The sequence below is a fragment of the Sphaerodactylus townsendi genome, linkage group LG01 (assembly GCF_021028975.2).
Source record: "Sphaerodactylus townsendi isolate TG3544 linkage group LG01, MPM_Stown_v2.3, whole genome shotgun sequence".
Lineage (NCBI taxonomy): Eukaryota > Metazoa > Chordata > Lepidosauria > Squamata > Sphaerodactylidae > Sphaerodactylus > Sphaerodactylus townsendi.
The window spans coordinates 166,445,918-166,517,839 of NC_059425.1; the positions used below are offsets into that span (position 1 = coordinate 166,445,918).

The window sequence follows — 71,922 nt, forward strand, 5'->3', positions numbered from 1 at the left end:
AAAATCTGTGGAATGCAGAATAAACTTAAGCAAAATCCTCAAATAGAAAGAAATCAAAAGCAAAAGCAAAGCAAACCTAAACAACTGTTACCCAGGGGGTCTGTTGCTGAGTTCTAGCGGCCGCATAAAATCCTTGGTCAGGAAAGGATCAGCATGATATTGGGGCTTTCCCCACTTACAATTTGCTACGCGCTACTCCGGGAAAGTAGCGCAAGGTCCAGCGGCGCTCCCCATTTGCAAGGGCAGCAACCACGCAGCCGCCCCGACGCTGCCGCTCTCCCGCCCCTTCAGCGCGCGTCATTTTTGGCACTGAAGGAATGGCACCTTCTGAGAGCACGGGGCAGTGGGAAATGCAACCCCACAGCATGAATCACTCATGCCGGGAGCGCGCTGGGAGTAGCGCGCTGCAAATGGTAAGTGGGGAAAGCCCCATTTATAGAGGGGGCGTAGAAACATGCAGTATAGCACAGGTGTGACTCATCAGCTGTTCACAGGTAAGCAAGTCCAAGTCTCCCAAGATAAAGCTACCTTTTAAGTTTTGCATCAGTGTTTGAGTGGAATAAGCCAGCTGCTGAGGCATTACAACGCTTTGTCTCTAGATCCCTCCGGTGCCACGTTTCCACTCAGCGAAGAGCTGGCAGCTCGCTGTGGCTATGTCCTGTCTGAGGATATATGGGGTAATCCTATCTTCCGGGCTTCTGTGCTTGGCTGTCATGTGACAAATGAGGTGAGACCGGGGATGTTTGGCAAAGTACACTCTCACAAGAGCAGCTAGGAAAGATGAATTTGCAACATGGTTATTCAGTTCATACTAGTTGCATTGTTTTTCAAAATGTTGTCGGTGTTGGAAGATCCCTGAAATGTTGGCCTGAGAAGTGGTAGAGACTCCTCCGCGCTACTTTGGAATTTTCCTCTAAATTCTTATCTCCATTTTAAATCATTGAGGCTATTCCTTTCCATCTTGGCAGCTCCAGGAGACCTCGTAGCACAAGGCGGGGAAGGGGCAAGGAACGAATTGTAACTCAGGTAGCACTGGAGGTTCCCAGTACAATGGGATAGATCAGTTCTCATAATGAGGTGCTACACCACTGCATTTGCTGTGGAGTGTGGTGTAGTGGTTAAAGGGCAGGAGCGAGATTGAATTCCCACTCTTCCATGTAACTTCACTGAAGGCCCATCCCTGTCTCTCAGGCCCTTTCCGCACGGGCATTTTATGACGCCCTGGGGACGGCAAAAACGCCGTCCCCAGGGAGCCATTCGCACAGGGGGCGCAGCTGCTGCGCCAAGCCAGCGTTTCCAGAGTGCGCTTGGAAGCACACTTTCCTGGAAACGCCGGCTGGAAGCCGCTGCCGAACGAACGGCAGCGGCTTCCAGGCGCTTCCCCCCCGCCACTCCCTCCCTTCACTTACCTTGTCTCCGGCATGTCACCGAGGCCTGGGGACACGCCCCCTGCCCTGCAACGCTGCAACAGGCACGCAGGGGCGAGGGGGGGGCATGTCTCCAGGCCTCGGCAACATGCCGGAGGGCCGGGGACAAGCCGGGTCGGCCGGGCGACGGCACTCCGCGGTGCCGTCGTTCCAGCCGGCTCTAGGACCGTCCGCATGGTCCTAGAGCGTGAGTTACGTGAGTTACGCCGACCCAACCCCTTCCACCTCCGTGCAGAAGGGGCCACAGTTTAACTGACTTCACAGGGTTGTTATGTTGATGACAAAATGGAGGATAGGTGGTCTCCATGAGGGGAGGGAATGGGATATGAATACCTCTGACAATAAACAAATAAAGTATTGCTTTAAAATCACGAGGTTCCATCCAAATTCCTGATCTCCATATTTTTCAAGAAGCCTTAAATCACATGTGGAAATATGCACGATACATCCTTACAACAGCCTTATACCAATTTCATATATTCTCAAGCACATTTTTTGTGACAGATGCATTTCCTGGTCAACATACTTTCCAAATCCTACATAATAATTTCCTAAATAATTACAGCTTGATGAAAGGTTCTCTCTTAATGTGGACATCAGAGTGTCCTCATTCCAAGACATGAGGGCACCAACAACATACAGAAATGCCATGCGCTGCTCCTATTTCCCATGGGCTCCACGGGAAATTGTATGTGAAGAGAACTACATGGAGGTAAGTTATAGTTCCACTTATCTGTCAACATTCCTTCCCCCACCCCCCATGATATGGTTTTATTGGCAATAGCCTTAAGCCAATCACAATTTTTTATCTACTAAGATTAAAAGCAAGAAAAAGAAATAAATTTGCTTTTCAGCTTTGTGCCTGTTTATGATAACCTGATACCATATCATAGTGATATGAGAACAGAAAGAGTTCATTAAATTCTGCTATAGAGAGGATTTGGGGAAAGGGTAAACTTAAGGATGACTCCTCTAAACATAGCAAAACGAAGCCTTTACAAAGAGAAAATGGAACAACTCATTGCCTCATGTGGACCTTTTCCATTCCATATTGAAAGAAGTGTTCATTTCCATGTCAAGGTGTCTGTGAAGAGTGATGTCCCTGTGATTTCAGATAAGGAGACCGCAGAATGGATGTCAGCACTGCCAGAGGTAGGGAAGTAACAATCCGGGCTCTTCTCTTCTTTGGAAGAGTTCATTCCGGGAGTGTTCTGAAATCTTTATAGCATTCTGTGCGCTTGCTTTAGAACAGCAGCAAGCACTGTGATGGCAATGGGTGGTGTACATGAGTTTTATCTGCAAAACAAACCTGTGGAGGGCAGTAGATTCAGGGTGGACAAAAGGAAATACTACCTTGCTCAACATGTGACTAAAATGCAGAATTTTCTACCAGAAGATACGCTAATTGCCACAGGCATAGATAGTTTTGAAGAGTGATTCAACAGATTCATGGAGGGTGGCAACCCCATCCACAGATCCAGGTGGCCGGTCATGGTGTTCCACTGTTCCCAAAGGGGCTTCCCGGTTGTCGGGGAGGCAGGTATTGCAGTTTCACATGTAGCCCATCAGTAAACATGCGGCTTCCAACTGGGCGAATATCACTCTGAGAAAATGGTACTGGAGAAACATACGCTTCTTTTCCTCTTACACTAATGCAATACCTGCAGGTCCCATATCTTGATAGAACTACCCATTATGTACTAGGTGTCTTCATAGGCAATTAATAGGCAATTCTTCTATCTGCATGAGGTCAACAAATGGAATGTCTTCCATTTAGTACCAAAACACCAAATATTTAGTACCATAACACCAAATATGACCATAACACCAAATATGGGTTTATTTCTATGCCTCTGAAAATCATTTATGCTTTCAGAAATTTATACTACTGCTTGAAAACCAGGCTTTAAGGTGTCCCAGCATTCTGCTGGTACCAAACTATCAGACAAGTCTATGGAATTGTTTCCATCAGATCATGCCTAACTTAGACTACCTGAGATCTGTGCCCATCTCCTATGAGACATTTAAAACTGGCCATATTTTCTGATCATTCTTAATTTTACTCCAGTACTTACACACTAATCTGCTTTCTTGCTTCAAGACCCAAATATCTGAAAGATTCTTATAACTCTAATAATATCTCTCTCTCTCTCTCTCTCTCTCTCTCTCTCTCTCTCTCTCTTTCTCCTGCCCCCTCCTTTTAGACACAAAAGGTTGTGTATGACATATGGCAGCTGATATTTTCTTCGCCTTCAGGGAGGAAAACCACTCTGGTCAGTAATGCAGACAAGCTAGGCTATGGCTTCAATAACACACTAGCAAGAGTGTTCCTTCACTCTCCCTATTCAACAAATGAAACTGATGTCTCGTTGGTAAGTTATCCTCCTGTAGTTATCAATATCAACGGCTTTGTTCTTCAGGATTCCCTCTTTCAGCTGACCTCGGCCCTTTCTGCACAAACCTCTGAAAATATTTTCAATCCCCCCCTTTAGCACAATGTGTGTTTACACTCTCATCCACTCAAAATGATTCGTGGCCACCATTTTGTGTTTTTCCCCCTTTTAAAACTAGTTGAAGAATCAATGCTTCAATTCTCCATTCTTTGTATAATCAATGCCTCGAACATTAGCCCCCAAAATAACAAAAACTCACAGAAATGATGAAATACTCCTGCAAGGGGTAACAGTGAGTGAGCTCACAAAATTGCGCAGAGGAGAAAGTTCTGGGATTGCAGAGAGGGATGGAAAATGTTTTAAAGCATTTAAAGTGATGGCAAACCTATGGCACGGGTGCCAGAGGTGGCACTCAGAGCCCTCTCTGTGGGCACGCACCAACAGAGTTCATCATGTGGGGGGGAAATCGCTCCCCCACACACACACACATCTAGGCTGGCCTGGGCCACTGGGCTTGTTTATTAGCATTAAACCTAAGACCTAGTTTTGGGGAAGCAGTATAGGTAACCCTGTTAAGCGCTGTTAAACCCCACTGATTTTCATGCAAAGAATTAAAGCACAATCCTTTACCTGGGAGTAAGCTCGGTCGCTGGCAATGGGACTTGCTTCTGCGTAAACCCTCCTAGGGTCGTGATTCATCCGTTGGAAGGGTTGCATAGTTGCTTCAAAGCAAAGCCACCGACTACCACCAAGCTTACTCCCTAGTAACGCACGCCTCAGAGCCAACCATTTTTTCTAAACTAAAACCTCAGTATTCAGGTTAAATTGCCCTGTTGGCACTTTGCGATAAATAAGTGGGTTTTGGGTTGCAGTTTGGGCACTCGGTCTCAAAAAGGTTCGGCATCACTGTTTTAAAGGGACTCCACAGTAGTGAAGCCATTTTGAAAGTATTTCAGCCTAAAGAATTGTTTTTAAAACTGGGTTCATTGAAAACGTTTTGAGGATGAAAATAAAACGTTTTCAGTACCAAAAAAAAAGGGGGGGGCAATATGGAACTCCAAGGAAGAAATGTTTTATTTCCTGCCTCAAATCATTTAAAGACTTTTGTGCAGAAAGGGCCCATGTAAAACCTTACCATATACTTCCCACAGGTGAATGGAGTAACTATGAGCACTGTCAGCTCCACTTCAATGTACAAGCAACGGTGGCTGCTTCTGTTGATCGACACTACTGTATCGTGCCCAATAGGCAAGTACTTCAGTCTGCCAACTGTTAGAAAAGCATAATTTTATCCCAACATTTCCTTGAGATTAATTTTCCCTGGGAAGCAAGGCAAAACATATTCGCCTGCATTCTACCAAGCCACTAAGCCCCGTTTGAAGCTTTCCTCCAGTCTAATGTAGAATACCATCCATGATATGCGTGTTGATATAATTATGACCTATTGCCTCAGAACTCCACTTGAAACTAAACTGACAACAAAATGTAACTGATGTGTAAAACTTAGGCCCCTTCCGCACATGCAGAATAATGCACTTTCAGTCCACTTTCAATGCACTTTGCAGCTGGATTTTACTGTGCAGAATAGCAAAATCCACTTGCAAACAGTTGAGGAAGTGGACTGAAAGTGCATTATTCTGCATGTGCAGAAGGGGCCTTAGACATGCAGAGGTGTCAACATTAAGGTGACCAGATTTTCACCTTTTTAAAGTGGGACGCACGCACACGAGGCCGCAGGAGCGCACTGCCTTCTGGGGCGCTCCCCAGTTGTCCGGGAGCGTCCCAGAAGGCAGTGCGGCAGCGTGGGAGGTGGGAAAAGGGGAGCGCCCCAGAAGGCTGTGCGGCAGCCTTCCAAAAATCGGGACATTTTTTAAAAAACCCGCGGGACGCGGGACAAATTGGTTAAAAGCGGGACTGTCCCGCCAAAAGCGGGACGTCTGGTCACACTAGTCAACATCCAGATGTGACCTGCAGTTCTTCTGGAATTATACCTCATTTCCAGATGACTGAAATCAGTCTCCCTAGAGCAGGGGTCCCTTAACATGGTGTCTGTGGGCACCATAGCACCCACCAACAGCTTTCCTAGTGCCCTCCAAGTATCCTTAGAAAGTGGGTGGGACCAGGTGGGGCTTTTGACCAGCAGGGCTTCTGGATTGCCATTCAAGACTTGACTGTTCAATTTTTTTCAAATGTTGTTTTGGCAATAGCTGCTATTTCAGTACAAGGATCTTCACTGTGTGACTGAAGTTAAGTTGTGGTAGCCATTTTGTGGTTGCTTCCAACATATTATGGCCGAATTCCAAATGCCTCACAGGCCCAAAAAGGTTTGGGATCCTGCTCCAGAGGAACCATAGAATCTAGGAGAAATAGAAATTATATGGTGGTTATAAAGAATGGCTGCTCTAGGACTTTCATTTCTCTGTAGTATACCATACTGATAGTCACTGGTAAATATCTGAAAGGTTAGAGACTAATAACACTGATGAAAACCCTGAAGGAAATTGAGAATTTTTTAAAGTTTGAAGAATAGGAAAAAGGAGATTTGAGTTCCAAATTTGAATTTTGGTGTCTTAGGAATCAGTGGGATAAAATGAGAGCTCATAAAGGTTCCCTGGAGAAGCAGGACAGAAATTTTCTGACCAAATATTAAGAAATTTTACCTGTTCACTGCATGAAGAGTATGTTCTCAAGAGTACACTACAACATTATGTGAGAAACTTGATTTTTATCTAGCAATGATCTGAATCTTATTACTTTTATCAATCAATAGATGGTGCTAGTTTCACAGATGCTGCCCTTTCATGGACTATCCCAAGTATTATCCCTAGACTGGTAATTCAAGAACCCACCTTTGCATCCCATAACGTATCAATGGGAATTAATGGGAAAACAATACAGAACCCTGAGGAACTCGGCTACACAATGGAACGCAACGTTTCTCACATTGAGATAACTATCCCAATTGGAGCACCGGGGGGAAGGCTTAAGGTAAATCTATGTAGCTAAACTTTCAAGTTTCTACTGAATATTGCTACAAAGCAGAACTCTGAAATGTCTGCCGCCCAAGGAATCAAAAGCGTAATCTATCCAAATGCAAATAACCAAGAGCTACATCTGCTTCACCCAGAGTTCTAGAATGTGCCCTTCCCATGTGCTGGGTTCAAAGGGATAAACTGGGAGTCCCATAACATATATAGGGGCATACTGGAGCGCAATTTGTACTTGACTATGTCTAATGAAGACAGCACTGCCTACCTTCTATATAACATGGATCACTGGGAGCTTCTTGTGGACTGTAGTTGAGATGTGACACATAATCTGATGTCAGGCCTGGGTCCTTGCCTGTGTGTCCAAATATATGCCCCAAGCTGAGTGTTTAAATGTACATGCACAGGCATTCCTGTGGTGCTGCCCTACTATTTCTAGAAGATGTTTTTGTTTAAACTGGTATTTGGCTAGAATAGAATAATTAATATACTGTTGTTTACCTTCCATGTTCATGTCGAGGTCCAATAAATACATTTGATCTGTAAGGGCTCAACTGTGCATTGTATTGCAGCCGTTGCTAACTGAGAGATTGGCAAAAATATTGCCGCATCTAGTTGACTGCCATAAAGCCTAATGAAAGAAATTTCTATTTTATATTTGCTCAGATGGCTTTCTGACAACTTCTTCTGTAATACTTCAGTATGAATCAGAGTTGCCTTTGTTTTCACTCTCTCCCCTAGAGCACAGTATCAAGTGGAGTCAATGGGACAATATATAGTATCCATTTATTGTTGGAATGCTTCAGTATGAATCAGAGTTGTCTGTCTTTTCTCTCTCTCTCTCTCTCTCCCCTAGAGCACAGTATCCAATGAAGTCTATGGGACAATATATAGTATTCATTTATTTTTGGAACATACCTGGACAGATACTGACTGGCACCTGACCAAGTATACTGTCATTAAGCCAATCACTACACCTTTCATGCCTCAGATACCAACAGTAGTCAACCGTAAGTCTGGTATTAGTTATGTTTCAGGACCAGGTGGAAGAAGGAAAGTGAAGCGATTGTATTCAGCTGTAATAAACCTACAAAACTTGGCTTTAAGCTTTCTTAAGAGATGGCATTGCTGACATTTGAGACAATAATACCAAAAAAGTTTGGATTGTAATGGCCAGTCATGTATCCCTATATAAGTTCCAAAAGATGATGGAGCAGGGACGGAATTTGAAATTTATTTACTTCATTTCTACCTCACTTTTCTCCTCAGTGGGAACCCATAGCCATTCAAATCATTATTCTAGCTTTCATTTTTGTTCTTTTACTAGGTAGGTTAGGAAGAGTGTGTGTGACTGACCCAAGGTCTCCTAGCAAGCTTCCATGGCAGAGTGTGGATTTGATGGGGTTACCATGTAACCCCTGGGGACGACAGATCTCCTACCCTCAGCAGGTCTTGTCCTCTGTCCCTAGCCCAGTGGTTCTCAACCTGGGGGTTGGGACCCCTTTTGGGGTCGAACGACCCTTTCACAGGGGTTGCTTAAGACCATCAGAAAACACCATCGTCAACCCCATCACATACACCCCATACAAATACGGGGTTCACCACAACATGAGGAACTGTATTAAAGGGTTGTGGCATTAGGAAGGTTGAGAACCACTGCTCTAGCAGCTAGTGCAGTGGTGGCGAACCTTTGGCACTCCAGATGTTATGAACTACAATTCCCATCAGCCTCTTCCAGCATGGCCAATTGGCCATGCTGGAAGGAGCTGATGGGAATTGTAGTCCATAACATCTGGAGTGCCAAAGGTTCGCCACCATGGAGCTAGTGGGAGAAAGAAAAAAAATCAACAATCACCATCAGCAATGTTTTGATGTTTCTTGTGGGAAAACCTTGAAGTGATGTCATGCCTTTCTAGGAATTACTGGAAACTTTATGACAGCTACCCCTTCTGCTCTCCCACTGGTTGAGAGACTGGGCCTGGCAATCCTATGATTTGAACTTGGGTGTCTAAGAGCACAGTCTGCCATCTAACCAGAACACCACATTGACATATATATTGGACTACTAAGTTCATGATTTTTTTATCAAATTGATAACTGAAGTATAATTAATAAAAAGAATCATTTCACATTGTAGAGCACTATAAAACAGACTGCGTTGAAACTCATGATCTTTAAGCAGAAAGGGGCTGACAATTGCAGATGTTTCCTGTATTCTTCTCGCCACAATAGTTCTCTTCACCTGGGATAGTTTCCTTGTCATCTTTGTGGTCTAAGAGCCTTACAGGTGCGGAGGGAGAAGAGTATAAAGTTGCCCTTATGTCAGCGGAAATCTGCCAACAGAGGAGGCAATCTTTTCTCCCTGTCCACTGCACCTTCCCAACCTGTGTCACTGTTAGAAGCTATAGGACCCTGTGACCTCAGGAATGGGAGGGGGCACAGAAGATCAAAGGCTTCTCTCTCACTCTCCTGTCCTCTTCCTTGGAAGAAACTATATAAGAAATTTAACATTCATCATGATTTTTCAGTGATGAAATACTTTCTGCTCTCTCAGGCACTGTTCCAGATTCTCGACGATTTGATGTGGCCTTTGGTGTTTTCCTTCCTGATGTCACTCTAGTAGCACTTACAATAGGAGGCAAACCATTGTCTCCAGGAGAAACAGAGCACAAGGTCTACAAAATCTATGAAAGTCCATTTCCTAATGGGACAAAAAGCTTTCATTTGGAAGTACCATTTGATGATCCCAATGTTTTGAAGGAGGTAAGGTGACTTTGCCCCTACACTGATTAATTTGCTAGAGGAGGATTGTACAACTATAGTGGTTAAGCCAGCAGAATAAACTTTCTACTAGAGAGTCCTGGGAGGAGGAAAACCTAGGCACTGACTCTCCAAATATCTGGCCATGATTTTTTGGTAGCATTAGCAAAAAATTAGCAGCAGTGGCGTAGTGGCTAAGAGCAGTGGCTAAGAGCAGGTGCACTCTGATCTGGAGGAACCGGGTTTGATTCCCAGCTCTGCCGCTTGAGTTGTGGAAGCTTATCTGGGGAATTCAGATTAGCCTGTACACTCCCACACACACCAGCTGGGTGAACTTGGGCTAGTCACAGCTTTTCGGAGCTCTCTCAGCCCCACCTACCTCACAGGGTGTTTGTTGTGAGGGCGGGAAGGGCAAGGAGATTGTAAGCCCCTTTGAGTCTCCTACAGGAGAGAAAGGGGGATATAAATCCAAGCTCTTCTTCTTCTATACACTTAACAAGCCATGACCACTCTACACGTGTGTGTGTGTGTGTGTGTATGTGTGTTAATGCTGTCAAGTTGCTTCCGCTTCATGGTGACCCTATAAATCAATGCTCTCCAAAATGTCCCATCAGTAACAGCCTTGCTCAGGTCTTGCAAACTGAATGTCATGACTTCCTTTACAAAGTCAATCCATCTTATATCTCCTGCTGCCTTCAACTGTTCCTATGATGAGACACTCTCCATAGTGAATACTCCTCATTACCTAGCTTTCTTCTTATTCTAATCTTACCACAAATCTTGGTGAGAGACTGAACCAAAATTGCTGTAATTGTACCAGGGACGTAGGTAAGGGAGGGAGGGGGGGGGTGTCTTGGGTTCAAACCCATTACATGTCTGGCTTGCTTGAAACAATACATGGACTCTATACCTACGTCACTGAATTGTACCCTTCACTTAATAGCATGAATGGGGCTCCCTAACACTGCTTCACCAGTGCCAAGTTATTGCTCCAACGGCTTTGAGGTTTGCAATTCATGACCAGTGAATCTAGAATATTCAACAGCACAGCTGTATTCATAAGAAATTCCAGTACTCTTCACCTAGATCTTTGTTTAATGAAATCCTAACACTCTAGTTAAACTAGAACTTAATAGCTTATTATTCGTTGCTTAAGCTACTGCTGTTTAACCTTTTCATCTCTTTTAAAGTATGTTAATAGAAATGAGACTACGTATATCCTCCTTGTTAACTACACTTTGAATGTGGGTCCGGATATGATACCCTATCACCATCCTGCAAAGATAGAATGTACAATTGCAGATATTGGTAAGTTGCCTGTAAGCTAAGCCAAGATTTATGGATGACCAGTGTAAGCGCCAGGCATGATAATCCAATGATTTTTTTTAATGGTACCCCCCTCCTCAAGATGTAGACCACTGGGAGAAATTAAAACAGTGTGATAGAGAACATGAGCTAGTAAACTGTCTGAATTGCTGTTCTTAAAATAAACAAGCCCTGATTCACTTAACTTTGTGTCAGGGTGACATGTCCTCCTAAATATCTCCTGCCTCCAAGGTCTGGCAAATACCACTCCATTGTAATCGTCTGGCATGATCACAAGAACAGTTCAGCTGCACAATAACAGTCTCCATCCTTCTCATATCTAACATACTTTCTGTTTTGCGACATAGGGCCAAATTGTCTTTTTAGATAGAACTTTATCTCCATTCCTCTACCCCAGTTCTCCTCTTGGTTTTTAATGGCAGTCGTGCTTGTAGTGTAAAACATCTGAGACCCTGTATAGATGCTGAACCGCTAAGTCAATGATTAGCTTGACAGGACTTCCACAGATAAGCTCCAAGAGGTGACAGTGGAAGGCACTTTTTAAAAAGCAGCAGTGTTGCTACATCCCTTCCTGGTACAACCTGGAAATGATAAAGGGTAGCTCCAGGAATTGCCAGAAACTCTATGGTAAAACCAAAAGTTTCTGGCTACTTTTGTCACTTCCAGATCACACCTGGCTGAGCCTAGCAATCCTACCAGTGGTAAATATTAGCATACATTTTTCCCAAATGAAGAAATCTGGACTAAAATTTTCTACCTTTTAGAGGAGTTGGATAACAAAAAATACCTGTCAAATCATCTTTAAAGTGAATGGTATATCCATTACATCGCTTACTGTAACGTTTGTTTTCTGGATTTTAATTTGTTCACAGAATTACCAGAAGGAGTTGGGTACTGTGACAGAGAGAACATGTATTTGGCCATTTCAGTTTCAGGCCTATATCAACACTGGAGCCTGTATGTTGGCAATAACCTTCTGAATCATGCCACTGCCCTCTCAAATGGTTATCGGATCACCACAAACAATACTCATCTAGTGCTGCAAGTGCCTCTTTTTGCTGTTGGTATTATCTATGAGGTATGCAACTAGCATTAAGGCCTAAAGTTTGCATCTCAACTGTGGGGGAAGCTAGTAAGCAAAGTAGAGCTGGATTTACTACAAGCAGTGTAACTTAAGGTTACCTTTCCTTGGTTGGGAGATTTGATGGGATGGATCCTGGGGAGGGCAGGGTTTAAGAGGGGAAAAACCTCAGCGGTATATAATGCCAGAGTCCTTTCTCCAAAGCCGCTATGTTCTCCAAGGGAACTGATCTCTGTACTCTGAAAATCAGTTGCAATTCCAGGAGAACTACAGCTCCTCTTCGTGTTGACAACTTCATAATTGAGATGGGTTGCTTTCCTGCCATTCTTTTGTTGCTGGGAGCTGTGAGCCTTCGGTTGACAGCATGAGATGAGATTGGGTGAGGAAGACAGTGATGAGGTCCCAAATTAATTGGATTGCTAGCTCCAGGTTCAGAAATTCCTGGAAATTTGAGAGTGAAACCTGAAAGAGTGAGGTCTAAGGAGGGGAAGAAGCTTGGTATGGTGTAATGCCATGCAGTCCACCTTCCAAAGCGACCATTTCCTCCAGAAGTGGAATATATGTTGTAAATAAGTAATAAATAAATGGTTTCTGTAGTCTGGAGATTTGTTGCAATTCCAGGAGATCACCTGGAGGCTGGCAATTCTAGAAATTAACAAATGGCCTGCTAGCTTCTCCAAACCAAAGAAATAGCAGCCAAATCATGCTGGGGGAGTGTTAAGTTAGATGAGTCAGGTTTGATCTGAGATCTTTTTATTATTGACATAGAGCTAAAAGAGGCACATTTAACAAATGGATTAGGATCAAGATGAAATGTGTGTCACTCGTTTACTCATAAGAGAGGCTGAGTAAATTAAGTTAACTGCAGCTTTAAGAAATGAATGTGGTTGTGGGTGTTGCTAGGCAACCACAACAGTATTACTAACCTTCAAGCCTTGTTTCTTATCAGTAAAGGGAAATCTCAGAAGAAATCTCAGCTGGGCATGTTGACTTCTACCATCTTCAAGTTCAAGTTCAAAGACCTTTATTAGGCATTAAAACATAGCAGAACTAAGTAATCCAAATACAGTTTTACGAGATAAAACAGGTACTCCTGTTTCAAAAATGCATACATCAGAGCGAAAGAGGAAACCAGGAAATCATTTCGTAATAGTGAGCAAGAATTTGGCCACTATGTCCAGTTGCTTGGGATTCTCTGTATTCAGAAGATAGTTCAATTTAAGATTAAAAAGGCTTGGATGGACCAGTAAGGAATCCCCTAAAAACAGGTTTGGTCTAAAATCGTTAAATTTTGGACAAACTAATAAAATGTGCTCCAATGACTCCTCAGAGGTTTGGATAGTATTCACAGGTAATGCTTTGCTGTGAAGGTACCCGTGGAATCTCTGGGGAAAAAAAGGTTAGTGTAAGAATGTGTTGGTTCTCGCCTCTGGTCAATAGCCACCTCCAACTTAGGGTCAGACAAGATGTTTAAATATGCAGCTGTCTTGCATTTTCCCGGCATGATGTTAAAATGGAGGGGAGAGAACAAGAAGCTCCCTTGCTTTACTAACTAGATGTTGTAGTGTTCCTGGATCGAATAGCCGTGCCTTGATACAACGCTGTATCTCGGCTAGGAGAAAGCATAAGGAGCTGGTCCCAAGAAAGACCTATAGGGAGGAAATCTTGATTTGGATATGAGCCCACCAGGTAGAAGCTTGAAGTTCGTGGAGGGTGCAATAAATGAGACTATTAGGGTTGTTAAGGAAACATAACCGAATCCAAAATTTAAAGGTGGCCCACCATGCTTTTGTTTCCAAGAGGTGTAATCCTGCCTCGAGGCAGAGGGCAGCATAGGGTATGCAATGGGGGACCCCAAAAAGCTTATATAAAAATTTAGATTGTATTCGCTCCAAGGATATATGCCAGGCTTCGATCCATAGGGAAACCCCATAGAGAAGTTGTTGGGACACCTTGGCATTAAATACCCTTAGAGCAGCCGGACTTCTACCATCTATTTGCTCTCCCCCCAATATAAATGACTTCATACAGGCCACACACCTTGCTGCTATTTAACAGCAATCACTCCACAAAAGTCAGTGTTCCATAGTGGATAGAGTTTCAGGCTAGATTATAGGAGACCCAAGTTTAAATGCCCAGAGCCATAGAAACTTGCTAGATAACCTTGGACCATTCACACACTCTTAGCCTAACTTCCTTCACAAGGTTGTAGTTGGGATAAAATGGAAGAAAATTATCTAAGGTCCTTTGAGTTCCCATTGTGGGAAAGGCAGGATATAAAGAAATCAGTATTAAGAATAACAGAAGAGAGAAGGCAGATAAAATGTAGGTTGCTCGGCTGGAGGAGAAATGGAAGCTAGGGAAGGTGAGAACATAGCTGCTTTCGGGGGACGGGGAAGGCGGAATAGTGTGGATGAAAGTGAAGTGAGGTGTTCCCCTGCAAGTCCATGAAACTTGGCCAAATAGGATTGCCAAGTCTTGGTAGGGAAATTCCTGGAGATTTGGAGAGTGGACCCCGGGAAGGCAGAGTTTGGGGAAGGAGGAAAGCTCAGCAGTGATATAATACTATAGAAGGGGAAATGAGATGCTCTTGCAAGTCCCCTACTTTGGCTAGCTGATTGAAGATGCCGATCATAGTCCTCATCAGTCATGCTTTAACTATCTTGTACATGTCGAATTATTCTACATGAATGGCTCAAATGCTTAACTCATTGTTTAGGGTTCAAGGAGACATACCGGTAAATGAGTAAACAAATTAGATTAAATCCCATCCATCTCTTTTCTTCTTAAAGGCAGTATCTCTTGAAAGAATTCAAGCTCGATTTGACCTTGCTCTGAAGAAAACCAAAACTATGCAGACCTTGGATATCTTCTCTGTTCGATGCAGTTATCACTCCTCAGAATTTATAGGTGAACTGTATTCCACCTTCAGTCTTGGAAACTGATGATGAGAAGAGCTGTCTTGTGACTATGATTCTTCTTCTTTTTTAGTGTGTTACCCTAATGGAACCATAGCTGTATCTGCTTTCATGAAGACTGTTCCATCCATTGACATGGGCAAAACAAGACTGAGAGATATTGCCTGCAAGCCTGAAGAGTTTACTCAAGAGCAAGCCTTCTTTCAGTTCCATGTTTCTACCTGTGGGACATCACTGAGGGTAAGTGGCTTGAAAGCTGTGGGGACAGAAAGATTGAAAATCAAGCACTTTTTGGCAGATTAGACCTAGGATCATAGAGTTAGATTTGGAAGAGACGTCAAGGGCTATCAAGTCCAACCCCCTGCAATGCAGGAACACATAATCAAAGGACTCCTGACAGATGGCCATCCAGCCTCTGTTTAAAAACCTCCAAAGGAGACTCACCACACTCCGAGGTAGTGCATTCCACTATCGAACAGCCCTTACTGTCAGGAAGTTTTTCCTGATGTTTAGGTGGAATCTCCTTTCCTTCACCTTGCACCCATTACTCTTGGTCCTAGTCTCTGGAGCAGCAGAAAACAAGCTTGCTCCCTCATGATCTGAACTTATTTTCCCCAATACAGTTTGAAGGTGAGCATCTTATTTATGAAAATGAAATATCCTTTGAAAAAGAGACTTTCTCAGCCCAAGGACCACCAATGATCACAAGAGATCCAGGATACAGGTAGAAGTAACTAGAATCATATCAGTTTCTTCCTTTTAAAAATGGCTATAAACTAAAATGCACTCTTTATTGCAGGCTAACCATCTTGTGCTACTACCCTACCAAAGAGACGCTCATGCAAAGTGCTTTGGTCCAAGCCTCCTCATCTTCTAATTCATATCCTCCTTTTGGCTATGGTACAATGATGGCTAGATCCAACACAGCAGGTAAGCAACTGGGCTGCAAGCAAAAACCTGGAACTATGGAGTCAGCCCTATTCCCTTTTGCAAGAAGGTCATACTTAAAGAAACTTTTAAATCATTTTCAGGACCTAGAAGAGCCAGACAGGTTCTGAATGTTGCCCTAAATGTTTTCAAAGGTAAGATTTCCTGGGGGAAGAAGGGGTACTAAGCAATGTCTACCACTCTGAAAATCTTTCTGCTTTCCCCACATCCAGATAAATCCTTCACAGAACGCTACGAGCCACATTCCACAGTTGTCAAGTATATATGGGAACCTGTATTTCTTGAAGCTGAACTAAAAAATGAAGATCCTGATCTACGGCTGTACTTGGAGAACTGTTGGATGTCGGAGTCAAAAGAGTTCACCAGCATGCCTCAGTGGAATCTTATTGTGGATGGGCAAGTAGCTGTAGTTACTATAGTTACTGTATAACCTTGGTCAAGATGGAGAAAGTTGTTCATTAATCCTGTCAGTCTCTCCCAAATAGGTGTAAGAACAAAAACAACAGGTTGGTGTTGGACTTCTTCCCAGTAATTAAAAATGATAGAGTGAAACATCCCAATCACTTCAAGAGAATGGGGATACAGATGCTGACTCTTCTGAGGGAGGTACAATGAACTGATGAACTGTTGACTAAAAAATACATTCCCATAGACTAAGTGCAACATCCGCAGTTGAAGAAATATATAGCACAATCAGGTAAACTTCATTTAAAAGTGGCACCATTCACAGGTGATACTATTAACCATACAAACAAGTTCAGGTGGAAGTGGTAGATGGGCAGTGGTGTTATAATTCAAATTCAGGATTCTACTCTATATGATGCAAGTCTCTTCTGCAATCCAGTGCTTAGTACATATGCTAGGGGAGACGCTGAAGCTCCAACAAAGGCTAAAGCAAATGCCACAAGTCTGTCAGATGAGAAAAGACACCCAGGTATTTTTACCCCACTTGCAAAGTTCTCTTTCAGGACCAGATTAAAGCATGCTGATATCCTAAAATACGTCAATTTGAAGAGGCACCTTTTTTGCTGTCAAGTCACAGCTGGCTTATGGCAACCTATAGGGTTTTCAAGGCAAGAACTGTTCAGAAGTGGCTTGAAGTTGCCTTCCTCCATGTCACAACCCTGGTATTTTCGGGAGGTCTCCCATCCAACTACTAGCAGAAGTTTGAGCTGAGAGTGTGTGACTGGCCTGAGGTCACCCAGCAAGCGTCCATAACATGAGTGGGGATTTCCAGGTCCTAGTTTGACACTTTAACCACTACACCACGCTGCCTCTCCAAGAGACACCATAGCCTTACCAAAAACCCACATTACTCCAATACTGAAACAGAGTAACAAAATATATTCAGATGCCCCTCACGACCTAAGGCTAATTCCGCACATGCAGAATAATGCACTTTCAAACTGCTTTCAATGCTCTTTGAAGCTGTGCGGAATGGCAAAATCCACTTGCAAAAAGTTGCGAAAGTGGTTTGAAAATGCATTATTTTGCGTGTGCGGAAGGGGTCTATGACTCTAAACTGTAGTTGTCTTGTACATCAATTCAGCTCTGTTCTCTTTGGAAAAAAGTTCAGTGGAGACTTTGGACACTTTTGTAGTATTTGCTTTGTTTGCAAATATTAGTAGAGGCACTCCGACAGGGCAGCTCAACCATCTCACATCAAATCCCCAGGAGATCGTATATCCCCCCCACCCCCAAGATGTTTCAGCCAATTCATAGGAGAAACCTTCTGTTTAGCTTCCAACATTTAATGCTGCCTTTTCTATACAGACACCCATCTGACCTCTCCCTCCAGTGTGGCAGGAAGCTCTCCTCTTCTGGAGATAGATATAGATAGATAAATTTTTCACAAAACATTATAACAAAAAAGGTACAGGGAAAAAGATAATATGTATAAGAAATAAAATAAAATAAACTTGAACGTAAAACTTAGAAGGGTGGGAAGGTGGGGGGAACCTAGATGTTTACTTACTGAACCTAGATGTTTTCAGAAGTAGGAGGTCTAAGGCCCTTTCTGCACCTGCAGAATAATGCACTTTGCAGCTGGATTTTACTGTGCGAAATAGCAAGATCCACTTTCAAACAATTGTGAAAGTGCATTGAAAGTGCATTATTCTGCATGTGCGGAAGGGGCCTAAGAGAAGTCCTATCTAATTCACCTGCCAAATTTGAAGATCTTCAGAACTTCTGGAGAGGCTAAAGTCCGACCCAGTCTGCTCTGGTGCCAGTAAGCACCCTTTTCAGTAAAGTGCAGCTGGGAACTTCTGCAAGCTCAAACCATGTGAATCACCATGTTCCCTGGAAGTTCACCAGAACCATCTCCTGTTCTGAGGGCAATATCTATGACCATGGAGCAGCAATGCCATTTCTTTAGTCTGAAGCTCTGATTGTATTCAGGCATGGCCTTTTTAAGCCAAGCCTACAAAGTAGAATCATTTATAAACCTCAAGACCATTCCCGTATAATGGGCTTAGCTTTACAATTTTCTAGCAAGGCCTCGTGATAAAAAACACCCACTTTGTCTCCCTCACCCCAGGTCTACTTCCACTGCACAGTGACTATTGGCATTTGTCTTCACGCTCCTGGCAATGGTCTTTCCTGTAGAGAGCAGTGCCCTTCCCAGGGGGGCCCAGGTAGGTATGGCACTGAGTTTGGGACAATGCAATCTGTTAATGGGACTAACTTTGATATTTTGGTGAGCCATTCTAAGCCAACCCCACCATTCCGCTTGCCTTTTTAAAATAATACCTTGGGAGGCAACCAGCTGTTCAATTTCTCATCTGTTAAACGCTAGGAATAGCTCTGATTCTATGTTCTTCATACTTCAGATTGGCACTCTGAACCCCACCGTATCCTCCATGGTTATGTCATGACTGGACCAGTCTTCTTCATTCATACATGAAAAAATCAAAGAGTTGGGCATGCAAAGAAAGTCAGGTAGGTGTCTAATGTTGAACGAACAAGATTGTAAGTGTAGCTAGAGAGAAATATCTGCAGTCATTGGAAGCCCAATGGAAAAATGGCTGAATCCCGCTCTGAAGCCAGAGGCCCTGTGCCAAAATGGGTGCCCATTCTGCCAGAGCAAGGGGCAAATGTGCCAGCGGAGGGGCTACTTACATGGCTGGATGACCTCCATGTGGCTTCTCAGTGCCCAATCTGGAAGCCAGTGTACAAAGCTGTGCCAGTGTCCCTAAGAGCATTCTGGAGGGCAGTCCAGGGGGTGGTGCCAACCTTGGCTTCCACTGCCCTTCCTGCCCTTGCATGCTGGCATAAGGGGCCTCAGAGATACGCCACTTTTTTGTGGCATATCTTCATAATCCCCTATTGGGGGGGTTGTTGGCGAGAGGTTTTTTTCTGGCCTTTCTGCACCGTGGGGAATCCCTTTGGAGACAGCAGGGTGGCACTGTCCCCACCCGCCTGCCTGTCCATCAGCTCTGGAATTGGCTGTAAACCTGGTAAGATAGGTTCACAGAAAACACAGAGGGTTCCTTTTAAAGTGGGTCATGCTCAAAGGTGGGATCCAGCAGGTTCTCACAGGTTCCCAAGAGTAGGTTACTAATTATTTGTTTGTGCCGAGAGGGGGTTACTAATTGGTGATTTTGCCATGTGATTTTTGCCCTAGTTACGTCCCTCCTCTCAGCAGTAGCGCGCAGAACTTGAAGCAGTCTAGCAGGAGGTGCACCGGCATGCGTGTCAGCCTGCCCCTGCATGCCTTGCCACAGCCCCTCCGCTTATCCTGCATTATTTTGTGGAATGCTCCCTGCCCCGAGTAATCGCATGGCTTTCACTCCCCCCTGTCGTAAAATCCCCATCCCAGCCCCAGAGATGGTGCTTTCGTACGCCTGCCACAGGTTGAATCCCACCACCATGGGAACCTGTTACTAAAATTTTTGGATCCCGCCACTGGTCTTAAGATGTCCTCTTCCTCCCTCCAGCAGTGATTTTTTTCGGGACAGATCTTTGGTGCTGTTTTTGTACAAACAGTTGCAAGCTGATTGAATTCTAGCACCTGGAACATCTGAAAGGCGCTCTCACCCAACAAAGCCATTTGTTGATCACCGAATTATGCGACAAAATGCGCAGAAGATCGAATCTGGTTTGTGTGTCTAATGGAATGCTGCCATTTTCTTCTAGATGAAGGTGTGTCATCCCGGTTGCCACAGAGGATGTTTGGATCCACTGCATTAAACTGGAAAGGCTTAAAATGGACACTTCTGTATTTAACTGCCTGTGTCAAAAGCTTCAAAAATAAATGAAAAACTGGGAAATATCAACTAGATGTGGTCTTCACTGACAACTTCAAACCATTTGTCAAATATTCTATTGGATTGGATTGAATACACCATTGTCTCCTGATGAAGCAGGTTGGGAATGGCTCGCAATGTACTTCTACAACGTAATTATCTAAAATACCATGTAAAACAACAATATCAAATCAAATAAGCATGTTTATTTTATTTATTTTCATTTATAGACCACATTTCTCATTGGCAATTAAGGATTACAAGTTCAGTAGAACAATTCAGTCAATCAGTAAGCTGATTGCAAAATCTGGTAATATTTGAATATCTATAATATATCAAGCAGATTACAAAACGTTTTGACAGCATTTGAGTCTATTAGCAAAGATTCCTATTGCAACATAACACAGTCAGGTTGGGATTGAAGGACTGGAAGAAAAAACACATTATTCCTAACAGAGATCACCTTGCAAACTGATCCATGACATCACAGCTTTACTCCTTTACAAGAATGGCTTCCTGAAAAATTCTGTTTACACACTTTGTAAAACAAGAGAAGCATGGGGGTCTTATCAATCACAACAACAACAACACAAGCCTTTAAAAACAACAATATGAAGTAGACTATCTAGTAAGCTACAAATGTTGCTGAAAACTTAGGCAAGGGTGGAACAACTTACTACCTCCCTCCTGATTCAATAGAAAGAAGGGAAAATGGGGAAGGGAAGAAGGGAGGCTAGCCAAGATGGACCTATTATTCCCCATTGCTGCCCTTAACTATAAGCCCGCCTATAGCTCCATCTTGCAGGCCCTGTGGAACTGAGGTTAGTCCCACAAGTCTCTGGTCTCGTTCGACAGAGCACTCCACCAGGGCAGCACCAGCCAGAGGTGTACCTGCCATGAGGACCTATGAGGCAGCTCGCCCCCAGCGCCGCCATTGCAGTTACATGTCGGGGGCATTTCAGGGTGGGGCATGTTGGGGGCGGGAGGGGGTGTATGGGCAGTTCATGCCCCGGGCGGAATTCCCCCTCCCTTCGTCACTGTCACCAGCAAGTCTATTTTTGAGAGATATCCGAGTAGAAGACTTCTTTGTCCTTCTCTGCATAGCTAACATCAATAGAAGCCAGCAAGTGTTTGCTTCGGAGGATGTCAAGTTGATCCTTGTATGCATCTTCCTAGTTTGAAACCTATGCAGGGAGCTTCTTGATTAAATCAACGTTTAAGCCTAGCCTATCTGTGAGGAACATTTGAGAACATGTTAGCCCTCTAGTTCCTTACTAGAAAAATACTGGTTTGTATCAACAGACCAAAAAAAATTTCTACCTCTCTCTAGCATTACATCCACTCTGCTGTATTTGACACTTTGGGAAGTGTCCAGTGTTCAGCTAGTGAATTTTTTATATTGCAATAAAAGGTTTATTACGCCATGTACTTGGAGTGTGCTTTATTCCCCAAGCTCTGAGTCTAAGCTTGATGGTTGGTGGTGGTCAAGAGGCTGTCTCTTGATGCTCCATGCCAGCTGGGTGGTTGTGCGGGGTGGGAGGTACATAATCTTCGGGAAAGCAAAGAATTATGTCATTCAATGAACCACTTTTAAGGGCCTAACAAAACCACCTGAGTATTTATTCATAGTTTCTATATAATATGGGTCAGATAGAAAGGAAATGAGACTCCTGCCCCTCAGAAGAACAAATCCTTGCCAATAGGAGAGATGCGTGAAAGACTCTGGCAGTGAGGCAGCTATCTTCTACCTATAGCTTTAGTGTTAGAAATCCTAGGGGAAGGTTATGAAAATTACTCATGTCTGAAGTGCTCCTAGCCAAGGTAATCTGCCCGCCCCTCCACACTAGCAGCAGCTTATCAGCTTGATTTACTTGTACAGCTCCAGGCAGCAAAAGGTATTGCCAAAATTGCCTCATGTGTTCAATAAGGGCCTGTCGGTGAGGGTAGCCTTGGGGGGGGTTTGTAATCCTCATACCAAAGTTACCACGTCCTCTTATAGCTTTCTAGAGTCTGTTGTCCACCGTGGACTTATCTCACAGTTTTTTAGAACTGCTACAGAAACAGAAAGAATCACATTTCAGGGTTTCCCTACTGCTTTTCTTCTACCTTTCCACAAGCAAAACCAGAACTGTCAATGCAACAAGACCAGGATTTGGCTGTATTTTCTCTCTAATATCATGTCTGCAAATGTTCTAGAATATTAATCATCTTAAAATTCTGACAGTCCCTTTCGCACAGCACTTACTGCTCATACTTGTGCTTGCAATCAAAATCCCTGTGCCCCCCTTTCATTTGTCCAGCACTTCAGAACAGAAACATATGGCTATTGTATTAGCTAACATGATCTGATGCCATGAGTACGTCAGGATGGCTAGATACTATGCTGAGTGATTGTAGATAGAGCATTCTTTGTTTCCTACAAGCAACACTGAAATTAAAAACAACCACAGAATGGTCATCCAGTGCAGTTTATTTCCTGTGCAGGTTGTGATTTTTGGAGGTGCTACAAACTGGAACTATATACTCTAGTGGTTGAAACTTAGAAGCATCATTATAATACAGTTATGTAGACTTGCAGACCACAAAGGGCCCACAACTCTCAATCCTTTTATCCTTCAGTGAGCTTCAAAATTAAAAGTGTGGGACTCTCTCTCTCTCTCCCTCCCTCCCTCCCTCCATCCTCCATCTCTCTATCCTCCCTCCATCCATCCATCCTTCCATCTTCCATCCTTCCATCTTCTATCCTTCCATCTTCTATCTATCTACTATCCATCCATCTATCCATCCATCATCTATCTATCTATCCATCCATCATCCATCTTCCATCTATCTTCCATCATCCATCCATCCATCCTTCCATCTATCTTCTTCCATCTACTTCCACCATCCACCATCCATTTTCCATCCATCTTCCATCCATCTATATAAAACTATATTACTAGTCTAAACTAACATAACACTTGGTACAAAGCTGTGGTATCAAGATGACTGAGTCCAAATGTGGTGTAGTGGTTAAGAGCAGGTGGACTCTAATCTGGGGAACTTGGTTTGATTCCCCACTTCTCTTCATGAGTGGTAGAACCTTATCTGGTGAGCCAGATTTGTTTCTCCATTCCTACATTCCTGCTGCATAACCTTGGTCTAGTCACAGTTCTTCAGAGCAGCTCTCTCAGCCTCAACTACATCACAAATTGTCTGTTGTGGAGCGAGGAAGGGAAAGGAGTTTGTAAACCTTACAAGAAAGGCAGGATATACATCCAAAACTCTTCTTTCTCACTGCCATCTAGCATCTACTCTAACCAGCAGCAGTTTTCCTAAGTCTCAGACAGTGGTCTTTTATGTCATCTACTACCAGACATTTTAACTAGATACTGAACCTCATACCACAGCTTCTTAAAACATTCTTTTCCTAGCTTCAGCTTATTGTGAGGATAGATACAGGCAGATGGCAGGTATGCAGTCTTGAAAGCGTTGGACCAAGGCTATGATGAATACAGCTGGCCATGTATCTAGAGGCTATTTATTGCACCATCCAAGTAAATGGCTCTTTTACGACATACAGGGAGATGGGTCTCTTCCTATAGGAGCATACAGCAGATTCCCTACAGCAGAGGATATCAGAATGAATGTAAAGATTCTGTTTGGGCCATATAACCCAAATGTACATAAAACCACAGATTACATAGCTCAGGGGTCTGCAACCTGCGGCTCTCCAGATGTTCATGGACTACAATTCCCATCAGCCCCTGCCACTATCGCCAATTGGCCATGGTGGCAGTGGTTGATGGGAATTGTAGTCCATGAACACCTGGAGAGTCACAGGTTGCAGACCACTGACATAGCTCATAGGGTTTACCTTCCCTTCTCCACCACATGCAGTACTTAGAGAACCCAATTGTTGCAAAAAAATGTGGTAGCATTCTTAAAGGTATATAGACTGAGGAGTACAAATGTAGCATCTATATCTTATTACTTATCAGGACAGTGGTAGCTAGTGGCCACCAGGAAGTGGCTCTGGAATTAACCACACCAACTTGTACATAGACATGGTGGTCTTACCTAACTGCCTGATGCAGTAGAAAAAGAACCAGGGGATGCAATCTGTGGGATAACGCCACGCATTAGCATTGTCACTGCGCTTAGAATTGCCTCAACTAATCTACAGCTTCATCCTGTTAATCCTCCAAAAACTCTGCAAAGCGGAACACCCACAAGTTCAAGGGGAACCAAGGATGACTACATCAAGGTCACTGGGTACATAAGCGAAGTAGAATTTGGTCTTGTTTTCTTCGGTTCAGTCCAACTGTATTCCCTTATGGTGGCTTCACCCATTAATTCAAGGACTTTGAACCAGAATACATGTTCTTCCTGTGCTTCTCCTGGCAAGAGGCAGGCTGTTCAGAGCTTGGAAGATGGGTTCTTGTGGTCTAATCTGATCTGGACTCTTTTAAGACTAAAATGCATATTTGGACCAAGAAAGACACAGTCCAGCCAAGTTAAGCACTTTTGAGCTTCATAGGATTAAATGGGAAAGAATGAAGCATATGTGTAACTTTCCTGAATTTCAAGTTTTTGTAGCAATGTTGTATTTTTAAGGACACAAGGGATTTATTTAATTTTTAATGGCTTGTCGGGGTCCACTTTCTTTACTAAACACATGTGTTGTGTACAAGGCTTCCATTATAAACCATTTAGCTTACAAGAAATAGCACCTCAGAAAAGGTTCATGACTGTGCTTCTGTTCAGCTTCGCCATTGCAGAAATTCTACTCAATAGTTTGCATTTTAATTATAGCGCATACATTTATTTATTAGGATTGGGCGGGGCAGAGGTAAAATAAGGGAAGGGAGTCTATAAGAGAAGAGCATTTGCGCCATCACTTTCTCAAACAATCAAGTCACCAGTCCACAAAAATGCCAGCAATGGCAGCATATTTTAGTAGCTTCTTCTTTGTTTTTCTTCTTTATCCTCGATAGTTTGCTTCAAACTCAAAGAAGCATCTTCGAAGTTGGGGTTCAGCTCCAAAACTTTCCTGAAGTCCTTCAGGGCTTCATCGAAGTATCCTGTTTCAAAAAAGATGGGGAACAGAAGAGACCATTTTTTTTCTGGCTATATCTGATAGGATTTTGAAAAGGCACAACCTGTGAGAACTACCAACACAACTCTACACAGCCTTCCAGTTCTTATGCATTTCATACTCCATTCCCTAATCCTACTCTACGTAGTGTAACAGTCTCTGATCTAGGGTTGCCAGCTTCCAGGTGGTAGCTGGAGATCTCCCACTATTACAACTGATCTCCAGGTCACAAAAATTAGTTCTTCTAGAGAAAATGGACACGTTGGAAAGCGGATTCTATGGCTGCATACACACAGAAGTCTCCCCCCTCCCCAAACCAGTGGCGTAGCACCAAGGGGACGGGGGGCAACGCACCAGGTGTGTGCGCCCTCTTGGCGAGTGATGGCGTGGCGAGAGCGGCATTCACAGAAGGGGCATGGTGGGAGACAGACAGGGGGGCAGACAGCAGCCAGCGTGCGAACATGCACCAGGCGGTTCCCCCTCGCTCCGCCCGTGCCCCAAACCCTGCCCTCCCCAGGCTCTATGCCCAAAATCTCAAGGTATTAAAACTGACAACCCTGTTTTGATCTCACCTGCATGAGTGGCTATTGAAACTTGTGCATAGCCACGTTGGGAGGACAAAATGGCTGTCTACATATACATGACCAGCAGTGGGTTTTTCCCCTTTTTGTGCAGCAGTTCTTCATACATCTCTGGCTCAAGGCTGATAAAAATCTAGTGATATCTTCTCAAGGAGGACCTCTTGTCAAGGCAAGGGCCACACTTTAGTCAACCAAGCAAACAACCTCTTTTCATGTGTTGCAGGAGGCTGGGGTTTGAAAAGGTCAAAAACCCAGACAGAATGCAAAGTCACTCGTAAAAACTCTGCTGGTATCATGGAGAGTTTAGGTGTAGGTAAGCTTTTTACGTTCTCCAAAGGGTCATCATCACTCATTTATAAATAATAGTTTGTGGATGCCAATTAATTTACAAAGCATAAACTAAAGGAAATATTCATTCTTCTTCATATTTGCTTGTTTGCCGTCAAGTCACAGCTGTCTTATAGGAACTCAAAGAAGAAAAAGAAGAAGAAGAGGAGGAGAAGTGTGGATTTACACCCCACCTTTCTCTCCTGCAAGGAGACTCAAGGTGGCTTACAAGCTCCTTTCCCTTTCTCTCCCCACAACAGACACCTTGTAAGGTTGGTGGGGCTGAGAGAATTCCAAAGAACTGTGAATTGCCCAAGGTCACCCAGCAGGCTTCATGCATAGAAGCAGGGAAACAAATCCAGTTCACCAGATAAGAGTCCACTGCTCGTGTGGAGGAGTGAGGGATCAAACCTGGTTCTCCAGATTAGAGTCTTAACCACTACACCATGCTGGCAATTATATAAGAATAAAGTGCTATCAAGTCACAGGTGACATATGACAACCCTGAAGTTCTTTCAAGGATATGTTTGGAAGTGGTTTATGACAATGAATTGCACTGAGGAAAATTATTACAATGTTGGGGTGCCGTGTGGTTTCCGGGCTGTATGGCCGTCTTCTAGCAGCATTCTCTCCTTAGAGAGAATGCTGCTAGAACACGGCCATACAGCCCGGAAACCACACAGCCCCCCAGTGATTCCGGCCGTGAAAGCCTTCGACAATATATTACAATGTTATTTCCATACCTAGTCTATATAATATTAAGCCTCTGTTATAATATGGTACTTCAAAATCAGGCTGGACTTCTATAGCTGTGGTGTAATCATCCATTGCTTCATAGAAATCAACTCTCAGGTACTTGATCTGTCCCCTGTTGTTAAGTGCAGTTGCAAGATCTTGACTGCTGCATTTGCTTATTGAAAGAAAACCAAAAAAAATCAGTTAAATACAATTCATGAGGAGTATCTGCACTCTCCCCCCCCCAACCCCCCCCCCTTTATGTTGCTTTAATTCAATATTCTGTGGAGGAAGAGGTTTTTATACCTCATTTTTCTCTCCTCTAAGGAGTCTGAAACCGGTTTACAATCACCTTCCCTTCCCCTCCCCATAGCAGGCACCTTGTAAGGTAGGTGGGGCTGAGAGAGTTCTGCAGAACTGTGACTGACTCACAGTCACCCAGCAGGCTTCATGTGTGGGAGCGGGGAAACAAATCCAGTTCACCAGATAAGAGTCTGTTCTCATGTGGAGGAGTGGGAAATCAAACCTGCTTCTCCAGATTGCTCTTGACCACTGCACCAGGCTAGAGCACTTTTTTCAAAAAGAAGTGAAGAGACAGATTAAGCCAGGTAATATATAGGAAGTCCTTTATTAAAATCAGGCACCACAATTGTTCACGCCCACCATGGTAATAGAGAAGCAATCTGGTGCACTGGTTAGAGTGTCAGACAAGCATCTGGGAGACAAAGTTTTAGTCTCCACACTGCCACGGAAGCTCACTTGGGTCTGTAATTCATTCTCAGCCTAACCGATCTCATAGGGTGGTTACTGTGAGGGTAAAATGGAGAGAAAAATGATGTAACCCACTTTGTGTCCCCGTTGGAGAGAAAGGCAGGATACAAATGAAGTAAATAAATAAAGTGGTCAAACGGGAAGGATGGTATTGTTGTTCAAATAATTTGTTCCACACAAAGTTCAGTGAAAGGACCTTACCTATTCACAGGAGGTCCTGCGCCCAGAGCTTCCAGTATTTTTAAAGTAATTTTCAAGCATACAGAATCCCAAGTGAACATCAGGTAGAGCCCTGAGTCAGCACTCTCTAAAGCATAGGTGTCAAACTCACGGCCCTCCAGATGTTATGGAATACAGTTCCCATCATCCCCTGCAAGAATGATGCTGGCAGTGGATGATGGGAATAACCTGTAGTCCATAAAATCTGGAGGGCCGCAAGTTTGACACCTGTGCTCTAAAGTGTCACAGACAAGTTTGCACATCCCTATTCTTTTAAATATTTCCATTAGAAATTGTTACAAACAACAAACCCTTGTTATAAAGATTTTTTTTAAAGGAAAGGTCTGATCTTGGGATGTATCAATCAAAAACAAAAAAATCAATTTCTCTAAACCTATCTGCATACATTTCCATAATTTAGGTAAATAATTCTGAGCACTGCATTTGTCAGCAGGTCAAATTTTATTATTTCAGCTCTTTCAGCAGCTCCATTATAAACAAATTAAGCTGTTCTCTAAGTTAATATTTCCCAGACTGTGGGTCATGACCTCAAAGTGGGTTGCAAGGCTTCTGAAAGTGGGTCACAAGCCATCCATTACCAATGGCTGCTCCAGCCCTCTGAACTGTTTTCTTTCTCTCCTCTTTTTCCCTAGGAGCTTCTCACATTCTCATCTTTCTCGGCCTTTGCAACAATACTGGGAGGGCACCATCCAGGCAGCAACCAGTAGCCTTATGCAGAGGACAGCAATGTCAAACCACCTCTGCTTGCGTTGAAAACCCCTTGCTGGGCCTGCCAGTAGTCGGTTGCAACTTGATGGCACTTTACACACACAGTAGCTGGAAGAATGGTAGAAAAGCAGGATTGTGGGGCCGAGCTGTTTGGTGCACTGGGAGAAACAGAGGAGAAAAAGAGAGACACGTGCATGCTTGGCTCTGCCTTGGTGCTGCTTCTTCAGTGGCCCAATCTCTTCGTCAAAGGCTGCAATATGCTCTCTGTATGCCAAAGCTGTGTACTTTAGAATGCCACTCATTTGGGGCAGCTGTGCCCTTTGAGCAATGTTTGTTGGTCTTTCAAAAGCATCTGGTTAGCTATAGAGAATGAAATGCTGGACTAGATGAGTGCCAAGGTCACAGTTTGCCTTGGGAGCAAAAAATCATGGGGCATCCAGGATGGGCCATAAGATTGCCAGTCTCAACGATGGTGGGCAGATCTCCTGGGGCTTCAACTGATCTCCGGGAGATGGCTTTTGGAGAAAATGGCTGCTTTGTCAGGTGGGCTCGAGGACATTGTACCCTGATGAGGTTCTTCCCCTCCCCAATTCCCACCCTCCCTAGGCGTCAGTCCCAAAATCTCCAGGTATTCCCCAACTTACAGCTGTCAATCTTGGGTCACCATACCAAATAAATTGGGAATTGTGGGGCTCCATACCAAATACGTTAGAAATCACTGTGCTGAGCCACAAAAAGCTTCTGTACAACAGGTTTTTGTGAACAAAAGAGCTAAAAACACTAGGGAAATGCTGACGACCAGCTCGTGTTCTCAAGGGTCTGCTTGTTTTAAATAATTTGTATATGATTTGTAATAACTGTTTCTAAGAAACCTGGAAACGACAGAATTAGTTGAAAACTTCTCGCCGGAAGCCGTGCAACAAAACGTTCTTAAACTTGAAAAAATGGCTCAAACCCGCATGATTTTGACTAGTCCTGATTGCATGATTGATTTAAGTTTTTTTTTATTTAAATGAAATTTAACTGAGAACCGTTGCAAAAATTTGATCTAGTAGCTACGTGCTGTAAAAATTTCACTATGCCTTTAAAGGTTTTGATTATTATTTTTAAATACGATGTTTCGTTTTAAGACAGCGCAAGGCTTTGTTTTGATGACACCACTCTTTCCCCTAAAATAGCCAGCTAAGAAGTCCCCCTCCACCCACATTACCGAGCGCACCTACTGGGGCCAATAGTTGGACCATAAGCTCCCGTTTCGCTGCCTCCCCCCCTTTTTTTAAAGAAATGGAATTACCCCAAACCAGAGCATGCGCAGTGCTGGACGTAACGGCTGTAGAGGTTTTCTGCGCTCTCGAACCGCCGCTCTTGAAAGTCAGAATGCGCCGCAGACAGCAAATCCTGAGCTACTTCAGCTCTTGGTTCTTGGTCCATATTATTGCGTAAATGTGGCTGGGGAGGGAAGATATGAGCCTGTCCCAGCGGCGGTCACGCCCACCTGCCTTCCAGGGCAGGAAATGTGACTTTGGAACGGAGCCCGCCCGCTTAGTTTTCTGCCGCGAGGGATAATGCAGAAACAGCCGTCCTTCCGCTGATTACGTCAGCTGGAAGGTCTTCTCTCGTTCCTCTAGGGGGCGCCAAAAGCGTTGTCTTGACTGAGAAAGACAAGAGCAATATTGTAGGTTTCCTTTTCTAGGCAACCGCTATTGCGCGTGCGCCGAGGCTGTTAAGCAGAAAAGTGAACTACAATAGATGGAGTGTATGTTTTTAAAAAGTTGGGGAGCGGGTAGCAGTGAAAATAAGCAGCAGCTGAATGGCACCAGAAAGACAAATAACATTTTAAGAATATTTAAATATATAATATATAAAATATATAATATATAAATATATTTAATAATATGTTAGTGCAGACGAAGGCTTCTTCAGATGCAGGGTAGAGATTTATTTTTATTCTTTTTGTAGTCAAGCCCTAGCGAACTTCAGGCAACCCTGCTGGGTTTCCAAGGCCCAAAATGTTCAAAGAAGGCTTTCCATTGATTGCCTCTATAGGAACAGGAAAATAGCCTGAACATTATATTTGATATAGAAGAATAAGAGATCTATATAAACTGAGAATCAAGAAGTTTCTCTCTAAGTAGTAAAAAGTAATTTGTCAGCAAAGGTACAAAGTAGGAAGACCTTATCATATTACTAAGTAAGTTATAACATCCTGGAACAGACAGGACTCTAAAAACAGCATCTCTAAGAGTCCAAAATACATTTTAGCTAAACAGGGAAATTTAGTTAATAAATATAGATGTCAAACAAGTGTTTAAAGGTTAGAAGACAGGTAAAGTTTAATGAAATAATTAAAATGTGTTTTTCTATATTTTAATGAACTCTGAAATTATAGTGAAATATATGAAAAGGATATATGGCATTTATTCTATTTTGAATTATAGATTATAAGAATGACTATAATCATTTTAATTGTTTTTAGGGAATAAGATGTATCTAAAATCATTTAATCCTGGAAGAGGCTACTTTGTACCATAGCCCTCTTCAGGAATGTTGGAAACTGGTTAACTTGATTGAAAGGTGAAAATAGTTTTATTGCCTGACCTATGGAAAGGCAATTAGATTAGCAAAATTTGTATTTGTGTTATACTAACATAGTGGAAATTTGTGTTTGTGTTAAATTGTTAGATTAGCAAAAATTAGATTTTATGGTGGAAAGTATGTACACAAGAAGATAATGACGTATGCATTTTGAAAGTATAAAAACTAAGATCTGTCTCTGGCAAATTGTGTCTCTACCTGGAGCACCCTGTTTCAGAGACTGAATCTGAACAGTAAAATTGCTCTTTGAAACCTAAGTCTTTGGGAATTTTCTTTCTGCTTCTAAACGTGACTGATCTGGGCCAGAAAGGAGTTTTCTGGTCCAACACCTCTGTGTGGCATTCATTGGTGGGTACCAGTGGTGGGATTCAGCCTATTCGCACCAGTTCGGTAGAACCAATAGCTAATTTTTTTCTAGTTCAGAGAACTGGTTGTAATCCCACCACTGGAAGTTCGGAACCAGTTGTTAAATTATTTGAATCCCACCACTGGTGGGTACCCCATTCAAACACTGTCCAGGGACAACTCTGTTTAGCTTCTGAGATGTGGCAAGATCAGGCTAGCCTAAACTATCTAGGTCAGGATATTACTAGGCAGACTATATTTTTGTAAAACCTGGGAGTTCAGTTAATTTTGCAAAACCAGGGAGACTGTTTGTTGCTGCTACTGTGGATGTGATTTTTCTTAATGACATCGCAATCATCAGTGCATCAGTATCTCTCCCTGTAGATATTTCATGGCCCCTTTGACTTCACTGTCTAAAATGTTTGTTCTTCATCACCTCATATATGTACATGTCTGTCTGAGAACATGGGCTGTAGTCCACAGAGGTGTGTGCTGGAATAAAATCTTGTTCAATGTTAGGATGCCACTAGATATTTTAAAAAATAAGTTGTTGCACCTTACACATTCAAGTTCGCAATTCAGATTTATTCCACTGAGTTAGGCCATTAATTAACATTCATGCTCATTCTAGTTGGTTTGTGTACTCTCTTGCTGGATCTCATTTTTACCTTTGCTCTGCAAAGTAACCTTTGTAATAGCTCGCTCCTCTTGCCGACCTTACAATGTTTATAGGTGTGGGTATAAAACTCTTTGACCTCTGAAGGTAACACTTTACACCTCTGACAAAGTGAGCTTTGGCACAGAAAAGTTGAAGACATGAAGTTGTTTAAGTTACCACAGTTTGTTGTTTCGTGTACCACATAGACATGTAGTTGTTTTAGGTAAGACTTTATTCCAGTGAGGTATGCATTTGTGTCCGTTACCATCTCAGTGTTTTGGCTGCAAAGAGCAATACAGGACAACACTTTTCCAGGGTCGTTTATTTCTTTATTGTTCGATATGTATGCATGAATCCAATGAATTAGCTGCACATTGTCAAGAGTCAGCAATTGACACCCCCATCTGTGCCTCCCTGGCTCTTTTTCAAACACCATGATCTCCAAACAACTGGCCAATACATTTGGGGCAGTACCCGGACAGCTGCCAATCAACAGGATAGCTGGGTTTCATGAGCTTATTGATGACAGTCAAGCATGAAACTCTGGATCAACCTGGCAAGACTTACATGTAGATGTTAAACAATATCGGAGAGAGAATCGCCTCTTGTGGGATACTACACATCAACTTGTGGCATATTGAGCTTCTCTCTCCAGTTGCTGCCCACTGTAAAGCTGATCCACAAACCCCAGCATTGGTAAGGTCAGGATGTCACGACTGACCAAGTTGAATGCTGCTGTCAGCTCACGCAGTAGCAGCAGTGCCGCCCCTTTTTGGTCCAGGTGTCTCCAGAGATCACCCAGGATGGGCGACTGGAACTGAATTATCCTAATTGATCCGGATGAGATCTAGTGGATTTGATGCTGGTCGTAAAACATTCCCTTTCCATGGTCTTCACTGACACCTTGTCACAAGTTCTCTACCAAATTTGCTCTAGTTATCTCAGTTCCTGCTTTTTCCTCCTCAGTTCCAAAGTGTACCAAGGAGCTAATTCGGAGTGGGAGCGGAGAGGGCGTTGGGGTGCAATTTCATCAGTGGCTTCAGAGAGCTGGCTACTTCAGTCCTATATCATTTCATCTAATGAGGAAGCAGAGCAGAGGCGTTGATTCAGCCTCCCCACTACTACCAAACATCTAGAAGTTAAAGAATAAGATGTTAGTGTTTGAAAGGACTCCATACACAACTGTGTAGTTTATGTGTTCCTTTGGATCAGAATGCTTAATTCAAGTTTTTGAGACCTTCAGTCAAAACGATGATGCTTCTCCCCCCCCCCCAGTACTGTGTTTAAAAAAATGACATCACCATAATTATTTCATGCAAATATAATTGGATGGGGAAATTCCCATCTAACTGTTATTCTTGTCACGGAAGCTATTTTAACATTGGTTGCCCATCACAAATTCTTTCCTTTGAGAGTCACAATGTTTTTGGAAAGCCGACCTAGCCAAATATGTAGTGTGTACAAAAATAAAGAATGAAGACTTTGTAAAGTAGGGAATGTCTCCAGGTAAACACAGAGAAAGACAAGACAGGCATTCATTTTGAGTTTGGTCATGGACCTCATTTACACTTAGAAAGTGTGCTGCCAGTTTAAGGGTGTTTTACAGAAAGGATTCACATTTGTTCAGAAGAAAAAGTTGGGAGGTTCCCGTGCCTCATTTTTCCAACTGATAAGGAATTCCAGGAGCTATTGCAGGAATTCCCTAAATGATGCTTGTTGGCACCATGGTGCCCTACAGGATGTTTTCTGGCATCTATTTGAGACCAATGTACGATACACTGCAGTAGTCTTGTCTGGATGTTACTGTGGCATGGATCTAGGTGGCAAGATCAGCCTTATTAAGATCAGGGACCATCTTTTTTGGCTAGGGTGAGTTGGTAGGAAGCCTTTTTAGGAACTGGATTAACTTGGCTGTTGTGGATTTTCTGGCCTGCGTGGCCATAGTGTTGTAGTTTTTGCTGCTAATGTTTTGCCCATCCCTATGGTTGGCATCTTCCGATGCGTGTGCCAGAGAAAAAGACATCGTGACATGCCTCTGAAGATGCCAGCCGTAGGTGAGAGCAAAGCGGTAGGGAAAAAAACTGCCAGACCCCAGTCACAAAGCCCGGAAAACCCACAATAGCCAGCTGATTTCAGTCATCAACAATACATCAATGATTCCAGCCTTCAACAATACATCAGTTTAACTTGTTTCCAAAAGTGCCCAAGGGCTTAAGAGGTGTCTCTTGTTTTGTGCTGCTAGGATAGTCAGAGAACCCTAGTTCGTGTGTTCAGCTGTGTCTGCCACCATATCTTGCAGCAATCATAGTTCAAAAATATAGCTGAGAATCACTATAAAAACATGAAAAAAAATATTAACAAGGTGAGCGTTTTTCTCACGTCGCAACACTACCCTCACAGTATCTCCTGAAGTGGAACTTTGGTCTGTCTACTAGCATTTTTTGTTTCCGAAAATTAAACTGTTTATTATGGCAATGATACCTGTCCTCTGAGCCACAGACCATAACGTAACTTTCCAGACCTGATGGCAAGTCATGCTACTTTTTCCAAAGTGCTTATATGCTCAAGCAAAGTATACTGAAGGCTACATTGCACTCAGTACCGCTCTTCGAATACTTCACAGTCCCCAGGATTATTTTCAGACTTCTAGCAAGGCTGAGAGAAACTGCACACTCTCGACGTAGATTTACAGATCCCACTGGTTAGCACAACAGCACACTATTCTAGCAACAGCAAACCATCAAGTAAAAAACACAAAAAACCTCAACTGGAAGGACCACAGTGGCCATCCATTCTTTCAGAGGTAAGAGCCATGATGAGTGTGCACCAGGATGGCCACCCTGCACTCCATGCAGACATCAAAGCTTCCAGACTTACAAACAATCTCTCATAGGGCAACCTCCTTCACATATTAAACTGATTTTAAAATTAGGGGTAGCTTCAACACGTGGTGGTGATGTGGCATGGCCATTTGAATAATTTTTTTAAAAAAAATTCACCAGACAAGTGCATTGAGTGGGCCTGATCATATCTTATTTATTTTATTTATTTTATTGCATTTCTAGACCACCCTCCCACGAAGGGCTCAGGGCGGTTAACAACAGGTAAAAAATGCAATGGACAATAATTATTTTCGTAGCATTAAAACCAGTTCACGTCTATCTAAACATTAAAATACCATATCAAATCTAGTATTAAACTTTCTTTAAAAACAGGAATCATATATAAACAGATGGCGGCATGCCCCCCCCCCCCCATCGCGGCCCTGTACCCACAGGAGGCCTTGATGAAATTGGGGTGTTGTACTCTTCAGCCCTGCTGGCCATATGCCTGGCAGAACAGGTCTGTCTTGCAGGCCCTGCGGAAACTTTGTAAGTCCCGCAGGGCCCTGGTTTCCTTAGGGAGCCTGTTCCACCAAGTAGGGGCCATATCCTTGAGTCCCAGACAAAAAGTGGGTATAAGTAAGCAGCTAATGTAATTAGCCTATATCCTACCATTAGCCTATATATCCTAAGACAGACAGACAGACAGACAGACAGACAGACAGACAGACAGAAAGAAAGAAAGAAAGAAAGAAAGAAAGAAAGAAAGAAAGAAAGAAAGAAAGAAAGAAAGAAAGAAAGAAAGAAAGAAAGAAAGAAAGAAAGAAAGAAAGAAAGAAAGAAAGAAAAGTCTGACCTGGCCATTCACACAGAAGACAGATAAAGGTCAGTCTATGTGAAATGAACACAACTATCTTGTGGGACCACAGGGTAATCTCAGCAGGAAAAATGTGCATCTTGGATACATCCTGTATTTCCACTAGTACTCCATAATACAAGATCAGGAGCATAAATAAACCAAGTTTATTTCTTTTATTTATTTCTGTACATTTATTTCCCACCCATTACCAGAGTCCCTGGGTGGAGTACAACCTAAGGAGGCTTCCTCCAGTTTAAGGCTTCTAACATTGCTAAGTGGAGTAATAGCATATAGGCCACCATCTGCTAGAGGAGTAGAAAGTCATATGAATTAATACAGAATGACATTATGAGAAACTGATGTGGTATCTGCTACTTGCTTTCCTCTACCCTTAGGAATACTTGGAACATGTCACGATGTTTGTATCCAAATAATTATAATGAAACTGAACAAATGTTGAAAAATCAAAACATTGTGTTGCAGCATTGGTTAATTCAAAAACTTTTTAAAAAACACCTTCAGTTTTTTTGTAAAATTGGCTGGCAATCTCTGACAGGAATTTTACAGGATGCGCATAAAACAAAAATGTTGAGTCTTTGGCTATGTTTATGGCAGAGCAGTGAAAGACTTGCTTGTTAAATCTAACTCGTGAGACTACAAAAATCTTTCAAGATTCAAGAATGCAAATAGTTCTCGTCTCAGGTATTTACCTTTCTAAGGTGGTGATGGATTTACTGCAATTTTAATACATGATGTATAGATGCTAGCAAGGGAAATTCACAACTGCACACTCAATATAGCTTCTTCTTCCACTCAAGATTAAGACAAGAGAGATATTTGTTCCTTCACAATTTGTTTCTTCATAATTTAAAAGTGGAATTTTAGTAGCAAAATCCAGCAATAATCCAAACTACCACACTATGGCCACATAGGTCAGAAAATCCACTACAGCCAAGTTAATCCAGTTCCTAGAAAGGCTTTCTACCAAGTCATCTTAGCCCAAAAGATGATCCTGAATACCGGGTAACTCCAGAGTGACAATATCAGCCTTTCTTTTTGCTTGGAAGCCACGGTCCTCAAAGCATCTTTGGGCTGTGCTTGTATTCAGTGGACCCCAGATTTGATGATCTGTGCTGAGATTCCTAGCTATATTTATGGAGATTCTCTGATGTATAGCACTTTATGCTTTTTGCATAATATGTTTTGAACGCTTTGCACTTTGTCGCAACTTATTTGTGGGGTTTTTTGCTTTATTAGAACACTTGCATGAGAGTATTGATTTTATTTATATATTGGAAACAGCCAGGGTACAGTGGCTTGTTAGCTGGTTTGCATTTGTACACTGTACACAATTGCTCTTTGTTTTTCTGTGATCACCCTTCAAAATAGACATTTTCTCCAAGTGAACAAATCTCATTTGTCTGGAGTTGTAATTTCAAGAGATCTCCTTCCCTTACCCAGAGATTGGCAACCATCTTCACAGAGAAAGTGATCGGATCCCCAGCGAGAACAGAGGTGATAGCTATGCTTGTTTGGCTGCTTCTTGCCTTCCTTTGAAAAGGAGGAACTCCTCCTTTAAAGCGGCAGCGTGAGCGCCATGGCAGACTCAGGGATGCGGTATGGTCTTGTTTGGCTTATGAAGCTTGGATGACCTTCAGCCGTACAATCTCTTTCAGATTAAGCTATTCAGAGCGGAACCATTTCCTCCCACCAAGGCCACCAGTACACATGGAAGGTATAAACTTGGACACGTCCAGAGGCTATCTGAGTCATTGGGGAACAGTGGGAGGAATATCACTGCTGCCAGCTGCAACTCCTAAACTATGATTTTTCTTCTTTTCCATTCCAGAGGAATAAACTTGAGTTTGTCCAGAGGCACAAGCCAAAGGGGTCTTGGCTTTTACTCTGGGGCTCATCCCATTGAATAAACTTGCCTACTGGATACAAAACCAGCCATAGTTATTGTTAGCTATTTTGTTTTAGGGTTTTTTCTTTCCTATTGTATTTTCATTACTGTTGTGATCCAATTTAGTTCCCTTCAGGGAGAAAAGCAGTGATTGAACACCTTAAAAGCAATGAATAAATGAAAAACCTCACAAGGTTATTATCTGGAGAAAATGGAGGAGGGGGATCGCACAAACTGCTCTGAACTATTTGAAGATTTAAAAAAAAACCCAAACATGGAGGAAAGAGTTCTGGTATGCTCATCTTTATTAAAATAAAAGTTACGAGATGTCAAACTGCATAAACATGGACACGGATCAACAATCTAGCTTTACATACCTTTACGTTCTATAGTGCAGAGTTTATCCAATACAGTGCAAATTTTATTTTTGGCGTGTACAGGAAACTCATGTTCAGTCCAGCCTGTTGCAGAAGTTTTTTGTATTAAATTCCTCAGTACTATAAAACAGGCTAGATCAAGCTACAGTTTGAACGCACTGGCACAAGATGTAGAAGCTTTGCTGAAGCAAGACAAGCTAGTCAGTTCCTGAATGGGAGGCCTCCAGGACGCTACTTTGAATTTCATTACGGAAGAAAATTGGGGCTTACATTTATAGATAACCAAATATCACATAGTTCAGCTTCTTCTGTTGAGAGATACAGAAGTATTTTCAAACAAGCTGAACACTTCCCGATTGTCAAATGTGGAAAGAATCATCATGGTGTACCATTCCAGAGATGCAGGGCCAGAACGAGGGGGAACCACGCCTGAGGCACGTGTGCGCCCCGCGCCCCTGCCATGCCCTGGAATGCCCCCACACCAGAGCACGCCCGGGGCATCATGCACCTTCCTGCACCCTTGTTGCTATGCTACTGCAGAGATGTTTATATAAGGTTTGCCTGATCCCTCTGCCCACTGGTAGGGGATGGGAGAGGCAGGTAGGGTTGCCAGATGGAAGTTGGGAAACTCCTGGAGATTTGGGGATTGCTACAATGGCACAGAGCCCACCCTCCAAAGCATCCATTCTCTGCAGGGGAAGTGATTTCAGTAATCTGGAGATAAGCTGTAATTCCAGGGAACCTGGAGGTGGGTGTCCCTAGTCTATATCACTTTACATGCATTTGTGAGGGATTGGAGGCATTTTTTAAATGAACGAACGAACGAACAAACAAACGAAGTTGTAGGGAAAACATGACAACAGCTGCATCTGCACTGGGGGCCTGCAGCAACAATGGAAGCACAGCAGGAAAGGGCAAGAACAGGGCTCCGCACATGCTCGTTTTCGCTCTGCTTGTTGCTGCCACCACACCCAGTTCCTCCCGTTTCTCTATCACATGTGCGCAAAAGTGCAGCAGGATAGCGGTGGCAGCAGTTTCTCTCCCCCTCTGGGGGCGGAGCCTGGGAAGGGCCATGTTTGGTGAGGGGAGGGGCCTCAGCATGGTACAGTTCCATAGGGTCCACCCTCTACTGTAGCCATTTTCACCTGAGGAAATTATCTCTGCAGCCTTGAAATCAATTGTAATAGCAGGAGATCCCCAGGTGCCATCTGGAGATTGACGACCCTAGAAAGCAGTGATTTATGTATGTACAGCCTGGTAGTTCTTCAGTCAGATAATATATGCACCAATCAGACTTGCTGTCTTGCCCCATCTTACAGAACCACGATACAATCCACTCCTTTGATAGCTTGCTGAAAGAAAATCTTGTGAAGTAGGATAGCGGAATGTTGCTTTGATCTGAAGCTGGATCCATGTCTCTACTAAACGTGCTGCCCTTGGTTCCGGTAGATTTCTACTTTCTCAAAAAGGTTATCTAGTGGTTAACAGTTAAGGATATGTGACAGATTTCACCAAATTTACTTTATGGAGTATATATGTGTGCATTATTACTTTTCTCAAATATAACCCCCTCCCCCAGATTATATTTAAATAAACAAATTCTTTATTGCAGCCAAAGCACAGCATATTATATTTACATGACTTCACATTTGCCTGTCCTTAATATTTAATTTTTTTTCCCCAAGTCCACAAGCCAAAACCATGAGAATCTCACAGTGCAATTCTAAATCGAGTTAACATTCTTTTAAGCCTATTGGCCTCAGCATACTAAAACAGGTGAAACTCTGCTCTGGGATGCACTGGTGGTCTCCTTTTGAACACCCAACTTCTCGACATATCGACTTAAAAACAGACTTAAACCAATGTCAACTGCATTTATTTCAAGTTAAATCTGTTGAAGGTTAGAATGTTAAAATACTGACATTCCAATCCTGCTTTTCATTAAAGATGGATAAATTCCACTAAGAGCCCAATCCAGATGGGGGCGGGGGACAGACTGTGAGACTGGCGGCGGCCCATGCCAGCATGTTTGCTCACTCTGCCAGGATAAGGGGCACCTACACTGACAGAGAGAGAGCTAGCATGCCAGCAGGTGGATGCCACACACCTCCACAGCAACGAAACCTGGAAGGACCCACTACTCTGAAGCTATGCTGGCAGAGGAGAGCATGCTGTTGCAGCAGGGGGCAGGCTGGGGGGGGGGAGGTGTTCCTACAGGTGCAGCCGACTTTAGCCAGCTTCCACTGGAGTTTCAGCTGGGGAAACCCCCCCGCCCTCCCAGGCCGCAGATTTACGCCACCAGGACGTAAGTCCATTTAGCCAATGTTTTTTTTCCCCAGGCTGCGTTTTTTGTTTCGTTGGTTTCAGGACTTCCTGGGCTACCTGAAACTCCTTTGGAGACAGTGCAGAAGCAGTGCCATCCCTGGCTGCCGTTCACTCCGGATTGGGCTTCCCAAGTGTTTGATTTGAATGCAAGTGGTTTGTTCTCCTTTTGACAGACATATTCTACATTCAGAATCTGAAGAGCTTTGAAAAGCAAATAGGAACTCCTATAGGGTACTGATTTTGTAAGTCTGATTTTGTAAGTCAAGTTTAGTTCAGGAAACAACTGAAAAGTGGGGGTGGGGAATCAAAGAAAGGATATATTTTGTTGATATCGTCTCAAAATATGAAGTGGCCAGTGTGTGAAAGTTAATAAAAGCTTCACATTTACAGGCTTCTTCTGTTACTGCGGACGAAATACTATTTCTTGGTATTCCTGTTGGGAAAAAAAATCTATAGTAGTTATACTAGCATTCAAGAATTTCTAACCTGATTTTGATAGTAAACTGAAAACTATTACTAATTAACAAAACTAAGTAGAATCTATATAACATGCTGGTTCTTAATTGGAAACGACATTCAAATCAAACTACATCGTTTTTCTCGTTTTGTGCCATTCAAATTGAATTTTATGTCACTCCAGGACTTTGTTTTGCTAACGGCCACCTTGAGTGTGGAAAAGCAGTGTAAGTGCCATATAAATATTGGATCGTAAATATTGGAAAATATATAACTTAAAGGGGTTTTTTTAAAAAAAAAACTTGTGCATCCAACCATAAATTCAGTCAAGACAATCAGTTATTATCTACTTTGATGGTCACAAAATGACCTTTAAGTTCAGTTCCTTGAACCAAAGTTTCCCAACAACTAGTTGACTTGAGCACTAGAGTTGCCAGTCCCCAGGTGGGGGGCTGAAGATCTCGCTGGATTACAACTGATCTCCAGACTACAGAGGTCCATGCCCCTAGAACAGTGGTGGCGAACCTTTGGCACTCCAGATGTTATGGACTACAATTCCCATCAGCCCCTGCCAGCATGGCCAATTCGGGCTGATGGGAATTGTAGTCCATAACATCTGGGGTGCCAAAGGTTCGCCACCACGGCCCTAGAAGAAGTGGTTTCTTTGAAGGGTTGACTCTGGCATTATATCCTGCTGATACGGTTGTCAACATCCAGGTCGCGGCTGGAGGTCTCCCGCTATTACAACTGATCTCCAGGTGACAGAGATCAGTTCACCTGGAGACAATGGCCACTGTTGAAGGTGGACTCCATAGTATTATACACCATTGAAGTCTCTCTCCACTCCCTCGAACCCACCCTTCTCAAGTTCTTTCCTCAAAATCTTCAGTTAATTCCCAACCTGGAGTGGGCAACCCTACACACTGAGGTCCCCCTTCCCCAAACCCCAGGATTCACCCCCAAATCTTCAGGAATTTTCCAACCCAGGGTTGACAGCCCTACGGTGGCCACTTGAACTTCTGAGAGAAAAAGTAATCAGTGCAACCACAAAATGACTGCACTGCAAAAGATCAATCAAAACTGTTGGGAGGTTCCACAGAGTGAAGGAAAGGTACCAAAACCAGAGATGGATGCTGTCTCTGAATGGATACAAAAATACAGGTACACAAAAAATGTCTCCTGGGCTTTTTCTGAAATTCCTTCTGCGTTGAGGAGGCAGAGGAAAGGTCAGATCCACTTTTTATTTTCAGTTTTCAAGGTTCCCTCTGCTGCCAAAGAAGGACAAACTCAGACACATGAGGAAGTTTGTGCTTACATATATAGCCTTCTCTGGGCTGTAAAAAAATGCACCATCTACCTGTGAGATGGGATAAGGTTATATGTGGAGACATTTCTCCAACAAGCCAAGCCTCAGTGGCCCTATCATCATTTCAGGGATTTGCCTTGGATTCGGCAAATGACTCTGAAAGTTTGGGACGAAATGGAGAACATAAGCCCCAGCTACTGCCTTCTCCCACCCCATTGGTCCTAATGGTGGGGCCGGAGCTATGGCTGATTGAGCAGAGATCTAGGGCTGGTGTGATGCTATTGGCATCACATACCAAACTATTTGGAACTGTGGGGTTGTTTTGACTCTTAGGCTGATTCCACATGGGCCAAAAACAGCAGTGTGAAAACGGTGTGAAAACAGTATAAACCCTTTTACATCATTTTAAACCCTTTTACACCACTTTCACACCATTTTCACACTGCTGTTTTTGGCCCATGCAGAATCAGCCTTACAGTCAATTTATAAAAATTATTAAGTTCCGATTGCTTGCAACCCATCAACTATAAAATGCAAAATTTTGAATCTGTTAATAATCCAGTAGCTTCACGTTTTTTCCATTTATAATAGAGATTGAATTTATTTTATGTTGATGTGGAAACAAATTCTCTTACTGATTTGTTTGGCTACCACCTTTAGAACATTTTTGTTATAGAACTAATACAAAGAGGACTGATATTTAATATTACTAATATTACTAATATTGCTAATATTACTAATAATACTAATATTACTAATATCTCACAAATAGATGGCAATCTGGCTTTGTATTTACACGGAAGTTCTCTGATGCAAATGCTGAATTACCATGGAATGGCAAATGAGCTGGAAACACAGATCTTTTACGGACTTAGAAGATCTTCTCAACGTCATTATTCACGGAACATGAAAGGAACAGTTGACTGGAACAGGTTATATTATCTTCACTTAAAATGTGGTCTATTTTTAAAAGCTTTAACTGGTTTTCAAATAGGGCTTATTTCTGTTGAAGCTACTCAGAAAATAAATTAAACCCAATATGTGTTCTGCTGGAGGGTAGAGCTTGAACACAATAATGGTACACAGTATAAATAATACACTAAATTTATGTCAAGAATCTAGTATACATAGGGTCTTTTTCCTGTACTACAGAATGTTTCTGGAATATGCTGTAGCACATGAAGAATATTTCCATCTCACAGAAAGGGAATTTGCAATTTTCATTCCTCTTCCCTGTTTATTTGCTGATTTTTACCAAGCATAACATACTGTCAAAACTGTAAATTGTTGCCAGTGGCTGGTCTCCAAAATACAGTTTAATGGATTTGAAAACTATTTCATTTTGGATGACACAGGACAGTGTGGTCAACAGTACCTGGTAAACAGAGGACAGAAGCCTCACACAAGGGGTGAAAGGATGCTGTGTAAATCCACAGAAGCATTCCAAATCAATATACCATGGTTTGCCATATGTCTGAACACAGCTGGTGATTCCCATCAATATTGCCCAAACAAGCAGATATGAGGTTTTCAGGCAGCAGGCAAAGTGAAAGGCAGCTATATGAAACCTTAGAAAGCTACTGCCAGCCAGATTAGGCAATATTGATCGTGATAGACCAAGGACCTGATTCAGTAGAAGGCAGTTTCATGTATAGGAAGACAGGTCTACCAATGGCTACGAACCAAGAAATCCATGTCCAGAGGTGGAAAACCTCTGAACACCAATGATCAAGAACAACAGCAGGGGCAGGCGTTGACTTCTGTGGTTGGCTACCATGTTAGACAGGATGCTGGACAAGATGGACCACCAGTCTCATTCAGCAGGACTATTCTTACAATCTTATGCCCCATGTGCCAGCAATTTCCTTCATATTCCTCTTCATGGGACCAAGGATTCAAAGGTAAATTAGCCTTTTTTTAAAAACCCAACCCTTTGGGCCTATGAAATTCCTAAACACTTTTTATTGATAGAGTGACCAGGTTCTTACTTGAGCACGTTTTCTTATCTGCATTCAGGGTGTACCCTTCATAGCAATCACAATAATGAGACCTGCCACTAGGAACACAGATTTGTTGGCATTCATGGGTTCCAGATGCACAGATATCCTCAGTAGAAGTAGAAGACCGGGCTGTAAAAGAGAATCACGTTACACTGAAAACAAGAGGCGTTATGCAAATGTTAATAGGGAAAATAAATCCCATGTGGTCATCCCTTCCCCAATCCTACCCCACCAGATCCATTTTTCCTGTTGTCCATCCATTGATGCTGACTTCATTTATCCCTTCCCTTCACTGGCCACCCAAATCTGCTGGCAGTTGTGGGTTCCAGCAATACAAAGGCCTCTCATTAAGCAAAAATGTGGTTAAAAGAATTTTATCTTGCTGGATACATTTATTGAGGCAATATATGACTTGTCTCCTGTTGAGGAGTTACTTAATGAGAGTCTGTGCAGACAGGGGCATATCTAGAAAAAATGGGGCCCGGGGCAAGCTTTCAAATTGCACCCCATCCCCCAAACAGAAGGTGGAGAGTTGGCAGTGAGCCAGCCCAGGAGCACTGCCTTTTCCTGACTCTTCCCAGGTGAGAGGAGGGAAACTGCCACAAACAAATTGTTGCACAAGTTCTTCTGCCTGGCTACCTACTCTGGGCTGGTCTCCTGCCCACCCCTGCTCGCTGGAGACTGCTGGGGAGCCACTAGGAAAGTGGGTCGGTGCCAGCAATGGAGGAGCATCTCCCACCCAGCCTTGCCCTGTGCAGGCAGCCCCCACTGAGAAGTCCACCTGTCCAGGGGGGGCATGGCTGAGTGGCACCTATCAGAGCCTTGGTGTGTCTGGAAGCTGGTTGACGGGAACGCAAGCCAATGCCTTTGGCTCCATACACCTTCCCGGATGGGAGGTCTAACTCCACGTCAGCCTGCAAGTGGGCAACAAGGCCACCATTGTGCCGCTTGGACCAGCCAAGGCACCAGATCGGGCCATGCGTTTAAGTTTACTGCACTCTGGAGTACTTCCCACAGCCAGATTAGAGGTGTGCCCAGCGTTGCGTGTATGAAGATGCTGACCCCCTTACTGGTGCATGTCTCTGTTGGCCATCAAGCCAGACTAGGGCTTGGGTTTGGACAGTGGGAGGCAGAGACTAGTGGGGTCCCCAAACATAATCTCTGCAGCGGCCGCTTCGCTTCCTGCTGTGCAGACAATGGCACCATCCTGTAGGTTGAGGGGGAAGGCATGGACGCAGTGCAAAGAGTGGGAAGGGTGGAGCTAGGAGGTTGGCCATGGGCAGACAGATGAGGTGCAGGGCAGAGTTGTGTTCGCTGGCAAATCTCATTGCTCTGGCAGCAAAGCAAAATTAAATTGGTGCTACAAGTGGTCTCACTTGCCTCGGGGAGACTAAAAAGTGACTTGGGACTGGAGAAAAAGCATCAGTACAAGAAATCTTGCTGCAACAGGCATTTGCTCCCTTTATGTGTAATTGGCCCTTAGAGAAGTAAATACCTCAGCCCTTATCTTCTGCATGTGGAAAATGATACCAGGATTACACACACACACACATCGAAATCCTCTGTGTAAATACCATAGTATTGTTGATTATTCAGTAGTAGCTACCAGTTTCTTACTTGAACAGGTTCTCCTATCTGGATTCAGGGTATACCCTTCATAGCAGTCACAGCGCCAGGAGTTGTCGGTACTCACACAAAGTTGTTCACAATTATGAGTTCCAGAGGCACAGGTCTCCCTAGCTAGGAGAGAGGCTGATGAAATTATTTTGACACATGTATTTTTCTAAAAACATTCTCATCACAAAATGTGTAGGACTGACTACATTCTTACTTGAGCATGTCCTCTTATCTGGATTCAAAGTGTACCCTTCATAGCAGTCACAGAGCCAGGAGTTGTCGGTACTCACACAAAGTTGTTCACAATTATGAGTTCCAGAGGCACAGGTCTCCCTAGCTAGGAGAGACATTGAGGAATGATTTTAACACCATGTGTTTTTCTAAAAAATTCTCATCACAAAATGTATATGACTGACTACGTTCTTACTTGAGCATGTCCTCTTATCTGGATTCAGAGTGTACCCTTCATAGCAGTCACAGAGCCAGGAGTTGTCGGTACTCACACAAAGTTGTTCACAATTATGAGTTCCAGAGGCACAGGTTTCCCTAGCTAGGAGAGACGTTGAGGAATTATTTTGACACCATGTGTTTTTCTAAAAAATTCTCATCACAAAATGTATATGACTGACTACGTTCTTACTTGAGCATGTCCTCTTATCTGGATTCAGAGTGTACCCCTCATAGCAGTCACAGAGCCAGGAGTTGTCGGTACTCACACAAAGTTGTTCACAATCATGAGTTCCAGAGGCACAGGTCTCCCTAGCTAGGAGAGACATTGAGGAATGATTTTAACACCATGTGTTTTTCTAAAAACATTCTCATCACAAAATGTGTAGGACTGACAACGTTCTTACTTGAACAGGTTCTCCTATCTGGATTCAGGGTATACCCTTCATAGCAGTCACAGTGCCAGGAGTTGTCGGTACTCACGCAAAGTTGTTCACAATTATGAGTTCCAGAGGCACAGGTTTCTCCAGCTAGCAGAAAAGTTGAGGAATTATGTTAATTTGACAGACCCCCCCCCCCCCCCCCAAATCTCATCACAAAATGGCCACATTCTTACTTGAGCAAGTCCTCTTATCTGGATTCAGGGTGTACCCTTCATAGCAGTCACAGCGCCAGGACCCATCACTGTTCACACAGATTTGCTCACAGTTGTGTGCACCAAGTGCACAGGCATCCACAGCTAGGGGAGAAGATTACATGAATCCTGTTTAATGATTTTTGAATTATTCCTTGTTCTTAAGATGGAGCACTTTATTTACACGATTGATTGGCTGAGTTACTACATGCTTGTTATAGCATTATGACATTTAGTTTTTGTCATGATATATTAAAAAGAGAGAAAGGTTCACTAAAGGGTCATTTCAAGTTAGCAGAAGTTTGCAAACCCAAAGGCGGGAGACAGTCAGTCTAGGGGTGAAGGAGCAGTTAACCTTTAGCATGATTGGTGGGTTCAACTGAGACTCTAGACCAATGAGAGGCTGTGGCCTGGGCGGGGAAAAGTATCCTGTTGGATGTATGCATTGTATATGCTATGCTAAGTTGAGATAGAGACTGAGTTGAGTTCTGCGTGTGTTCAACTTTGTTCTAGCTGAAGAATTCTGTATAGCTTTATAGTCTTGTATAGAATAGACTTGTGTAATCTTGCAACTGCTAAAGAAAAACTTTCCCATGGAAAGAACATCTTGTGTGGAGAGTATTCTTTTCCAAGAGTAGTAGGAGGTTGCAGTGAGTGCAAAAAAACTATGGACCTTCTCATCTTACCAGAGTAGCTCCGCTTTAAACTCTGCTGATAGTTTTCATGTAGTTAACTACTTGTTTGAAAGTCCATCCATATGAAAATCATGCCCCACACCAAGATTTGCCAGCTAAGATAGGAGATTAGTTTTCTGGATTTTTACCTCAGCTGGTAAGTTTTTACCTCAGCTGGTAAGTTTTGATGCAAGGCATTATTTTAACACAAGGCCTTTCGGGGGGAAATGGTGCCACATGTGAATTTACATAGTACAGCGATATGAAAAAATGCACTTCAGCCACTGAATATCTGAATAGCCTTCACATTTAGCAGAACATATGTTGCATGGATTATGCTGTGAATAACAATGAAAGCGACTCTTTTGGCTGCAATGTTTTTTTAAAAGGCTTCATTTGTGTGCTGTCCTTTTCAGACCCCATTTTGTGAGTTCTTGCCTGCAGAAGCCTCTTGCCCTGTTTTTTGGAGCATTTCAGAGCATTTTTTAGATTTGTGGGGGGCTTAATCTTCACAGGATTTGCTACAGGAGACTCTGGGAACTGCAGAATGAGGCTATGAAGCATGAAGCACTGATGTGTGCACACACTGAGAAAAAAACAGGGAAAAACAGAAAATTGTGTCCAGAATCATTACAAGGGGGTGAATGTGAACAAAAAAAATGTTTTTCTTGGGTAAAGGAGGATCTAAAATGTTTTAAAAACATTTTAGGTGTGCAGAAACAACCCCTAAGTAAGCTTACAACTGACTGACATATAATTACTGCGTAGTACTACGCATATTTCAGTGGGCTTAAAAAGGTGTAACTCTGCTTTGAATGACACATTTAATGAACGGGACATTGCCTCTTACAGCAGCAGAGAGAAAGATGAATGATGATCTTACCACAGAAAGTGTCTCTAAATTTCGAAGCCAGCTTTTCAATCACGCTGTAAGTTTCCACGTAAGAAACATGATCGTCCACTGGCTCACTAGCCATCAACCGCAGAGACTGCATGTCTGCTCGGGCAACCCCGACTGCATAGATCTCAATTCCAGAAGCTCGAGCCCTGGATGCCACATCTTGGACGTGATCCTGAGGCCGACCATCTGTCACAATGATTGCCACCTTAGGAATATTGAGGGAAGAAGGTCTAGCACCGGATTCTTCTGAGAAAGCTTCATCCATGGCTGTCTGAATAGCCAGACCAGTCATGGTGCCTGCAGCTAAGGGGCTGATACGAGATACTGCTTGCTTCATGGAACCTTTGTCGAAATGTGTCTGAAGATTATATTCAACCTTTACTGTGCTGGCATAGTTTACTACCGCCACGTGAGTGGCTCCCTCTCCGACATCCAAGGTGTCAATCATTTTGGCCAAGAAGATTTTCACTTTTTCAAATTCCTCAGGTCGGACACTGCGGGAGCTGTCTATAATAAACACAAGATCCAAGGGCCTGTTCCTGCAAACGTCATCTGCAAGAAAAACCAAGAACCGACATTCATAATTATTGAAGTCAGGTTTGGAAAAACTGCTCCTGAAAATTAAAATTACTGGTATTTCCTGAAAGACATATGCAATGAGATCTGGGAACTTGCCTTGCTGAAGGAATAAAGTACAGGTTAGCTTTCTGGAAGAGAACCTGATGAATGCTAAGACCTTCAGAGAGCGCAGAAACAATTATAGCAGTTTTTAGTTAAAGGCTCCAAAATATCAAACCAGGTATATGTGTGTGTGGGGGGGGGGGGGGGGGTCAAAATAATAAAGCTTTATTAGGCAGCAGGAGAATATATATATATTACATTTGCAGTGAGCAATTGTTTTTAATTAAAGGGTCAAACTATGTCAAAATTCAGAGCAACAAAGAGTCAGTATAAGAAAGCCCGTTTGCATAACTGAAACTATACAACTGAACATTACTGATAGCTGGTATGTTGATCTGCAACATTTCTGCAGCCCAAACACTGGTTCTTGTGAATCCTTTATTAGAAGGTAACATACACGAGTTCCCACAATAAGTGATAAATGTACCCAGGAGTACCTTGTGTGATTGCTTAGGGCACTGGCATAAATCTGTGCATGGTTAGCATTTGGATGATTGCCAACTGTTTGCCTCTCTCATTTCCTTTACTTTAAAATATCTCTAAGATGCGTTTTTCATTGTGTAAGCATTTTTACTTGCCATTCCTTTGACACACTAACAGGGCCGGAGCGAGGGGGAACTGTGCCTGGGGCACGCGTGCACCCTCCCCCCCGCCCGCCATGCCATGCCCCCTGTTCACCCTGGCGTGCAGCTTGGTGCTGTCACGCCTAGCCCCTGCCCCCTTGGCAATCTACATATGACATCAGTAATACTCAATGATTCTAGCCATTCAAGATACCTCACATTAAAGATTTCATGTTCTGAAGAAACATATTTAGTTCACTACTGAGCCACATTTGCTTCTGTAGCCTCAGGTTGCTGTTCCTTGCTCTACCTATAATCTGTAATCCAAAATACACCTTGGATTGGCAGTGGTGGCGAACCTATGGCACGGGTGCCAGAGGTGGCACTCAGAGCCCTCTCTGTGGGCACGCGCAAACAGAGCCCCCCCCCCCCTTCCACATATCTAGGCTGGCCTGGCCGCTGGGCTCAATTATTAGCATTAAACTTAAGACCTAGTTTTGGGGAAGCAGTGTAGGAAACCCTGTTAAGTGCTGTTAAACCCCACTGATTTTCATTCGAAGAACTAAAGCGCGATCCTTTACCTGGGAGTAAGCTCGGTTGCTGGCAATGGGGCTTGCTTCTGAGTAAATCCTCCTAGGGTTGTGATTCACCCATTGGAAGAGTTATACTTCAAAGCAAAGCCACCGACTACCACCAAGCTTACTCCCAAGTAACACATGCCTTGGAGCCAACTGTTATTTCTAAACTAAAACCTCAGTATTCTGGTTAAATTGCCGTGTTGGCACTTTGTGACAAATAAGTGGGTTTTGGGTTGCAACTTGGGCACTCGGGCGCAAAAAGGTTCGCCATCACTGTCATAGGGCATGGACCTTTTAACCATTTTGGTCACCCTCCTCCAGACCTATTCCAGCATGTCAATATGCTTTTTGAATTGTGGTGCCCAGAACTGGACACAATATTCCAGGTGAAATCTGACCAATGTAAGACAGAGATCTTCCACCAAGGCTTTTGGCGGATGCCAGCTTCACGTCCCCATTTTATGCTATCTGATTTATTTATTGACCTCTCTAAACTAAATTAAATTAACATCACCATGTATGTATTGATGCTTTGTGTGACCCCCCCCCCCCCCCTTTCAAACTTTGCCTATGCGCAGACAGGATTTTAATAGGGCTATATCAGTCCTGGGCTGGGGTTGGTTTTGTAGGGGTTAAGCTAGTCTGCCATCTTGGGGTTCTAAATGTAATAGTCTTGGGGTTGTATTTTACCTATACGTTATGAATGTGTTTGTATGCTGCCCTAAGTCTGGCTCCAGCCAGGGAGGGTGGGATATAAATATTATAAAATAAAAGTAAATACATAAAATAACACTATTATGTCCTTTGATCTAGACACTATACTCCTGTTGATGCAGTGTAGAATTTCATTGGCTTTCTTAGCTGCTGCATCACACTGCTGACTCATGTTCAGTTTGTGTCTACTAAGATTCCTAGACCCCTTTCACATGTACTGTTGTCAAGCCAAGTGTGACCCATCTTATATCTGTACATTTCATTTTTTTTCTAAGTGAAGCATCTTACATTTTGATCTGCATAAATTCATTTTGTTAGCTTGGCCCCAGCTCTCTAATATATCCAGGCCATTTTGAATTCTGACCCTGTCCTCTGGAGTATTAGCTATCCCTAATAATTTGGTGTTATCTGCAGATTTGATTAGCATGCTCTCTATTTCATCGTCCAAGTCACTGATAAACATATTGAATAGCACCGGGCCCAGGACAGAACCCTGTGGCAGCCCTCTAGTCACTTCTCTGCAGGATTTAACCTTAGGTGTCCAAGGGATATTGTGGCAGTGGACATGTTGCTCAGGTGTTTATAAAAACAGGGCTATAGTACAACAGAATGGTTCAGAAAGTTGCTTTAATAAAAAATATGAGGACCATAGTCTATGCCATTGTGTATGGTGTGCATTATCTGCTTATTGTTTGTATTATCCTTCTCTTACCATACTGTTTTCTAAGGTTATAATTCCATTTTCTTTGGTAGATGATGCTTGACTTTTTTTCTGCACTGTTTTTGTAACCCTGGTCTTATCACATTGCTAATTAAATGCCTCTGCCAATTGTTTGAATTGTTTTATGCTACGTGATCTGCCTTGCTCAGGGAGAAAGATGGGATATGATAAATACATCCTCCATAATGTGTTATTTGATGCGCCCCGCCTCCCATCAATGGTTCTTGAGCTTTAATTCACTACAGCTGATCAAGGCTGAAATATTATCACCAAATCCCACCCCAAAAAGTTAAAGTGTGTTTGGTAGCAGCAGCTCTCATAGTTTCTATGAGATGGGTGTTCAGATGGAGCATGTTGACTGGGATGTATATTTGGGGCATACCTCAGTCTTTTTTGTGAAATAATCCAGTTTAGGCATTTTAACTAATCTAATAGTACAGTACAGTACAGTAAACCTTTATTAGGCATAAAATAGTACAGGTTATTTAAACATTTTCATAACTTTTCCTGCTGAAAAACATAAAAAGAATAACAACAGGTGGCCTAGGGACCTTGCAGACCTTTTTTTGACACATTGCAGCCCCCAGTGATCTCTTTGATGGGATCTTCAGTTGCCTCTGGTTTAAGGACAGAGGCTATTTAACGTGGAAACACGCTAATCTCAAACTGGGTTATTCAGCAAACAGTTTGCAAGAGCGGTATCTCCTAAAACACTTCCAATTGATTTTTTGAGCTGAGCGTATAAATATTGTTTTAAGGAAAAAACTCATTTGAAACCCATCTTCTCAGTAATTCTCACAGCAACCCTGTTAGGTCAACCACATGGTGGCAGAATACCTGCCATCTCCTCTGCAGAAAGGAAAAAAAATGGCACTCGCTGAAATGTTACATCTTTCAGAATAGAAACTTGCTCTGCCTCCCTCCCTCCCCTTCCCATCCATGCTACCCCTTGTTACGGCCTTAACAGGGGAAAGGGATTTTGGGATAGGATTCTCCACCAGCTGCTAAAAAGTATAACAGGTCACATAAAAGTAGCAAAGGGGAATGAACACTCACATTGGCAGATCAGGAGAGGGGCCGAGAGGAGATCTTTTAGACTGTATAATACGGGGAATGAATTCTGGCAATGAATATTCCACAGAGAAGCAAGAGTCCAAATTGAATTTAAATGTTTATATAAATTTGTTTAAAAATACACACACACAGTAAGACACAAGGGCACATACATTCAAGTTTCTGAGATATAGAAAGGTGTTAAAAATATAGATTGGAGATAGAAAGGGAGGGGTTTTTTTGTGGGGTAATACATTACCTAACGATTCTTAGAAGAGTAGAAGTAGAAGGCAGGGAATCCACGCCAGCACAGAGACCCAGTGAAGACGATATTGTGTCTCAAGACCAACATGACCAAGAGAGGAACATGTGGCCAAGAGCCATATGTTGCAGGTAAACTGAACTTTTATAAGGTGGGTCGTTCCTTGATGGGAAAGGAACCAATCACACTACGTTTCACATCTGTGCTGGGTCTGGGGGTGCTGAGGTAATTAGTCAGCTCATCTACTGCTAAACCCGGGACAATGGGGCCAAAATTGCTTTGTTAATCTAAACGAGGAAATGCTGAAAGACTTCCATGCAGATTAACTCTTGAAAGTCACTGCCCAGGATATTCAGATTTAGCTGAGACATTTAGATCAGGATAAGGTGAGTGGTTTTTAGGAGAGTCATGACAAAGGGAAGGAAATGCAGAGAAGCAACCCTTTGTTGCTAACTTGGTTTCCAGAAGAGATAGGGAAATGCAGAATCTGATAGCAAGTTGGGTTTCCATATTCTTTGTCTTTAACAGTTTCTATAGCAAGGTGAGGTAATCAAGATCATGCCCACAAGCAAAATGAGACCTCCAGGTTATGCTAGAGTAACGCATCCTATTGATTTAATCTTGCAAACAGACCTGTGACCTTTGGACATGCTGCTACCTACACCCATAGGAGTGCTTTTGGCAACTGGCTTTTGCCAATATGATTTTAAAGCAGAAATATATATAAATAATATTCTGGGGGTCCTTTGGGTCGTTACACCCTCTCTCCCCTCCCTCCACTAAGGTGGTTGGGCCATGTCCAGATGCTACCCCTCCCTCGCATGCCACCCCTCACTCATTTCCCTCCTTCCCTCCCTCTCCTTCCCTTGCATGCTACCCCTCCCCTCCCACTCCCTCCATTAGGGTGGGTAGGCCATGTCCAGATGCTGGGCCCCTCCCTCCCCTCTCTTGCATGCCACCCCTCCCTCCCCTCCTTCACTCCCCTTCCCTTGCATGCCACCCCTGTAATGATTGATCTGTCATGCTCAAATAGGGAAGACGTTGGCTGAAATCCCCATTCAGCTGCAAATCTCACTGGGCTATCTTTGGGCTTGGCAAGCGCGCGCTCTCGCTCCCTCAGCATAGCCTACCTCACAGGGGTGTTGTGAGAAGAAAATGGAGGAGAGGAAAACCATGTAAGCCACTTTGAATCCCACTGGACAGAAAGACAGGGTATAAATGAAGTAAATAAAGAAACTGGGAGAACATAATGAAACAGAGCTCTTTGGAGAAGGCAGTTAGATATATAATATCTTGGAGAAAGCAGATAGATATATAATATACAGAAATTGAAGAAGCAAGTCAGAAATGTGGAGCATAAAATGAAACACTGCAGGGGGGGCAGGGGAGATGAAAAGCAGGCTCAAGCTACCATAGACCTTTCCTAAACAAATGAGTACACTTTCCCATCTCTTCCATAAGGGTTAGCCTTCCTTCAGACCCTTTGCTATAGGGGCTGAAGTATTTACCTGTAGGGGAGACGGCTGAAGAATAGCTGCCCGTTCCTCGGGAGTAGGGCTGATCCGCCGGAGATGCAGCAGTTCTACCCAATGTTTTGAACTTCTGTGGAACAGAGGCCACCCTTCTTGAAGTTGGGAAGTTAGCAAAAGTGTACCGAGATCCATAGGCAACAGGTAGCAGGATGCAAAGGCAGCAGCCGAGGGTCCTGACCAGCCAGAGCATTGTAGCTGCCTTGGTTTGAGCACCAGATGATCCACCTCACTCAGTCCTCTCTGGTTTTTTCCCTCCTTTTCCCTTGAAACAGCAGCTTTTAAGTTCCTGGCCAGGAGCTAGTGTGGGAGGGGTAGGGAAAAAACCATTCACCAACTTCCCCAGACAGCAAACACTCCTCTGAACACACTCTTTGAGAGACCTTCTCAGTAGGCATAAGCTTAAAAAGATAGGCTCGTTCCTAAAGAGAATACCAAATTAGTGCATGGGTCAAATACACTTCCACCAATAATAAAGTTAATTGGGTTTTAATTATCAACAGTGCCGTGAGCCCATCAGGCCAGAAAACAGTGTGTATCACACCATACATCAGTGTCCCAAATGGTTGAGGTCTCAGTTACCCAACTCCAAGTCAGAAGAAGAATGAATGAATTGTTTTTCATGTCTCGCTTTTCTCTCCTGTTAAGGAGTCTCATGGCAACTTACGATTGCCTTCTCTTCACCTCCCCAGAACAGACACCTTGTGAGGTAGGTGGGGCTGAGAGTTCTGAGAGGATGGTGACTGGCATAAAGTCACCCAACAGGCTTCATGTGGAGAAGCGGGGAATCAAACCCAGTTCTCCACGTTAGAGTCTACTGCTCTTAATCACATCATACTGGCTCTACGTTACCCTATATACGGCTACACCATGCTTTGCTTGCTGTAGTGAAAATAGCTATATCCAAGATAAACAGAGCGAGAAAAATTTTTGAACACTTAGGAAGCTGTTTTACACTGAAACAGACAATTGCTCAAGGTTGCCAACTCAATGTTGGGAAATTCCTGGCGATTTTGGGGATGCAGCTTGGGGAAGGTAGGGGTTGGGGAAGGAAGGGGTTAAAATCAGTGGTCAGATTCAAACAATTTAACAACTGGTTGTTTACAAGCACCATTTTAACCACCGGTTCTGCCGAAGTGGTGCGAACCGGCTGAATCCCTCCACTGGTTAAAATGAGGGTTAAAATGCCATAGAGTTAGGCTGACCAGATGTCCCGCTTTTGGCGGGACAGTCCCGCCTTAAAACAATTTGTCCTGCGTCCCGCGGGTTGTTTCAAGTGTCCCGATTTGTGGAAGGCTGCCGCACTGCCTTCTGGGGCGCAAGGCAGTGCGGCAACCTCCCGCGCGCACGGCCTTGTGGGGCGCTCCCGTTTCCTGCCCTGTCACAGTCACAGGACGGGAAACAGGAGTGCCCCATAAGGCCATGCGCTCCTGCGGCTGCGTGTGTATGTGCACATGTGCGCACGTGCTCGGGCGGGGCCACCCATCCCAGTTCACAAAGGTGACCATCTGGTCACCTTACGTAGAGTCCACCCTCCAAAGTAGCCGTTTTCTTCAGGGGAGCTGATCTCTGTCATCTGGAGATCAGCTGTGATTCCAGGAGATATCCAGGCCCCCCCCGCCCGAAGGTTGGCAGCCCTACATCAGTGTTGTTTACTCAGACGGACTATGAGTCTCCAGTGTCTGGGGCAGAAGTCTTTCCCTTCCTGCCTGAACCTTTTCACTAGAGATACTGGGGACTAAAACCTGGGAACTTCTGCATGCTAAGTGGGTCTCTACCCATTAACTGGAACAGAGGGGGCTTCTGAGTACCAAGAATGGAACACATGAACACTCCTTAAATCAATAAACGTAGCGTATTTTTGGTATTTCTATGCCACCTCTTCAGAGTAGCCCTCAAGGCAATTTTCTGGTCTATTAAGGTCAGACTTAGGCTCAGGCTCTCCCCTATGAGCACCAGAATCAAATTAAAGCTCATAGGAAACCAGGAATCTGGGATTTTCCAGCCTTGTTTAAACATCTTCCTAGTCATGGTAGGTTGACTCTGGGTGTTCAATGCTGGGGGCTAGTAGAAGAGAAGAGTTTGGATTTATACCTTCCCCCTTTCTCTCCTGCAGGAGACTCAAAGGGGCTTACAATCTCCTTGCCCTTCCCCCCCTCACAACAAACACCCTGTGAGGTAGGTCGGGCTGAGAGAGCTCAGAAGAGCTGTGACTAGCCCAAGGTCACCCAGCTGGCATGTGTGGGAGTGTACAGGCTAATCTGAATTCCCCAGATAAGCCTCCACAGCTCAGGCGGCAGAGCGGGGAATCAAACCCGGTTCCTCCAGATTAGATACACGAGCTCTTAACCTCCTACACCACTGCTGCTCCTGCAAGCAACCTGTAAGGGGCCTCTGTGCTCTATGCTATTTTCCTTTCCCTCCTGTCTGTTTGGGACTTAGATAACAGAGGCATCTCTGGTCTCGGCCTGATGGCTTGCTATCTCCCCTCCAGCCTTGGGAATTACTTTTGCTTTCCCACACTTTTCCCGCTTTCACATTACGTGGGAAGGGGCAGGTTGGGGGGTGGATTCAGAGGGGTTATATTGTGGGGGTTTTGAATGTTGGATCGGAACTGGCTTCTGCAAAGCCGGGCACATGTCGTCCAATTCAATAAAGGCTTCTGATTCAAGAAATCCAGGACTGGTGACAGAGTGGATTCATAGGTCTGACAGGTACATGTATCCACCCCAAGATGGATCTAAAGATAAACTACGTACACCCAAGTACTCGCATCCACAAATTCAAGAAGATGGACTTGGAAAGTTTAGATTCAAGCAGATCAGTGTTTAGATAATGGTGGCGAAGTTGTACTTTCTGTTCTCAGCGTGGCGGCAGAAACCCAGGGACCAGATGTCCCTTTGCCGACACATGGAACATTCTCATTTAAACTCACCTTAAGTCTCCTCCTGGTGTTCTCAGCTCAGGATTTCTGAAAACACACATCCTTGACATCGGTGGGGTTGAAACCTTCTGGCATTCTAAAAACACAATCCTTTTTTTTCTTCCATTAGCCAAAACACACACACACACACACACCCCTCAACAAGAAAGTACAACATGAAAAACCAAATGAATGGCACACAGATTTTTTTTAAAAAAATTAAGCTGCTTTCTCATTGTAGAAGAAGAAGAGTTTGGATTTATATCCCCCCTTTCTCTCCTTGTAGGAGACTCAAAGGGGTTTACAATCTCCTTGCCCTTCCCCCCTGTGAGGTGGGTTGGGCTGAGAGAGCTCCAAAAAGCTGTGACTAGCCCAAGGTCACCCAGCTGGCGTGTGTGGGAGTGCACAGGCTAATCTGAATTCCCCAGATAAGCCTCCACAGCTCAAGCGGCAGAGCGGGGAATCAAACCCAGTTCCTCCAGATTAGAATGCACCTGCTCTTAACCACTACACCACTGCTGCCTTTGCAAATGGGTTTCAATGTTCAAAGGAGCTCCAGCATTATGAGCTTACAAGCAAACAGAAGGCTAAAAGGGAGAATTAAGTGAAAGGGTCTCACTTCGTGCACTCAACATGCTCTTCAGTCTACAAATATTTTCTATATAGCCTGAGACCTGTACCCATGTACTCTGTCAAATGAGACCCAGGCCCTGCAACACATTCCTCAGTTCTGCAGGGTTTGCAAGATAGAGCTATCCCTGCAGGCCTACGGTTGATGGCAGCAACAGGATTTCCAACATAACTAGCCTCCCTATCCTCTTTCCTTCTTTCCCCTTATTTTCCTTCATTCCCCTTAGTTAGAACTGACTTTATGGCCCTACTGGGAAGTATGATGAGAGTTGATTATGAAATTTCACCTGTGGTACCCTTGTTGTAAGCTGCCCTGAGTCCATTATGTGGAAGGGTCTATAGGGTGGCCTATAAATCATCAAGTAATAAATAAAATAAATATAAATCAAATTGAGCCCCACTGAGGCTTGCTTCTGATCAAACAAGTACAGGATCAGGCTATTATTCAAGTTTGTCGTAAGTGGCCAACTGGCATGCCTGCTACAAACCAGCATTCCCTGGTTAGTGAGGAGATCTCTTCTCAGTGCGCCAGGAAGGAGCCCGTTTCCATCCAAAACAACTTTAAAGGGAAACTTCAGATTAAAACTGCAAAATTCAGATTTTCTCAAGAAGGTTGGCACTGTTTAATTAGGGCATAGTCATGATTATGGGAGCCCTTCAAACCACAGGCATTACTTTAGAAGATCTAGTCAGTGAATTAGCCCTGTCCACAAGTTAAAGTGACTACATGTACTTGGTACATTCTCGTTATGTGCATTGAAAAATTCTCACTCTGCATTTAACGCACATAACGCTGAGCATGTGATTGAAATCCCACATTTATCCAGACACCAGTCTTCAGTTTCATTTGTCAGGCAAACACATGCTGTGATAAACAGGTATGTGTGAATGCAGGCCAATTGTTTACTGTAACATGCGAAAAGTCAGTCAGTCATTTTTTTAATGCATAAAGATATAGGCCATAAAAATAGAATACTTACGCAAAGGAAAGAGTGCATAGAACAAAAACATTTCCACATATACAGCCACTAAAATCTTTACAACATTTGTATACAAACTTAAAACAACATAAAATACATGGATAAAATTGCCTTCTAAAACAGTTAAAAGGAAGTAATACGTTCTATACAGAGTACGTGTTATCATTCATTGCTGCTTCAGTGGATGGTCACTGTGCTTCAAAGTTGAATGCATTTGAGTTTCATATAGAAATGTTATAAACTAACATGATCTTTTGATGCTGTGTGATTTCTCTGCATGGTTGTATGTACATATGTATCAAGTAGAAACACCTACATACATCTCAGTAGTTTCTAGTCCACAAAAAAAGCACAATAAATGACAGTTGAAACACCAAAAGACTTACCGTAGTTTTAGCAGGCAGTGTTATTCCCACTCAGTGACAGCACAGCTAGTATGCCTGAGAACACAACTTGCTTAAAATTAATGGCACATAGGTGCAGTTATGTCAAAATTGCCATTTGAACTAGACCTTTCACCTCCTCTGACTACACAGGTGAACTTCCACTTCCATTTATTCTCTGAGAACCCAAGCTCTACAATTTACTCATGTACTTCTGAGGTTGGATACAGACTAAAATTGCAATTTCGACTGATTTCTCATTCTTGCTGTGGACCCCCTTCCCCTCCAATCCTCCAGAATCGGCATCCTCGGAAGATCATCAAGGCGTGAGATGGTGGAAATGGAGAAGCAGCAAAGCCCCATTTTGCTGATTGAAAATTGAAGCTCATACTAGCCTCTATAAGCTTACATAGGGTTTTTAAAACACCACAATAAAAACATAACAGAGGTGGGATCCAGCAGGTTCTCACAGGTTCCCGAGAGTAGGTTACTAATTATTTGTGTGTGCCGAGAGGGGGTTACTAATTGGTGATTTTGCCACGTGACTTTTGCCTTAGTTACGCCCTTCTCTCAACAAGTAGCGCGCAGAACTTGAAGCAGTCTAGCAGGTGCACCGGTGTGCGTGGCAGGCTGCGCCTGCGTGCATTTGTTTCCCGCCCAAGGACTGGCAAAGTGGCTGCGTCCTTGCCACAGCCCTGCCCAGGAATGCCCCGCCCCCGGAATGCCTGGCCACGCCCCTGTCATGCCCCGCTCAGCCCCATTGGCGCTACGCCACAGTTTGAATCCCACCACCGTGGGAACCTGTTACTAAAATTTTTGGATCCCACCACTGAAACATAATGAATATAATAATTAACGGAGTCATAAAAATCACATTAAAATAACCCCAACCTCCACTCCCACCCCAGACCAGTAGCTGTAGGTTTCCAGGGTGGCTAACCAAAGGCCTGGGTGAAGAGGAAGGCCTTCACAATGCACCTAAACTCATAAAGGGGCGGCGCATGACAAATCTCCAAGGGGAAATTATTCCTGAGCTTGGGGGGGAATCACGGAAAAAGCAGGGCTAAGTACCATCAGGAGTGCCTCCTGCTGTGATTTCAGTGCCTGGACAGGTACATACAGGCACAGGTACTTTCAGGTATGCAGCGCCCAAGCCATTTAGGGCTTTGTACATCAATGTCAACACCTTGAATTGGGGCTGGGAGCAAATTGGGAGCCAGTGCAAGGACTGGTGTGATGTGTCTGGCCAGATATACCAGTTAACAGCCTAGCTGCATGCTGCACCAATTCCCAACTTTTGGACCCTCTTCCAGGGCAGCCCCACGTAGAAAGCATTACAGTAATACAATCTGGAGGTTTTCAGAGTGTGTAACAAAGTGGTCAGATCCCCTTTGTTCAAAAAATGGGCAGAGCTGGCAAACCAGATGGAGCTACTGGAAGGTCCTCATTGGCCACTGCTGTCACCTGAAGCTCAAAGGACAATTATGAAGCCAGATCTCACATCTGATCCTTCTGGGGCAATACAGCCCCATCCAGAACCGGGAGCCCCATGATCTCATGGACTTAGGAGCCTGGAACACAAAGTGTTGGAACACTTAGGAGACTGGAACACAAAGTCTTGTCTGAATTCAGCCTGTTTGTTGGTCCTCCTCCAGCCCATACCTACTTCCAGGCAGTAGTCCAGCACACTTGGAACCTACATAACTTTCTTTTAGATGTTAGATCCAAAACATTCTTGTTCACCTAGACTTTTAACTAAGAGGCTGATTTTTAAAACATTATTTTAGTATGGAAGCTGTCTTATGAAGTCTGTGGCCTGCTTTTATGATGTATGTTTTTATGCTAGGATGACACTTTATAATATGCTGAATTCTAATTAATATATTTTAATGTATTGTCGAAGGCTTTCACGGCTGGAATCACTGGGATGCTGTGTGGTTTCTGGGCTGTATGGCCGTGTTCTAGCAGCATTCTCTCCTGACGTTTCGCCTGCATCTGTGGCTGGTATCTTCTGAAGATTCCTACTATCAGATCCTCTGAAGATGCCAGCCATAGATGCAGGCAAAACGGCCATACAGCCTGGAAACCACACAGCACCCCAATATATTTTAATGTTTTTCTATTTTTATCTAGAAGCAGCAGCCAGTTTTGGTGTTTTCTGTAGAGTACTCAATGTGCATTCATTGCAATACAAAACTTATTTCCAACAATTGCTGGGTATAAAACAAGCCAAATGTGTGTGTTTGAACTAGCTGGTATGAGAACCTTTTTTAGCCAATGAGAAAGAAAAGTCAAGGCAGCCAATCAGAAAGAATATAACAGAAAATAATGGGACAGATTTCTACAGACACAAGAGATTTATGTGTGTTTGGTTTTAGTGAATTCTCCCTTCCCCCGGCAGCACAAATTACCCTAAGTACTGTTGCTGGGGATCAGGGGCCCAAAGAAATAACTCCGGGGGAAATCCAAGGACTCCCACGAGAGGGGAAGATGGTGCAAGTCACACACGGCCCTGGATGAAAATCCAGTACAGGATCCAAACTAAAATAATATATTTTATTTAATATCCCATCCTTCCCTGCCAAAGCCAGGTTCAGGGGCGATGACACACATTTTTAAAACTATCAGTTAACACATTAATAAATTAGTTGATTAAAACATTCCAATGTATAACAAATTACCCAGGTGGCGACTTAAATACTTTACCCATCAGTTATCGATTCTGCTCCCACCCCAGGTCCAGATCGCATTTGGGTGAGAGAAGAGGGATATGAGCTTGGGGGCCAAGATGTTACAGTTTAGAACCAGCATCTTCAACTGTAAGCCCGGTGGAACAATTTGGTCTTACAGGCCCTGCGGAATTGATTCATATCCCTCAAGGCCCTGATATGTGCCAGGAGTGAGTTCCACCAACTGGGAGCCAGAGCCGAAAAGGCCCTAACTCTGGTGAAACTCAGCTGAATGTCTGGAGCCAGGGACCACCAGTAATTACTACCCGAGCTACTGTCATAGAAACAGAGCTGGAAAGAACCACAGGAGTCATCTAGTGCAACACAGAAAATTCAAAACCACCTTCTACCCCCGTGACCCCTGCTATATGTGAATGTTTAAGCACATGTTTGATTAGATGTACAGCCCATAACACAGATTTGAAAGTAACGAGAACACAAATTTGCTTTCCTCCTCCCAAGACTTAAAAAATAATCAGCAGTCGGCCAAGTTTTCTCATAAGGATTCATCTCCAAGTCTGTTAACGCCTTTATAAATCTCAAAGAAAACTTAGCAAAGTTGTAAGGAGGGAGTGAGAAGACAAATAAATGCAACTGGTGAATAGTACTTAAGACATTTTAATTAGTATGTCTTCTGTCCCTAGTAGTTTTTGCTTCAAAATGCACTATATCAGGTCAGTAATAAGCTGGAGAGGGTATGAATTTGACTTTAGGAGACCAAGAAACAAGGAAAGTGTATTTCTGCAACTCAGAGACTGATGAAATCGCACACCTACGCAGCTAGCAGTTTTTTTAAAACAAGATTTATTAAAGCATCATTTATAACAAAGATAAAGATACATATTGATTAGAAGCATGCAACTGACATATGACACAAATGTAATTTTCTGTGTGCATTTTTCCTGCATTCACAGCACGTAGTAAAAACTTCAAACGATAGTGCCAACTTCACGCTTCCTGCAAATATGGTTTCAAGGCAATGGATAACACAATAAGGTAAGATACAGGGGGGGGGGGGAAGTGCAAACAGTAAATAGATATAATTGTAGACCACATTTGAACTCCTTCCTCTCCCAAGTGAGGAATGAAAAAAAAACCCAACCTGACTTATTGCCATCTGATCAGATTATCCTTATGAACTAATCTGTAGAATAATCTTCCTGAAGAGCCTGATCCTGTGAACATTCATTTCCCAAACTAATCTGTTATCCATGTTAATGCAAAAAAAAAAAATCAACAGAAACATGAACAAAGTTATATACAAATTACAGAGGTACTTGCAGAATTAAACCCTAAGGCAGTAACTGTGTAAGGAGGCCAATACAATTAAAAGCTATCAAGATGGGTGGGAGGAAAATCATATCAACATGAATATTTTGTTTAATAGGGTTATATCAAATGTCTCTCAATTCAACCACACAGTTTCGCTCCTAAAGCCCTGAATAGTTGTTTAAGCAGTTTCGCAGTATAAAAAAAGGGAAGCTGGTACATCTGTTTCAGTTATCAGTTGGGTTGCTTCAAGCTGGTATGTAAGGAGGTGGAGGTTCCTTCTCAGGCATTTTCACGGCCATCTCGTAGCTTGGCAGAACGTACTGTAAGGGAGGGGAAGGCAGAGAGTATGAGGGGAAAGAGTTTGCAAGACTGTGCACCGGAAGACAATCCTTTTTTTTTTGGTCTGCTGGATGCAGATCAATTTCTGAAGATCTGATTTCAGCATTACTAATTGCGAACTTTCGTGCCAGTCCAGGGCACAAGGTGGAGTTTTGTAATGTTGCATGAAAACTAGTTCTACTCTAGCTGAAAATCCCTAAGGCAGTGGTTCTCAACCTTCTTAATGCCGCGACCCTTTAATATGGTTCCTAGTGTTGTGGTGACCCCCAACCCTAACATTTATCCATTTTACAGATGGAGAACACTGATGCAGAGAGTCTTAGGCGACCCCTGTGAAAGGGTCGTTCGACCCCCAAAGGGGTCGCGACCCACAGGTTGAGAACTGCTGCCCTAAAGCAAGGATAGTCAGGTTTTCAGCAGTGTTAGATCCTCTGCCGTCAAGTTCAGATTTTGAGCTACTGGGTTTCCGTAATATTATGGACAATTATAACCTAAAAATGATGGCTGTGATGACTTGAACTATCCTAAGCAGAGTTACAAACTTTGTAAGCCCATTGATTTCAATGGGAAGGGTGTAATTCTGCTTAAGATAGAACTGCAAGAGACTTGGAGAGTTTTCCTTCAGAAGTGGGCTGGTGGTGGTGGTACTAAAATCTTCCTCTTAGCGGCAGTGCAGAAGTTTCCACAAACTTGATCTTCAGGCTGAGTACCTATTTTACCAGAGAAACTAAAAGAAGGTCACTCAGAGGTGACCACTTATTCTCAAAAGTGGCAGCATGAATTGTCACTTTTGTATCTCACTTAAAAAGAACACAATGCTCATAGTGAGAACTTCAAAGCTATCCCTTCTGAAAATTTAATTTGGCACAGGCCCTTAGAAATTCATAGCCACAGAAGAAGTGCTAAACTAAAAATATTGAATGAACAAAGTTCCTTTTATTACAACACACTGCTTCTTTAATACTGCAGCAGACACATAACTAGAATCCAAATGGTTTCTCTACCACAAGAGACAGCTGTGGTGCTTTAAAAGCAGATACAGATCAAATATAAAAGCAAGACACCTGTTACGTTTAAAAGTTACCATATCACCAGATGTATGTGTTCAGAACATAACTGGATGAACAGAATTTTCTAGCATCCATGAAACTGCAGAGAAATGTCTTGCTCTGAATATGCTGTTCGCCTGCTATGCAAATTCTGAGATTGAAAAAAAGGCATCTTTTTTTCAAACCCTTACCTGAGCAAGACCTATGAGTAGTCATACATGTTGGTACCAACTTTATTCTCATAAAAACCAGGCAATTCAAACAAAAGGCCATTAGAGTTAAGCTACGTTGTTAGATTTTGCCTCTAGAAAATCTATCACTGATGTAAAGAATGTGCAAATCCAAAAGCTTCTAAACAGCTGCACAAATCCAAATGAGAGTCACAGCTTCATCAATTCTTTGTTTCAGTGTACGAACCAACAGCTTAATTAGTTCAGCTTTATGAAGATTTTACCTGTGGAGGAGCTTCAAATGCAGGGTACACTGCTATCTCAGGCAAGTTTCTGTTGACGATGTATTTATAGCAGTTCCATACACAGTTAATTAGGTAGGCCTGTGGGGGGGGGGGGGGGGGGGGAAAAAAGTATAGCAAATAGCAGATTTGTGAATTACACAGACCCCAGGCAAACACAAACACACACACACCAGTACCCATGTAAGGTAGTTAATTAAATTACTTTCCCACCGTTTAAACCGTTTGACTACAAATCAGGGCTATCACCACGTAAGGAACTATGGGCAATTACCGTATATACTCATGTATAAGTTGACCCGCATATAAGTCGAGACACCTAATTTTACCACAAAAAAATAGGAAAACTTATTGACTCACATATAAGTCAAGGGTGGGAAATGCAGCAGCTACTGGTAAATTTCAAAAATAAAAATAAATACCAATAAAATTACATTAATTGAGGCATCAGTAGGTTAAAGTTTTTGAATATTTATTTCAAAGAAAAACAGTAAACTAGCTCTGTAAGTGGAAAAGAGGGTCAACAAGAACAATATGGTATCAACAATAACTTTAAAAGTACAAAAACCTTAGCTTTTTTGTAAGGAAGGGTTTTAAACAATGGATTTTACAATAAAAACTGGAATGAACATGCCTGTTCACTGTGACTCAAAACTACCCTGCTTTTTAAAAGAATGATTCATTATTTTTAGTGTACATATTTTTAAAATTGCACATGGCAGGTGTCATTTTAGAAGGAACAGTCACACAACCTGTCAGGGAAGGAATGTTTATGTTAGCAGTACCAACATTTCAGAGTATCTTTAGGAGACCCTCCTAAAGATACCAGCCAGGTTTGGTGAAGTTTGGTTCAGGGAGTCCAAAGTTATGGACCCTCAAAATGTAGCCCCATCTACTATTAGCTCTCATTGGAAACAATGGAGGATGGGAGCACCCACTTTGGGGATCCATAACTTTGGACCCCCTGAATCAAACTTTACCAAACTTGGCTGGTATCATCAGGAGTGTCACCTGATGATACCCTGAAATTTTGGTGCCGCTAGCCTAAAATATTTTTTTAAATACACCTGACTTGTGTATAACTCGAGGGGGACTTTTTCAGCACAAAAAATGTGCTGAAGAACTCGACTTATACACGAGTATATACGGTACTGCTACAGCTTGCTGGACTTTCCAATTATGAACACTCTATAGATTACAACATCAATTCCAGAGGTTATTATGTCTGTAACACATCAGGAAGTAGTTTAATAACTTCTGCTTCTCTGAACAGCATGCCAATGACAGCAGAACAGTGACACAGGATGCCAAAAAAAAGCACAGAAGAAAGTTTACAAATGGTGCCTGATTTTCCTAAATTTACCCTTCTTGCAAAAAGAATTGTGAAGATAATCCTTTAGATGTAAGTGTTGGGCCAGTGCACCAAGCAGAAATCCAAATCTGAGAACACAGATGCCCACTGGTGAACCATGAGAACAACTGTCATGTCTCTTAGAAATCACAAGGCCTCATGGTGGACAGAGCGAAAACAAATGAAGAAAAAAGGGAAGGGGAGAACTATTTCAACCCCCAACACACCAACTAACCCAAAAGGTGAAAAACACACACACATATATGGAATTATCAATGTCAAGTACAGAAAGCTAAAATTAGATCCACAAACTTTAATTAAATTATAAAAAATAAAACTGCATCAAAATGCATCAATCTCTGGTTACATATGTAGGTGTCGCCCCTAACATAAAAAAACTTTTTAGTAAAATTCCACTTGTATACATGGGGACAACACAAACTTACAAGCATCTTACAAGAATCACATTCAAATTCTAATCCACTTGTAACAGCAGCTGTCCTGGTTTATTTAAATTAGGAAGCGGTACCTCTCTCACTCCTTTAAAGGAAAAGCTCCTTTTTGAGGAACACTTAACAGATTGCAAGCTTTTTTATTTGAATGTCCAGTTCACAAAGCAGCCTTCCACTGAATCAGACCTTTGGTCCTTCAAGATCAGTACTGTACTTTCATGTCACCTGCTACCTGGTTCTTTCTTTAACTGGAGCCGCCAGGGATTGAACCTGAGACCTTCAGCATACCAAACAGATGCTCAATAACTGAAACTCATATCACGGATCACCATTCTTGTTTTTCACACTTGGGCATTAGGTTTCAGCAACTATGGGAAAGCCCATGGTTAAAAATGGTTCTTTATTCCTCTTAGGGTCTGTGTAAGAGCTTCACCCTTCTTTGAAGAGTAGGTTATAACTACTGAATTATTTCTCCTGTTTAGATGGCAAACCTGAACCAAAAACAAAATTCCTTGCTGACTTCCACTCACTGGTCCATCATAGCCCAACTTATTTGTACTGCTAGTAAGGAGTGATGTAGTGGCAGCAGACAAATAACAGTTCTTGCTGTCTCCCCTCAAGTGATTTGGTCACTTTGGGCCCTACATCTCCCAGGATGTACCCAGTGGCTGCAATCAATATGCAGTGTCATCCTCTCTCAGGCCTATTTTCATCTTTTTGGACAATGTTTTAATCTTAATTTTTTAAGAAAAAGTTTTAAAAAGTCACTACGTAGGCTAACACTGATACATGCTTAACTATCAAGGTAAATGGCAGGAAGGATCCACAGTTAAGCCGTATAGCAGATACTGTGCATGTGTACAGTCTAGATGCCATGGTAACTCTAGTAAGGAGGTCTTGAGTAGCAAGGCTGGTAGAGGTACCTGCTGGGACTTGAGAACACAGAGAAACTGACACGAAAACATAAGATGGACACTTACATCTTAACAAAAGATTCAGAAATATGTAAGATCTGAAAACTTACCTTTAAGATTATGACCCAGGCAAAGAAGAACAGGACAATGAACAGAAGACAGCTTGAATCGAGGGCAAGGAGGTCTTCTTTGTATGGGAAATCTGGCTAAAAAAAAACAGTCAAAATGTAAATAGCAGAATGGTACTGAGCTCCAAGGGGACCTGATGGTAGGCACTTATTCCAAAGCAACTAGGTAATGTAGACTTTGGCCTTCACTCTCTTTTTCCTCCCTGTTGAGAAAACAGCAACAAACGATCTGCCCAGGGAACCCATACCATTTGTGATTACTGTGACGGCTATTACCGTGTTTCCCCCAAAATAACTCAGGGTCTTATATTAATTTTTGCACCCAAAGGCGCATTAGGGCTTATTTTTGGGGTAGGGCTTATTTTAGGGGAAATACGATACCTTCACTATTCATTAAGGTGGGCTCTCGGCAGCCCCATTGCTTCCCCGTCACATGTGATGCAAGCTGAATCCTCATTGGCAGGGAGCCCCCTGCTGGATCATACCATCCTGATCTGTCACTACCGGTAGGGCTTATACTACAACAGCAACCTTTATTAGGCATTTAAAATAGGCTCTAGAGCAGTGATGGTGAACCTTTTCGAGACCGAGTGCCCAAACTGCAACCCAAAACCCACTTATTTATTGCAAAGTGCCAACATGGCAATTTAACCTGAATATTGAGGTTTTAGTTTAGGAAAAATGGTTGGCTCCGAGGCACATGTTACTCAGGAGTAAGCTTGGTGGTAGTCGGTGGCTTTGTTTTTAAGCAACTGTGCAACGCTTCAAATGGGTGAATCATGACCCTAGGAGGGTTTACTTAGAAGCAAGCCCCCCCATATGACAAACTGTGCATGCGTGCCCACAGAGAGGGCTCTGGGTGCCACCTCTGGCACTCGTGCCATAGGTTTGCCACCATTGCTCCAGAGCGTTACTGGACATTTGTGAAGAACAAATCAAGAGTACATTCAAAACGCAGACAGAAGGACTGTATATAGCAGTATACATTACTTAGAAAGTTCTGTCACTTGCAAAAGAAATTTTGCTACTTTTTCCAAGAGCATGACATCTGTATTGTTTAACAGAAGCTCCACAACAGAACTGTCAGAGTCTCTTTCAGATTTGTCTAGGGCCAGCCTGGGAGAGAAATTCATAATGCCCACATATCTCGGACAGTCAAGAATAATGTGAGCAAGAGTCTCCACTTGGTTTTTACAGTGTGGACAAACCTGATCCTGGAGAGGGATGGATAAGTAACGACCCGTTGTAATGGCCAATGGGAAAGTATTGGATCTGGCCCTTGTGATAATCCATCTCTGTTGGGGTTCAGTTAACAATTCAAGATATTTGGCTATGTGCCCCTGTTCCGGTATTATTCCGACAGAGAGGGGTGAGCATGATTTATTTGCTTGCCCCAACAAGATATAGTATTCCTGTTCTAAAAGTCGGCTTTTTAAGGTTTGGAAAATCTCTCTGGGTGACAGCATACAGAGATCTTCAAGTTATAAACCTACTGAGTAAATTTTTTATTTGAGAAGTTGATACCATTCGGAGACAAATAGGTCTGGGCGCGCAGTATAGTAGGGCTTATATTTCAAGCCTCCTCCAAAAATCCTGAAAAATCATGATAGGGCTTATTGTCACAGTAGGTCTTATTTTGGGGGAAACACAGTACTACTACACTGAAACCACAGGAGACAGACCTATATGTGCCTCCTGACTTATATGTCCAGTGTTATACTGGAATCAAAAGCAGAGACCAACTCTCAAAGATATTTTCAAAGTTTAAAAAAAGGAATAAACCAACAATGATATGGAGATCACATGAACGACAGGATCAGAAGAAAAGGTTCATTAAAAAGTTGTAATGTCACCCATCAGAAGTACAAGCAGCCTCACACCCATGCACAAGAGATCACAGAGATATGAAGTAGCGCTTTTGCCAAGTAAAGCAGATTTTCCTCAAAAACATCAAATACTGAAGATAAAATGCAGTGTGTGAACACAGTCAGTGTTCTGTCATGGCTAGAAGGCTATGCTAGGACCTGGGTTCAAATCACATTCTGTCAGGAAACTGAGTAGATGATGCTGTGCCAGGCACACACACACACTCAGCTTCACTTAGCTGAACGTCTGTTTTAATGACAAAATAGGAGGAAGGAGGGTGAGCTAAAAGTGTATAAACAAATATGTGATGCTTAGATACTTACCAGTTGGTCCAGGTAGTCCTTTATTCTTGGTAAATATGTCAGAGAACTTATGGCCACCAGACAACTGAGGACAAAGTCAAAAAGCTGATAACAGAAGAATGGAATCAGCCAGCCAACTCGATGCTAGAAATGCAAAACAGAAAGAGGGATGGTCAGTTATGAAATTCAACCAGCACCACTTAAGAGCGGAAAAGCGTTCACGTGTACTCACCGCAATAGCTCCATACACCATCATAGCACTGATTGTGAACATGAGGAGAGAGATGGCGAAGACAACGCATGCATTTTCTGGTGGGGGAGGGGAAAAACAAAAACAGAAGTGCCCATCAAGTCTCAAATGCTGTTCATACAACATGAAGCTTGTGCTCTCATTAAAACCAATCTGTTGAATGTGCAGTCCAAGGACACAACTGGTAGGTTGGACACCATCCTTTAATAGTGTGTGTCAGAACACAGCACAAAGGATTAAATGTGATAAAAAGGAAGACAATCTTTCTAGCCAGTGACCACACAAGATGCATACATCTCTCTCCCCTAAAGTATTTTTGAACCACTGTCTTGGACTGAACAGAAACCAATAAGGCCAGAGGGACATTTCCTACACACTGCAGGCCCATCAGGGTGAATGTTTACACTGTGAAAAGAAGCTTACTTAGAAGCCTGATGGAATGCACTCCCAAGTTACCAGTTCTACCTTCAGAGATAATGGGCAGCACTGCACCTCTTGGCCACACTTAAAGTCTATTTAAAGACCTTCATATTTGAAGCATATTTACTTTAACTATTACACCAGCCATCACCTTTAACTTATACAGGAGATGGCAAACAGTTGTTAAATGTTTATAATCAGAAGAGGGAGGAAGCCAAGAGAGTTTATGGCCATAATCTCAAATCCATGACGTATTATCAATACTTCCCCCGTGTGTAGTGGCCCAAAGCAATGAGGTAATGAAAATTAATGTTCCATGCAGAAGAAGACAACACAACTTAAAACTCCCCCAAATAATAAACTATTGCATCATTCAAGGAAAAGAAATATGAAACGACGTGACTCAACAAGGAACTGTCACAAACAGCATATCCAACCAAGATAGTGTAATTAATTAATGCCTCAGATAAGAGGCAGGGAGAGGAGTCTTATTTTAGGGGTCAGCAGAAGTACCAAGTCTCTCCCACGCTTCAGCCACCTCCTGAGTTTAGAAGTATGATTGTTTCTAGAGGATACTGTTTTTGTTTAGCTTCCTCTTAGTCCAGTGGTGGCGAACCTATGGCACTCCAGATGTTCATGGACTACAATTCCCATCAGCCCCTGCCAGAATGGCCAATCGGCCATGCTGGCAGGGGCTGATGGGAATTGCAGTCCATGAACATCTGGAGTGCCATAGGTTCTCCACCATGGTCTTAGTCTCTCCTTGTATTTTTGATTTTGTATAAGATGTGAACTTGTTATTATAATGACAAATATTAGTTACAGAGATGGAATATAAGATAGTTATTTCTTGGATGGATGTGGAGATGGAAGTTGGAACTGATACTGACTGACTGTATTTTTGATGTTCTGT

The 71,922-nt window shown here is 43.0% G+C and overlaps 3 protein-coding genes across 3 annotated transcripts in view; all 3 read right to left on the bottom strand.

Annotated features, from left to right (window-relative positions):
• Positions 1–24,863: 24,863 nt before the first annotated feature.
• On the bottom strand, positions 24,864–30,120 carry TTC32 (tetratricopeptide repeat domain 32). The gene is made up of 3 exons (XM_048499052.1): positions 29,821–30,120; positions 26,816–26,982; positions 24,864–25,150 (listed from the first exon to the last, which is right to left on the bottom strand). The coding sequence occupies exons 1-3, from the start codon at positions 29,955–29,957 to the stop codon at positions 25,023–25,025; spliced, it is 432 nt and encodes a 143-aa protein (XP_048355009.1). The 5' UTR covers positions 29,958–30,120; the 3' UTR covers positions 24,864–25,022.
• A 7,878-nt stretch (positions 30,121–37,998) lies between these two features.
• MATN3 (matrilin 3) lies at positions 37,999–54,742 on the bottom strand. Its single transcript, XM_048506016.1, has 10 exons — positions 54,529–54,742; positions 48,431–49,000; positions 46,856–46,978; positions 46,647–46,769; positions 46,220–46,342; positions 46,007–46,129; positions 45,793–45,927; positions 44,164–44,304; positions 40,733–40,846; positions 37,999–39,565 (listed from the first exon to the last, which is right to left on the bottom strand). Exons 1-10 carry the CDS (start codon positions 54,740–54,742, stop codon positions 39,510–39,512), a joined length of 1,722 nt encoding a protein of 573 aa, XP_048361973.1. The 3' UTR covers positions 37,999–39,509.
• Positions 54,743–63,090: 8,348 nt separating this feature from the next.
• Positions 63,091–71,922, bottom strand: part of LAPTM4A (lysosomal protein transmembrane 4 alpha) — a 9,522-nt gene continuing 690 nt past the window's right edge. The window contains exons 2-6 of the mRNA XM_048499064.1: positions 70,572–70,648; positions 70,361–70,483; positions 68,154–68,249; positions 65,309–65,407; positions 63,091–63,786 (exon numbers count right to left, since the gene is read on the bottom strand). Of these exons, the coding sequence (XP_048355021.1) occupies positions 63,712–63,786; positions 65,309–65,407; positions 68,154–68,249; positions 70,361–70,483; positions 70,572–70,648 (470 nt within the window). The 3' untranslated portion in view covers positions 63,091–63,711. The remainder of the gene's footprint in view (positions 63,787–65,308; positions 65,408–68,153; positions 68,250–70,360; positions 70,484–70,571; positions 70,649–71,922) is intronic.

Coding starts and splice junctions, on each gene's coding strand:
- TTC32 (XM_048499052.1), bottom strand. CDS start 29,957: ATGGACCAAGAACCAAGAGCTGAAGTAGCTCAGGATTTGCTGTCTGCG. Junction 26,983..29,820: donor TGCGCATGCTCTGGTTTGGG/GTAATTCCATTT, acceptor TCTTTCAATAAG/CAAATGCAGCAGTCAAGATC. Junction 25,151..26,815: donor CTTAATATTATATAGACTAG/GTATGGAAATAA, acceptor TTTTTGAAACAG/GATACTTCGATGAAGCCCTG.
- MATN3 (XM_048506016.1), bottom strand. CDS start 54,742: ATGCTCTGGCTGGTCAGGACCCTCGGCTGCTGCCTTTGCATCCTGCTA. Junction 46,979..48,430: donor ATTTAGAGACACTTTCTGTG/GTAAGATCATCA, acceptor CTTCTCCCCTAG/CTGTGGATGCCTGTGCACTT. Junction 46,343..46,646: donor AGATAGGAGAACCTGTTCAA/GTAAGAACGTTG, acceptor CGTCTCTCCTAG/CTAGGGAAACCTGTGCCTCT.